The sequence below is a fragment of the Melitaea cinxia genome, chromosome 10 (assembly GCF_905220565.1).
Source record: "Melitaea cinxia chromosome 10, ilMelCinx1.1, whole genome shotgun sequence".
Lineage (NCBI taxonomy): Eukaryota > Metazoa > Arthropoda > Insecta > Lepidoptera > Nymphalidae > Melitaea > Melitaea cinxia.
In genome coordinates, this window is record NC_059403.1 from 6,764,734 (window position 1) to 6,836,822 (window position 72,089).

At 32.8% G+C, this 72,089-nt stretch overlaps 4 protein-coding genes and 1 pseudogene across 4 annotated transcripts; all 5 read left to right on the forward strand.

Annotated features, from left to right (window-relative positions):
• Positions 1-4,855: 4,855 nt before the first annotated feature.
• On the forward strand, positions 4,856-16,623 carry LOC123657215 (cytochrome P450 9e2-like). Its single transcript, XM_045592792.1, has 12 exons — positions 4,856-4,861; positions 9,496-9,698; positions 9,962-10,125; positions 10,930-11,067; positions 12,176-12,378; positions 12,825-12,965; positions 13,407-13,542; positions 14,255-14,350; positions 15,115-15,336; positions 15,418-15,518; positions 15,626-15,794; positions 16,379-16,623. Exons 1-12 carry the CDS (start codon positions 4,856-4,858, stop codon positions 16,543-16,545), a joined length of 1,746 nt encoding a protein of 581 aa, XP_045448748.1. The 3' UTR covers positions 16,546-16,623.
• A 4,276-nt stretch (positions 16,624-20,899) lies between these two features.
• Positions 20,900-37,327, forward strand: LOC123657085 (annotated as a pseudogene).
• Positions 37,328-41,612: 4,285 nt separating this feature from the next.
• Positions 41,613-44,220, forward strand: LOC123657216. Its single transcript, XM_045592793.1, has 2 exons — positions 41,613-44,088; positions 44,165-44,220. The coding sequence occupies exons 1-2, from the start codon at positions 41,613-41,615 to the stop codon at positions 44,218-44,220; spliced, it is 2,532 nt and encodes an 843-aa protein (XP_045448749.1).
• A 3-nt stretch (positions 44,221-44,223) lies between these two features.
• LOC123657217 lies at positions 44,224-48,092 on the forward strand. The gene is made up of 3 exons (XM_045592795.1): positions 44,224-44,235; positions 44,667-45,113; positions 47,586-48,092. The coding sequence occupies exons 1-3, from the start codon at positions 44,224-44,226 to the stop codon at positions 48,090-48,092; spliced, it is 966 nt and encodes a 321-aa protein (XP_045448751.1).
• A 2,914-nt stretch (positions 48,093-51,006) lies between these two features.
• Positions 51,007-69,670, forward strand: LOC123657218. Its single transcript, XM_045592796.1, has 20 exons — positions 51,007-51,209; positions 51,419-51,582; positions 51,875-52,012; positions 52,141-52,340; positions 54,340-54,475; positions 55,243-55,338; positions 55,721-55,942; positions 56,281-56,381; positions 56,604-56,772; positions 57,181-57,344; positions 61,409-61,611; positions 62,996-63,159; positions 64,754-64,891; positions 65,235-65,434; positions 66,264-66,399; positions 66,636-66,737; positions 67,265-67,486; positions 68,174-68,274; positions 68,394-68,562; positions 69,336-69,670. Exons 1-20 carry the CDS (start codon positions 51,007-51,009, stop codon positions 69,500-69,502), a joined length of 3,195 nt encoding a protein of 1,064 aa, XP_045448752.1. The 3' UTR covers positions 69,503-69,670.
• The last annotated feature ends 2,419 nt before the right edge of the window (positions 69,671-72,089 follow it).

The window sequence follows — 72,089 nt, forward strand, 5'->3', positions numbered from 1 at the left end:
ATGTGTTGTTTATTTAGGTTTTATTTAATAGACCACAATTTTACCGACACATTGACTTTCCTGTAATCCATCACCATTTATTAATAATAACTCGGAAAATAAACCTTTCGCTAATAACATATTGACAGAAGAAGAGGACGGACCGATGCAATGGAAAAAAAAGCTCAATAGAATTTTAAATACCCTATCAATTATTTAAATAAAAGTAACATTAAAGTTTACAAGCAATACTTACCTTGTGAAAAAAAACACGTTGCCTACGTGCCGTGTACAGGCTGATTCAGTACACATACTACGTTTCTGACCTTTGTTTTGTAAGTTCAAAGACAAAACGTGACAGCTATTTAAAATGTTACGTTTCATATGTGGTTAATACGTACATTATAGACATAGGTCATGACAGTTTCGTAGCCTTTTGGACTTATGCGGGCTGAACGAAAATTCAATTTTCAATAAAAAATTAAAGCCAGGAAGAAAATTTCAGTAAATAGTTTTGCAACATAATTTACTAAATTATAGCTACTTTTCAAAGAAATTTAAAATCTTCACTTATGATAATTTATTATGACTGTCTGTCACTGACTTGATTATCAAGATACCAATTAAGTCGTTTTTTATTTCATTTAGTTACTTTAGAAACAAACAGTTATTGCAACACAATACCTAAGCCTATCAACGTATTCATATAAAATTAACACAAATAAACAACAACTTTAAACAAAAACTAACTATACCCCGCGGTTTCACCCGCATTAAAGAAAAAACCTACTAAAATATTATAAGTATAGAATATAGGATTCTTCGGTAATTGAACTATCCAACAAAAAATAATTCTTGAATCAGTTAGAACAAGTACCTCCCTTTAAATTTTATCAAGATGAGTAAATCTTTGATGACGCTTATTTATGTAACTGTACGTACTCGTCGTGTTCGTAACTGCCATCTATCGGAACCCTATACGATCCCGATAGACGGCGTTAGAAATTACTTCGGTTCGAAATATCGTATAGCATAGTGTGTATATTATCCACTAGCGGGCAGAGTGGCAATTTATTGCTTATAAATAATTTTAATAATTCCCAATCGGAACTGATGCTCGTCTGGTGGTCCCAATTAATTGATTGATTGAGATTGAAAAAACTAAAAATATAAAATATATCTTAACTACCAAATAGGCACAAAAAACAGCTGAGCAGCATACCGATGAAATATTAAAATTAAATTTAAAATAAATTTTATTCAATTAGCACTTTGAGTCTGTAATTTATTTATCTTCGCATTAATAAAACCCTTACAAAGTAATACTGAACCACAACAAGAAGCTTCAAGCAACAATTTGAATGATACAAATCACTGTATATTTATGGTTTATTTACGAAACATTATAGATGTCATGTCAGTCTCGTCCGCCATTACTCAGCTCGGCTTAACTCGTGAATTTTAAACGGGATTTAGTATGGTGCTACGTTTGAAATGTTCCAGTTGATGTAGCGCTTAACTAGCCTACTATTACAGTCAGTTACGATACGTCATGCTATTAATACGTCTGAATTCTTCAAAATCTAGAACTAACTTAGAGCTCCCAAGATTAGAAATCAATAAATTGTTTTCTGTTTATACTATTGAAACTAAGAGTTAGTAAAAACACATTGCACGTGCTACTGTATATTGGTCAGCTTTGTCATGAAATTTCACGCTATAACTTCTACTAATTTAGTACTTCCTACTACTTACGATTGCTCCACTGTGTAGAAATAGACTCCCTGCTAGACTGTCCTGATAACTGTATATATACGAAGTGCGCTTAAAACATCGATAGCGCGATTCAGGCTCAGTTTACGTAATTTCTTTCAGGCTATCTTTATCTGGACCGGGCCAGGTCCTGATCCACTATGTTTTACCATAATTGATTAAATTTTACATCAGGCTATCCTTTTCTGGACCAGACCTGGTCCTAATAGAGCTTGCCGGATCTGGCATGCCTTATTTTATCCTGATCCGGTCCAGATACATGATCTGATTGAGCCTGACTTTTTTCTAGTTGGGAGGGTGCTTTTTCGATATTGAGCTCAAAATAGGTGAAAAATGTAAATATTTTAAAACAAAAAAATTATAGTGTGTTTTGAACATAAAAAAGTAAGTTTTCACCAAATTTTGTAAAAAAAGAAGGTTAAAAACCAAAAAATTAGTTTTTTGAGTTTTGAGGCTATTGTGAAAAAGTATAAACACAAAAGTTGTAGATATTTTTACTACCTACAACTTTGCCATTGAACTTTTTTCCATAGGACTTATAGTTTATCTGGAAATCGAGATAAACCGGTTTTTACCTTTAAACCAAAAATATGAAACCCAATACCCCTCCCTACCACTTTCCGACCTCAGATTGCCCGTAATTTATTTTTCCTTTCATTTTCGTTGTATTCTCTTACTTTTACAATGGGTTTCATCCTACTATAATTTTTTTTGGTTTCAAAAACTAAAAGCACTGGTCTAAAAATAAATATCAACTAAAACCTAAAACAATATATAATAATATTATACTTTATACTTTACAATTCTGCATTAAATTATTCTATGTGGTGTACAACAAAGAATAAAAAAATTATGTGGTGTCATGGGGTCAGGTAGGAACGAAGTTCCTTCGGATAGTATAGAAGCAACACAATTTGAAAAAAAAAATGTTGAATTTTATATATATTTTCTAGTTCTTAATTTTTTTTTTTAATTTTGTTGATTGGTTTTTAATTAAGGACATACAAGTATTTAGGAAATTTAGTATTTGAGAAAATAAAAAATACCGGAAAATAAAATAAATCAAACAAAATAATAATAATAATAATTCAAACTATTAAGTGAAATAAAAAACATGTCTTTATTTATTTTTGTCGACAGTATATAATTACATAAATAATCTAAAAAAAGTTTACTAGTAATATTTTAGTTTTACCCGTTATATATTTTTCTTACGGTTTTAGTATCACATTTTTTTCAATTCGATCGCCCAGCCAAATGTCAAGCCTGTTGTAAGGAACTTCGTTCCAATAATAATAATAAGATACGTTATTTTATCTACAAATTTATTCTTACTTATTTTACTCGAAAGAGTAACAATTAAATTTAAACGAATCATAAAGACGTTATAGCGGCGTATTAGCGATCTGAAACAAACGCGCCGCCCGGGAGGCCAAACCGCAGTTTAGCGCGAGATTGTTGGTACGAGGATAATCTACGCAGATCTATTGCTTCCGTCTTGGTTGTATTGGAACACTTTAGATTTTATCAAGACGACGATTACCGATTTAAATAAGGCCATTAGGAATAAATAATAGTATATCATTTATAACTAGTTGAGTAATGACAAGTTTACTGTATAAAATATATAATAGATATATTTTCGAACGTTGTAGTTTATTTCTTAAATCAACCTGTATATAATTAAAGTTATCGCAAGAAAAACGAACGCATACCAACCAAAAACCTCTACATCTATTAATATTCTTGAAACGTTCCAGACTAGAAACAAATACCTATTTAGTATTTACATACATGCATACATATAATCACGCCTCTTTCCCGTAGGGGTAGGCAGAGACCACTTCTTTCCACTTGCTACGACCCTTACATACCCCTTTCGCTTGGTCCACTTTCATTATTCTCTTCATACATGCTCTTCGGTTTAGGGTACTCTTGACCTGGCCTTTTTTCAAGATGTCCCTTATTTGGTCTCGGAACGTCCGCCTAGGTCTACCCTTTCCAACCCTTCCATCCACACTCGCCTTATACACTTTTTTCGTCAATCGTTCTTCACTTATTCTCTCGACATGACCAAACCATCTGAGCATACCTTTCTCAATTTTTGTCACTACATCTTCTTTCAGACCACAACGTTTCCTTATCTCACTATTTACTGTTATCCTGTCACTCAGTTTAACTCTTTTCATACTTCTCAACGCTCTCATCTCAACTGCATTTATTCTGCTTTCATGTTTCTTCTGCCATTCCCAACTTTCACTTCCGTAAATGTGTGTCGGACCCAACACCCCCTCATGCACAGCCAAACGAGCCTTGTTAGACACCTTCCGACTGCTCATAAATGAGTGCAAAGCTCCATTCACCCTGTTTCCTGCATTCACTCTTCTTTCAATATCACTCTCACATTTTCCATCTCTTGTAAACTTTGAACCCAGATACACAAACTCATTCACCTGTTCAATTTGGCACTGCCTCATCTCTTTGAAACACCATCACTTTCGTCTTCTTTACATTCATCTTCATTCCCTTTCTTAAAAAGGCTCCACTCATATCAGTTACCATCTCCTGCAACTCCTCGGGCGAAGACGCAAGTTTGTTTAGTATTTACACAAAAATAAATCTATACCGAGCAGGATTAACTCCCGACCACCTACATTTAAGCAACTACCGCACTACTACACCAGTGCGGTAGTCAAAACTATACTTATGTATTATATAAAGCCGTGAAAATTTAATATTATTATACCATCGATCCGTTATGTAGCCACCGTGTATGTTTCAATAAAAGCAGGAAGCAATAACTTCCCAAGTGTTCAAGCCGTTCCTCTGATAATACCTAAACCTGACCTTTCCTTCCTATTTCCGACTCGTTAAGGAGTCACTTACGATATCGTAAAAGTAAATCGTAACATTTGAAGAAATGTTAGCGAAATAGAGAATAGGTATAGTGCACATAATAAAACGGGAGATTTTTTAATATTTTTTTTTTTGCATTTTGACAAACGTTTGTGACTTGTCAAATTGTTTAAAGCAGCTATTATATAATCATTTATTGAATGTATAAATATACTTATCCACACAAATATATAAAATAATGATAATAATGAACGTAAGAGTGGGTGTGTGCATGTGGGAGTGTGTGTTGCGTGTGCCTTTTCATGTGAGTCATGTAATATAAAACACATTCAAATACGCCTTTTGTACAATTCTTTATTGTATTGTGCAATAAAGTTTTAATAAATACATAAATAAATTACCCTCAAACCAGAAAAAAAAAACATTATTGAGGCAATACTCGTATATAACTCAATAACCAGATGCGGTGTCCAATGTGATAATAAATTAATGTGTCAGCCCTTATCATTATTATTATAATTCTCAATGTAGGTATCTAATAATTACCATATTAAAAGGTGAAAATTGGTTAAAATTCATGACAAAAATTTAAAAAAAGAAAAGTTTTAGCTTTGATGTAAATTTCAAAATACCCTCCATAGAAAAAAATAATAATACATAATATATTATATTGATTGTCCTGGTCCTTTTTGTTCTAAGTAATGCATAAAGTCCTAAGTTAGCGTTTAGTGTAGATGTGAACCAAAACCATACATTAATAGTCTTACACGATATCAAGTATCATTCTTATACACACGTTTACGGTTATGTTTAAAGTTAAATAAGATGAACAAAAATATTGCTTTATACATACCTAATACCTACCTTTTTTATATTCACAATATGTCCTGTATTCATACTAGAGTATTTTAAATTAATGAGTTTGACGGTAGCCCCAAGGTTTTATTGTACCTTGATCATTTTTTTGTACATTGTACAAAATGTTCATGTTTTATTTAAGTTTAGTTTTAGTATGTTTTTCTGTGTTCATTTTGTTAAATTCTTTCCGTAGATCTTGCTGACTGTTTATGTATCAGTTATTAACCGACTTCAAAAAAGGAGGAGGTTCTCAATTCGTTTTTTTTTTATGTATGTTACTTCAGAACTTTTGACTGGGTGGACCGATTTCGACAAAAAATATTTTAATCGAAAGGTGGTGTGTGTCATTTGGTCCCATTTAAATTTATTTGAGATCTAATAACTACTTTTCGAGTTATATCTAATAATGCGTTTTACTTTACTATTCTTTCGTCGACCTACGTTGAATTATAGCGCATAACCTTTTACTGGGTGTACCGATTTTCATAACTTTTAATTTAATCGAAAGCTGATGTTTATCATGTGGTCACATTTAAATTTCATCGAGATCTGATAACAACTTTTTGAGTAAATTTTTGGTAACGCGTGTTTAATTGACTGTTTTTCGTCTACTTGCGTTGTATTACTTGTCGATATAATTCAAGTCGGTTTTTTTTTTTCGTTGGCGAGCAAACACAACCGTTGCATACGCCTTCTATAATATTTATTATGTTACATAGAATACTGGTTGGCTTAATTTATAATTAGTTTATTCTAAGTAATTTAACATTAAAAAAATCTGCTCATATTTTTCCGATTTTGCAATTATTATTATTATTATTATTATTTTAATAATGTCAAAATTTTTGAATACTATTGAAAATTAAATTAATTTATTCTAACTCATATTCCATAATATTTATTGTTCCTACAAATCGATCACAAATTTGTCATTTTGTCTATTAAAAATAAAAACTCTTGTCTATGTTAAATCTCTTCACTACCCCCGATTTAACAGAGAAGGTGCATTTTGCTATGACCTGTTGCTCAAACATCACGTTTTGAATTTGAGGTAGTTATTAATTATTGTACAGTGACCTTTAAGTTTACTTGAAAACTGTGTGAACGATAAACTGAAAATGTTAACGATATTAGTGAGTATTTTATCATAAATATTTTTTTAAACAATTTTTAACAAAGTTCAAAAAACGTTCCGACGTTTTTCAATTCGACGATATATTATTTAGTGTATGTTCGCGCATACCTGCGTCGTTTATGAACCGATTCTAATGATTTTTTTTTTGTTGGAAAGGAGATATCCCAAGGGTGGTACCATAAGGACTTTCGAAAATCGCAGCGGCAACTAGTGCGTTCGTTAATTTTTTTCATCTTCTTACCTACGTTGTGTTACTTATCGATGTTATTGAAGTCGGTTTTTTTTTCATTTGCTAGCCAACACATCCCTAAAGTGAGCCTATTCATTATATTTGTTACTATAAAAAATATCTATAATAAATATAATAGGTCATGGGATCGGCAACGTGAATGTGATACTGCCGGTGTTGAAGGCATCCGTAGCTACTTTCATAATACCATTGTTACTTATTTTTTTAAATTTAGTTTCTAGATATTTTTATTTTTGCCTTTTCTCTTTCATGATGATAAATGGCCCATATCTGGACAAAATATTTTATAAAGTCCAAATTAACGCCGCTCAAGTTTTTTGTTACATACCTTTTAAAATCGTAAAACTTATTGAGAAATATTTATAGTTTACCCGCAACTTCATGCAGTTAAATGGTAAAATAAGTAATTAATATAAATTTCTTGTATAAAGTTGATTTACACACAAATATACGGAGTTTGACACGAGTAATAAATAAATAAAAATATTAATTGGATTGCGTTAATTACAATAAAAAAAATCTTTTTTTGTCGGTGAATCGTAAAATGTACCCGCAATTAATTAATTAAATTTAAAGTGAGACCCCAGAAACAACCATGAAACCGCATTCCATTTTATATAATAGATTTATGTTAAACATACAAACACTTTGAGATATAAAACATTTTTTGGTTTGTATGGCTTAAGAGCTAGGCTAACTAAAAATAAAGTCTTCTTAAGTAATTATTGTGTAATCATCGGTATATTTTATCTCCACTTCTATACGGTCTATCAAAATAATATAAATCGATAATTGTGTTTGCAAGCAAACGAAAAAAAAAAAACTGACTTCAATTATATCGACAAGTAATACAACGTAGGTAGACGAAAAATTAGTCAAGTAAATACGCATTATCAAAGATTACTCCTAAAGTTGTAATCAGATCTCGATGAACTTTAAATGTGACCACATAAACATCGGCTTTCGATTAAATTAAAATTTATCAAAATCGGTACAATCAGTACAATTGGGTTTCCCCACCGTGTCTCGGAGAGCATGTTAAGCCGTCGGTCCCGGTTGTTCTCATGGACACCTAATAGCGATCGTTACTCATAGTAGGGAATATATCCGCCAACCCAACGGAGCCCCATTGGAGCAGCATGGTGGATTAACTTCTGATCCTTCCCCTACATGGGGAAAGAGGCCTATGTCCAGCAGTGGGATATTCTAGGCTGAAGTGAAACCGTAAACAATTTCATATATCTATGCTAGGTGTGGCGTCAAATATAAAGGCATAACAACAGTCCAGCTTTTTAAATACAGTCATCCATTTTAATATTTTGATAACTACCCTACTTAGTGGGAAACAAGTTACCGTAAATTTTTTACCTTGAAATAGTGTGAAGTGTTAAACCGAGCAAATTTTATAGTCGGTAAAAAGTGTTTTTCTCATTTTGTTGCACATGTCTAACACCGGATCATAATTATAATACATAAAACTACCTCCATTCTAATATAATTTTTAATCATCGTTATAAAAACTCTTATATATCTTGTATATATCTGATATTAATTCTTAATTATTATTTTTTTTTTTTTTGAAGACGAAGCCTGCTGCACTTCGTTGAATTATTTGCGAAAAAATGAAATTAAAGTAAATTTTATAGCTACGAATAAGAGTTATTAGAAATATCGAATTTAATAGTTTTAGTCGTGTTTTTTTCGTCTTTTAACGATTTTAACGATTATTGTTGATTTAAAAATACAAATTCAAATTATTGAATGAAATAAGTATCCATCCATATAAAATCCCAGGTTTTCATTACACGTACATATATACATAGAAGACGCACTAATAAGAAATCATTAACCATTAAATATATTTAATAAAATTAAATATCCTAAAATTTCCTTTACGAATTATTTTACTATTGATCAACTTATTTTTAAAATTGCGTTTATATATTACTTTTTATTTTTATAAAAAGATAACTAATATAAATGGATAAATTGATTCAGATGACAGTTCATCTATACATCTATACAAATAAATAAAATTGGAGTGTCTGTTTGTAATATTAAAATAACCGCTACTAAATGCATATGGATGTACATTATATGGTATATATACCAAAATAACATTTTTATAAGTCTGTCTGTCTGTTTCGGCTAATCTCTGAAACGGCTAGACCGAATTTGACGGGACTTTCACTAGTAGATAGCTGATGTCATAAAAAGTAACTTAAGTTACTTTAATTTAAGAAATTTAATTATGTTATAACTCTACGAATTGAACAATATTTTTTTTTGTTTAAACGAACGACACGCGGAAGAAGTTGCAGGCATAACTAGTTAATTAATTCATAAATACCTTTAATCCACACACACAGAGAGAGAAACACGTTGTCTGTTTTTAAGATAAGAAAATAAATGCTTGATGGTAATGTTAATATAAATAAAAACATATTAATATATCAGACTATCATTATATATCACTCAGACTTGGGGCGGGAATTGAATCAACAACCCTCCATTCGGAGAGTTCAGTGCCAACTGCGCCAGTGGGCTAGTCAAAATCTATTTGCTTAAAATCGTCAATTGTAGTAATCTTTTTTTATCCATGTAAAAATTAATTCCACAAACTATTTCATCTTTATATTTTCAGGTTTATGGGACCATATTTGTGGTCTTCGTGGTTTTTACATGCATAGCACGAAATCTCTACATAACACATAGCTATTTCAGGAAAAATGGAGTTAAGCATTTACGTTGTGTCCCATTTTTTGGGAATATGTTTACAATAGCTATAGGTTGGGATCATTTTACTTCCCTCTCGGACAAGTTGCGCGAAAAATTTCCAAGAGAAAGGTAATAATAAATAAAGTGATAATAAGCAAACGACCGAAACAAAATTAAGGTTTTTATTCGATACACTCAAGTGAAAAAAATTAAGGAGAATGTGTAAACGTAATATAAAGTTTGATATTAATTTAAAGCTACGAGCCATTAAAAATTTAAAAAGTGTAAAGAAGAACCGGTTAGAAACTCAAGAATTATTTATCTATTCGTTAAATTTAGTAGGGCCTATTAAAAAAAGGCGTAATTAAAAAAAAATAACATTCGTATTTTAGATTCGTTGGTCATTACAATTTTATCCAGCCAGTTATAGTCGTGCAAGATTTGACACTTATTAAAAGAGTAACAGTGAAGAATTTTGATTCTTTCCACGATCGCCAAAATATTGCTGACTCGGATGTTGAACCGTTTTTCGCAAAAAATTTGTACACCTTAAATGGTATGTTTATAATTGTTTACTTATATATTATTCATTATTTTATTTTAAAACAAAAAAAATCAAACTTTAATATGTTTTTCCTGTCTTTTGCCCCAAAAAAAAACAAACTTTAACTTTTTTTTCCTCTCCTGTTGTTGCCAAATAATGGCTGGCTCTTCCAGCTCTTCTCAGGCTTCATTTTAGCGATTATACCGGCTTTCGTACACTTTTTTGGAGTTTACTCTATAACAATATATCGGGTGTGAAATTTTTGTGTGTGAAAGAGTGCTGAACAGTGAAGCTGTTTGATACGTTAGCGCTTTTAGTTGCTTTTTATAAGATATTGATATGATATATCACGATTTACTATACCGATACGAAGAGCAACTGTCAATTTATATTCTTTTATTTATTTCAGACTTTTATTATTTTAATTAATCGTAATTTGTTTTATTAGAACATTAAACTTATTAAATATAATGGTAATAATTATAATGAAACGACTTTTTCGGATTTTATCGCGATTTATTAATTTTGTTAGATCCCCGACGTTTCGTATACTTTAGAAACCATTCCGTGATCATGATTGCTATAAAGTATCCGAAACAAAAATCAATCAAAAAAATTTAATAAATCCCGAAAAAATCCAAAAAAGTTCTTACATTATAATCACTGAAAATTGCGTAAGCATTAGAGGACAATAATGGTAATCGTTATGGAGTAAATTCCGGTCGCGTGTTGGAGCTGACATACTAATTTTTTTGTTTTACTCGTTTTATGTGTCTCTTGGTGTAAAATAAAGAAGAATTATATTCGCATTTACAGGTCACAATTGGAGAGACATGCGTTCGACATTAAGCCCAGTGTTCACGAACTCTAGGATAAAACAGATGATACCCTTGATAGAGGAAGTGGGCGAGCAGATGATAAGCTTTCTGTTAGAGATGATCAACGATAGCAATAGTAAGTCGTAAGAAAACAATTACTACAAAATTGATTACTCTACCACGGAATACGTGTTTATATAATGATACTAATTATTTTGTTTAATCGTTTGAACGGATTTATAGTGCATAGGTTCTATTTGTTACAAACTCGTAATAGTCGTTCGTTGTTTTATTGATTTAAAACAAATTTGTTGCTCTTAGTTATCCAATTTACAATAAATATTTTTTGATAGATTCAACCTGTAGCGTTCCATTGCTGGGCATAAGCTTTTTTTCCATATATGAGAATAATCAGAGCAAAAAAAATTGTGGCAACAAAATATAAATATTCACTCGGAGCTGGAACTGGACCCGCCACCACCGGTGTTTAGGCACCTTCACGTACCACTACTCCAGAGGGTTATCAAACTGATTGTGTATTTCTATTCTTTTTAACTAATTTCAGGAAAGGAGGAGGTTCGCAATTCGACTGTATTTTTTTTATTACCTCATAACTTTTTACTGGGTGTACCGATTTTGATGTTTTATTTACTACTTAATATGACTACGTTGATGATTTTATAGTTTACAATTTGGCACATTAGACACATTTTTATATATTTTAATTTTGTTTTATACAACTAGGTTGGTAAACAAGCGTACATCTTACCTGATGGTAAACGTTTACCGCAGCCTATAGATATCTGCAATACCTTCCGGTACAATGCAAGCGCTGCTTCTGACACTACCCCCTACTAAATAATCCCACATAGGAGCTCTGGTCATTTTACTCATCACAGGAACACAACACTGCTTGGAAGCAGTATTATTTGGCTGAGATCTTCTGTGAGGCCGAGGTTATTCCCAAGTCTCGCTGCTCCAAATTTGAGCAGGATAGATACTGCTGTGCTCCAGCTCAAAAAACTAGGTAAAAACGTAACTAGGTATGTACCTAATTACATAACTATATCTTGTGTATTTAAAAAAATCAAGTAGCTGTTAATAAAAACTAGTTCATAAACTTTTTATGGTATTGCATTCGTCCGTAGGTTATGGTAGCTGCTTTCTGCATTAGGTGGGTAATACGCTTGTTTGCTACCCCAGTGGTATAAAAAAGTATTTAGGATATATTACGTATTTTTCAGCTGGCTCTATCGAATTAGAAGTAAGGGACTTGACAATGCGTGTGGCTAACGATGTGATCGCGAGCTGTGCTTTTGGATTGAACATAAGTTCGCTAAGAGATAAAAAAAACAAGTTTTACAGTATGGGTCAGTTAGTTGGTGCGGGCAAGTTTTACTACATTCTACTTAGCGCGGCCATATGCATGTTTCCATCTCTTACAAGAGTAAGAAATATTATTTTACTACTTTGAAAAATATACATTTTATTATTAGGCTTAAATTTTCCACTGTAGTGGGGTTAGCTTGCTTATATCTTTATTAATTTCTAAAACGAAAATAAATTTCGAAGTCGTATGTCCTGTAATTTCCGTAATTAATACCAATTACTGTTCAAATTTAAAAATTCATTGGTTATAATATTCTAAGATCTTTTTTTTTACGTGGAGAAAATCCATCATGGATACCCTCGAGCGCGGGGGCGCTAGAGGGTTATGTCAGACTCCTACTGACTAAAAACCACCACATGTGAGCTGTCGCCCGCCTGGGTGGGGTGAGATGGAGTCGCGCTAGCATTCGCCACCTCGCCCCGGATAATATTCTAAGATCTGAACTAGGCCTGATCTGAACTCATCTGCTTAATAGATAAATATTAAATTATTATCTTCTTTAGTATGTTAAAGATAAATTGCAAAATTGTTGGCCGGAAAATTCCTGGCCAGGATATAGTATATTCGGCAACCGCTATTCAAACCAGATTTTAGCAGGCAACTCTATGCCATCGTATTTGCAATTAAACAGCGCTCATTTTTATGTAAGATTTATTTATTAAGCACGTGGGTGAATGTAACGAGAACAACATAAAACCTGTTTATACCTGCCAACCCAGTAGTTACGCCGGGAAAATAATAGACAACCCAAACTTTTGCATCTACTACAGGCTCCGTGCTGTCGGTAGGTATTAAATTTGTTCTTTAAACTCGTAGATGTGCTTTTTAAATAAAAATAAAATTTCAAATTAATCATACTGCCTGGCTAGGAATTTTTAGTTGAATTTTCTCGATTATTTTCCTAATATACTAAAATAAATATAAAATAATTTTCATCCACTAAGCATAGGTGAAGTTCGTGTCTAGTTCGGATCTCTTACTATAATTTTTTTCTGCTATCCGATTGTGATAAAAATAATAATATCAAAGATTTTTTTAGCATGTTGATAAAAAGCTTAGTGTGAATGCTTATTTTATATTTTCAGATAATTGATGTGAAATCATTCTCAGCAGAATCTAAAAAATACTTCTGCGATATAGTGTTAGGCGGAATGAGAAAAAGAGAGACGCAACGAACTATCAGACCCGACCTGATTCATCTCCTCATGGAGCTTAGAAGAGGTTATAGAGATTTTTTAGACAGCAATGAACATTCTCGAAAACATAATGCATTTTAAATATTTCAAAACACATTTAAAATTAAATTAGGAAAACTTATGAATGTCAATTGCTCAATTTATGGTAGCCCTACCTCAACTATCTATGTTCATCATTAATGCAGATCGAAATCTCGAAACTTCGAAAAATCTCCCGATGCTTATAAAAGTTTTATCACTACAGTTTTTTTTTCTGAAGGAAGGGTAGTTGCCAAAAACCAACCTTATTATTTCAAATAAAACTACGACTTAAAAAATATTTCACGATCAAAAGCAGCTTCTAAACATACATAATCTACATAATTTATTAATTATCTACATAGAGAAAAGGAAATCGTATCATCTCTATAAAATAAACTGAAACTGAACTATTTTTTTTTTTTTAATAAATATAATAAACATATAATTTTTTTATTCGAATTAATCAGAATTTGTTTTTATAGCAAAATACAATAAATGAAATTGTAAATTAGGTCAAATTCCGCAACTCGCAATAATAATAAATAGCTTTGAATGAGCACACGGTCGATTCTTTCTGGATGACTCAACTCAATGCTTGTCTCTCATCAACTTAAAAAAAAAAAAAATTGACGCCACATTGATTGAGAGCTGTGGTCAAAATGACAATCTGTAATTCACTTAGCGAATTAATTATATCTTTTAAATTATAAATACAGGTCGGCTGAAGCATGATGATAAATCTACCGATAGAAAAGAATTTGGCTTCGCAACCGTGCCAGAATCGTCTTATGGGAAGAATATGGTTAGCAGAGGTTGGTGGATTACATAATACAATATAGTAGCTTCATTTTATCTATTTAGAAGAATTACCTTTTTAAATGTAAGAAAATGTCTGAAAAGATTAAGTATAATTTTTTGGTGGTCGATATTCAATTTGCTTAAACTTTACATAATACCTGTCTCCGAGCTCTTTAACGTAGATTGGCAGTATAAAAAAGTGACATACTGGCAAAAATTGTAGTATTAGTGATCTCAATAGTAGCTATAATTTTCCTCAGTCGTGAAAACTTTAAAAAAGATTATATTTCAATTATTCAGTCTCGAAATAGGTCTAAGCTGACATTCACGTGGTATTCGGAATATAATGTGTACTAGCTGTGCCCTCGACTACGTCCGCGTGGAATTTAACAAAAAAGTTATTGTTCACTTTGCAGAATTATAAAATAAATATCTAAAATAAAAGTAGCTTAAGTTACTCCTTAGTACATCAGCTATCTGCTAGTGAAAGTCCCGCCAAAATCGGTCTAGCCGTTTCGGTGATTAGCCAGAACAAACAGACAGATAGACAGACCGACAAAAATTGTAAAAAATGTTATTTGATATATTTACCGTGTATATCATATTACATCCATATGCATTTAGTAAAACGCGGTTATTTTAATATTACAAACAGACACTTAAATTTTATTTATTTGTATAGATAGTTTAAAAATATCAGGAACTTCGCTATCTTAACTTCTATAAGTTCTATAATTACAAACTGTATATAACACTTCTGTTATAATTTAATCTTCAGCGTGGTCAGATGATGAACTCGTAGCTCAAGCAGTCATGTTCTTTGTCACTGGTTTCGAAACAATATCCATGGTGTTGTCATTTGCACTACACGAGCTCGCTCTTCAACCGGAGATACAGGAGCGTCTTGTTAAGGAGATCAAGGCACAGTATGTTAAAAATGGTGGCAGAGTGACCTTTCGATCCATCCAGAACATGACATATATGGATATGGTGATTTCTGGTAAGAGAGAATTTAGCAAACAATTAATAAAGTAATTTTTCTTCATATCTTTTATTATATATTATTATAATGTTTTTACAGAAACCCTTCGCATGTGGCCACCGCATTTATTTTTGGACAGAATGTGCGTTAAAGATTTCAACTTAGGGAAATCTAATCCCCGAGCGTCGCAGGATTATCAAGTGTGTATTTTACTATGAATTACTTTCTTATCATATTCATTTTCTTTTTTCCCTGGAAAAATTTTGCGATAAATATAATTATGGTTTTTTTTAAATATTTTTCTCAGATTCGAAAAGGTCATGTTTTAACGATACCCGTATGGTCTACTCATCGTGATCCTAATATATTTCCAAATCCTGACAAGTTCGATCCTGAACGTTTCTCTGAAAAGAATAGAGACAATTTTGACCCCATGGCTTATATGCCCTTCGGTATTGGCCCTAGAAATTGTATAGGTAAGATTAAAAAAAAATCTTGCATTTTGAAACGATAACTAACAAATACGCCAGATAAATATTAATATATTATTATTACGATTCACGATTCAGCCTGTAATATACCACTGCATAGGCCTCTTTCTCAGTGTAGGAGAAGGATTGGAGCTCAATCCACCACGCTGCTCCACTTCGGTTTGGTGGATATATTACCTACTAGGAATAATTGTCGCTAAGTGGTGTTTATGATAAAATCAGCTTAAAGTGCTCTCCGAGGCACGGTGGGGAGACCCACAAACAGAGCCATCCAAACCGGAAACAAATATTGCAAAAGATATAAAATTATATGAAATCCATATAACTTTTATATTATTGTCAACACCTGTTACATTCTCAAATTAAATATTAGTTATTGATATACAAATCTAATATACCCAATCTAATCACAGTGTAGATACGTTATCAATAGTCACGGGATAATACAGGGCATACGTCTATGTATACAAAATAATTTTAATCGGTCCTGATTTAATATTAGTGATATTCACATTAGTTAATTGATATTCATATAATTTAAATATTTTAATTCACCTTATTCATTCTAGGTTCAAAATTTGCTCTTTGTGAACTGAAGGTTCTGCTATACCAACTCCTGTTATATGTAGAAGTATATCCATCAAAGAAAACTTGTTATCCGTCAAAACTATCAAACAGTGTGTTCAAACCTCAACTAAAAGGTGGTCATTGGTTGATGTTTAAGAGTCGTCCTTAAGTTGAGTAGTTCAGTATAGTAATTCGTTTTTGTTATTATTATTTGACTTTTGTTTTGTTAAGAAATACAATGTTAACATTTTTGTTATAATTCTGAATATTATGTAGTATTTTTATGTATTTTACTGCAATTATTTACAAACAGATTAATGCAAGGACATTTGAGAACTTAATAAATAATTTTCAACCAACATGTAAATACCTCTTTTAGTCCGGCGACTAATTCAGTTGAATTCTTACGTACTCACGCCAGCGCAGTGACAGTGAGCGATTCTTTCATGAGGATAACACATATAATATTGTCGAGCCCTTGACTAAAAGACGGTTATTGGTTGAAATTTGAGGATATTTTGTTAAATATTTTAGTCCTTTTATTATTTGACATTTTAGCTGCACTTTTGTATACGAATATACAAATTGGTATATAAAGTAGTATTATTAAGTATTTTATGAAATTAGGTGTTATACGAAGACTGCCTATTTTAGTTTTCAGTCAACTTGCAAGTGCAAATTTGCAAATCGATTTTAGCCAAAATTTGAAATCTTTTAGTCTGGCGATCAATTTAGTTGACTTTTTACATGTTAATGTCAGCACAGTGGCAGTGCAGTGCTATGGTGCTGGCCTTAAGATGAAATAAGTGTCAAATGATATGTTAAACCCTCGACTAAAAGGCGGTTATTGGTTGAAGTTAACTATCATTTTAATAAGTATAATTATTGTTTATATTGTTTCTTTCATGTGACTTGTTACAATTTTAATTAAATAAATAATTATTTTAGTCGCTTCGTATATAATCTGGTATACGAAGTAGAATTTTTGTGATTGGTTAATGAAATAATATATAATTAATGCTTAAATGACGATATTTGTATTAGCTTTTAGTGAACTTACAGTATCAATGACTGCTGTACAAATTTGTAAATCATTATGAACAAAATGTAAGAGATATTTCTTAATCTCTTGACGAATATTATTAAAATTATGCATACTTATGCTCGTGCGATGATTATAAAGTATTATGTTATTATACTAAGCTCATAGTGTTCATTTTTCTTTACAAATTCCTTGTTTGACTTTTTAACATCAAAGTAAAGTTCACTTTTAATAAAGATCTGTTTAATATAAACATTTTTTTAACATTGTTAATTGTTTTACTGTATACGTACCCCAAATGTGTTTCTATCTTTGAATTTTTTATTGTTAGTATGAAATTAAATTAATAAGTTAAATTAGAGAATATAAGAGGGTAGAACTGCGAAGCCTTTTACACGACTAGGGTGGCAAACAAGCGAAGTACCTTCTTGTTTTTATGCATTACCGTCAAAGAATATAGTACTCTCTACCGATTACCGTAACATAGGAACGTCTATCATGTCATATGCTATTGTAACGTGCGAGAAGTATGATGCTTCCTTATGTTGCCTACTCGACCCTCCCAGCTCTGGCTACCTTACCCGCTGCAGGAATACAATACTATTTGAGAACAGTATTGTTTGGGTGTGATCTTCTGTAAAGTTGAGCTACATCCTCAGTCGATCTGCCCAAGATTTTGAGCACGATAATATTTCCTGCTGTGTCTAAGATTTATAGAAGTATTACGTGTACGATTGCTAATAAATAAATTTGAATAATAAAATAAATACGTTGTCTATATTGTTTTAAAGTAAATTAAGAAGGTATTTAATTGTCTCATCCGATCAGCAACAATATAATTGTGTTTGCAGGCAAACGAAGGAAAACCGACTTCAATTATAACCGAATTAAGAAGTCAGTTTATATTATAAGAATAATTGAAGTCAGTTTTTTTTTTTCATTTGCACGCAAACACAATTATTTTTAGTTTAATGGTACAGAAAGAGCTAATATCTAAATTAAATCTAAAATAATTGTTCAATCAAGTGGTTCTCGCGTTACTTTGCTATCATCCGTACACCCAATTAGTTGACGCCCAACATAATGTTTATTTAATCCGTTCATTTTACCATAATAGTATTAAAAAAAGACAAAATATTTACAGATAGTTGCTGAGCCAAGAATGCTGGCATTATTTCCCCGTTGAATCGCTATGCCGATTCTCTGGGCAAAAATGTACCAGCACTCTTGTCACCAGATTCTTTTGTCAGTAGAAGGTAATACCTATTTAGTTCTGTAGTTGAGAAGCCGTTCGCTTCAGCCTGTAATGTCCCACCACTGGGCATAGGCCTCTTTCCCCATGTAGGAGAAGGATCAGAGCTTAATCCACCACGCTGCTCCAATGCGGGTTGGTGAATATATTTCCTACTATGAGTAACGATCGCTATCAGGTGTATATGATAACAACACGGACCGAGGGCTTAACGTGCTCTCCGAGGCACGGTGGGGAGACTCACTAGGACTGCACAAACACCCAGACCACGGCAAACACCTGTATGGCCAATACAAATGTTTGTCATGTGCGGGGATCGAACCCGCAACCGCCAGCGCAACAGGTACAATCCATGGCTGTGACCTCTGCGCTAACGCGGCGACAGAAGAGAAGCCGTTGCTTTGAAGCAATTCGTTATACGCTTTCTCATAACATTTTTAAAACAATTATTTGCAGTGATTCCTTAAGTTGTTTGTTAGTAATTAAAAATAACCCTTTCCGTAGTAAATTTAGAATTTCCATCACTTTTAAGATCAAGGAGGCTCTACTCTCATGTTATCAAAATGGTTTACAAGTTGTCTTAGTATAGATTCCAGGTCACTCCGGTATTCCAGGTAACGAGACTGCTGACTCTTGTGTCAAATCAGCAATCCAACTTGGCTCCTTAGACCATTTTTATAACACATACTTAGACCTGCGGGCTCTGGTGCGAACTCATCTAAACCAATCGTGGAATACACCATGGGCTGAGTCAAAATTGGTCAAGACCAAACATTATACCTCCATCCAACCTTCTATTCCAAGATGCCCTTGGTTCTTTCTTCATAGACATGCAGACCGCTGGGTAACATCTACATACTGTCGTTTGCGTCTTGGACATTCGCGTACTCCAGTTCATCTGGCTAAGATTAGTTAGTGTGCGTGATCATTCCCTGTGTAAATGTGGTCTACCGGAGGTATAGCATCCCATATCCTTTTTAACTGTCCAAAACTCGTTTGTCCCATCGATGCTTCCTTGTAAAATCCCCCGTCCTGTAAATATTGAATGCCTGCTAATGCTCTTGTTAAGCTGTGTAGGAATAATTAGATTACTAACTATTATTGTTTTTATTTGTTCTTATTTACCTATTATTAAATTGATCTTATGTATTTTTTTTTTTGTATAATGATGTCTTCACAAAAGTATAAGGTGTAAAGTTTAGATATTTTTTACGAGACTCCTTTTTTGTTTGAAACAGTTTAATGATAGCTTGGTATTCCATAAAAATATTTGTCTAAAGATATTCAGTGATTTTGATTTGATTGCTAAATTAAAATTAAGACAAGGTTTCTGCTGGTGTTTATTACTTTGTGAAATTGTTGCTTCTACTAGAAATTATTAAAAAAAGACGTTTTTTTAAAAAACAAAAACACAATTATTGTGTTACGTAAATTTAATTTTATCAGTTATATTTTTAATGACGCTGACTCATTATGAGTTGTAAATTTGTTTTTATAGTTTTATCTTGTTTATTACCTTCAACGTTTAAATAAAATATCTAATGGAAACCGGATTCAGTCTATACAATTTCTCGCAGTAATAAGAAGTAAAAAGTGTTACTTGTTTTTGACATTCCGTATCGACAACACTGATTCTTGCAATTTAAGTTTTATTATCATTTGACTAAACAATCGCCAAAAAATAAGAACGTAAGACTATTTTTGAATATCTTTTTATAATTTATGCAATGACAACAATACGACATTTTTTACATTTACAATTACAATACAACAAAATTACAATTTATTATTATTATTTTTTAGTGCTGTGTGGCTACGGCACTAAAGAATTTAGCCACCCCCTCTCTTCCCGTGGGTGTCGTAAGAGGCGACTAAGGGATAACAAGGTTCCACAACCATCTTGGAACTTAAGAAGCCGACCGATGGCGGGATAACCATCCAACTGCTGGCTTTGAAATTCACAGGCCGAAGACGGACAGCAGCGTCTTCGGTGCTACAAAGCCAATACTGCGGTCACCAACCCGCCTGCCCAGCGTGGTGACTATGGGCAAAACACATGAGTTCACGTTATTTTTGGCGTAAAATTGTGGAGGCCTATGTCCAGCAGTGGACTGTATAGGCTGTAATGATAATGATGAAGCATTATTTTTACAGGACTTTTTAATAATAATTACTATTTTTTTAAATATATTACACCAAAATAATTATTGATTTTAAATTTGTTTTCAGATGATATTCCTCCTATTGGGCATTTTATTGGTGGCGCTGTTGGTGTTTTACATAAGACAAACGTACTCCAGGTTCAATAAGTATGGAGTGAAGCACTTCAAAATTGTACCCTTTACAGGAAATATGACAGATATGCTTCTTCACAAAACGAATCTTGGCGATGAATTGATTCGAACATACAAAGAATTTAAAGGAGAAAGGTAAACTTTAAAATATTTTTTTCATTTTTGGAGTTTACTCTTTAAGAATCGATTTTCATATAAGTATAAAGCCCCCGGTATGAAAAAAAATATGAGGAGTAAAATCTACAGAACAAATGATCTCGTTACGTTTCTCGCAACGCCATCTATCGGAAACCAATAGGGTTCCGATTGTTGGTGTAACTACAACGTTTTCTAATAATGCCATCTTCTAATCCTATCGGGTTCCGATAGATGGTGTTATTTGATTCGTTTACATGGCATTCGATATGGTATTAATCTTTTTTTTTACTAGCAAGCCTTTTTAGTGCCTATTTAGACAGTCGATCTGAAGGAGTAAACTCCAGTCGTTCGTCGGGAGCTGACACACACACCTTTACAATTTTTTTTTTTTAAATTTTTGTCATTGATGAGTTAAAGTTTATCAATACATAATTATGTCGTATAAAATAAAGTCGCTTTCCGCTGTCTTTCCCTATGTATGCTTAAATCTTTAAAACTACGCAACTAATTTTGATGCGGTTTATTAAGAGCCATTTCACAAAAATTGGTAACAATCCGCAAAATTGTAATATTTTGACGTCTTTAATCTCAGTGTCTATATTCTTGAAATATAATAGAGCAACCTTTGTTGTAGTAAGATAGTCAAATCAGAATTTTGATTTATATAATGTAATATTACCCTCCTAATTATTAAGCTATTCATCAGCCTCCTCCCTGGGGTAAACGGTCGCAATGTATACTTTGAAGTCCTACTTTTCATTAACCTCTACGTTGAAGCTACGTTAAGCTCAATGCTTATAAAAAAATCAAAACCGGCAAAATTTGATAGTCTACTTTCATTCAAAACTATGCATCTCACATTCACACATAGATTTTGTGGGGCATAATAAAATGCTGTTTTATTCATATCGTAAATATTAGATTCATTCGCAAACTCAAAGTACTAAATCAATTTAAAAAAAATCATAAAATTGATTTTTTATTTTAATTTTAAATTTATTGACTGTTGTTATATAACATACTTGAAATTTTTAACAAATTAACTATGTAAAAAACATTTTATACCATAGTTATTAATTTTTATTACACATTAGAAAATTATCAAGATGGTTTTTTGGTTATCACACTATACTAACTAGCACAAAGATCGCTCGGCTCGTATGACTCGCGCGATGCGACCAAATTTACCTAAACTTAAAGAATGAAAAATTGTGAAATGGCCCTTAATAGATACAATGATTCAAGAGGAAGGTATATATGCATAATACATGCATAACATAGTAGAGAGACAGTGATAATTTTAGAGGTTCCTAATGTGATGTCGTAAATAAACACATTTTTCGCGCTTACCTTGCAAACGCTGGCTGCACCCTACGAGTTATACTAAAACAATATACTACAGTATTGTATACCTTCAAAATATCTACAAAAAAGTCCGCGATGGCATGTGTCTATCTCCTAGGGATAACCCACAATAACCATTTTTTATCCCTTACTTGTGTGAAATAATAGCTTATTAAAGAAGAGATTTTGAGCAATATAGCATTAATCTTTATCCAATTAAGCACCTTAAATACACTGTGCATTTTATATAGATCAATATAGACCTTCGCAGCATGTAATTTAAATGAATATTTTCGAAGATATTACAAATTTAAAATGCAGGGACACAGCGGTTGCGGTAGTACCGGCTGGACGGCACCTGCCTAAATAAATAATAATAAAATTAATAGCGCGTCGAAGGCCGCGCTTCGCTCACCACACCGACTTTGTCCTAGGCCGAGGTGCGATCTCGCTAGGAGACACCCTTAGGACGAACGGATATCCCGAGCCCTCTTAAAGGGCTCAACTTTTTCCTTCACGGCTGGGTCTCAGTACCCGGCCAATCCACCCGGTGACCCTGTCAAGGCCGCTAGGGACAACAGCACTAGACACTCCGAAAAAACCGAGCTTCGCACTTATACTAACACTTTATAATTAGCAGCGATCGCGCTTTTGTCGGAGCTCTCTAGCGAAGAAAATAACAATTACTACTTAACTAGCGACCCGCCCCAGCTTTGCACGGGTGCAATGCTGATCCTAAATATACCGTTGAAAGTTTTAGTTAGAGCAAGCAATTTTTAATTATCGAAAATCATAATTTAAGGTTAGGTATTTAAGTTAAAAAAAGAACTGAATAGAATACCTGTTTTGTTTTTAGCCGGACGAACAGTAATTATAATAAACTATTTTTTACTGCAGCACACACTAATAATATGGTAATTTGTTCATAATCATACGGTATGAGCTCAAACAAGAACGGAATAAAATTTTATGAACCATTTATAAATCGCAGGATCAGACTTTCAACGTTGCAGGCTTATATTTGAGCGTTGAGTGTTTTTGACGTGGCCAATTATTATATGTCGCTCTTTCAAGAGTTACCTCTAGAGAAAACATGTTTGTATTGTCTAATTGCAAAAAAGCTGTAAACGTTGCAAATAAAGACATTCTGTAGTATATTTAGTATTTGCATTACACCCGTGCGAAGCCGGAGCGGGTTGCTAGTTGTTATATAAATTAAGTGTATTTAATAACAAGATTACAAATTTTTGGACATAAGTAATTTTGAACCGGCGAGTTATTTCACGAAACCATCGAGTATAATAATAAAAAAACTTGCAGATTTTAGAAAGTTTACAAAGAAAATCCTGTAAATCCTGTTAGAGTAGAAGGTGAAGAGTCAGCTGTTACTCAAATTTTTTCGTTTTTTTTTAGATTTGTTGGACGGTACGAGTTTACCAAACCTACCGTCACTGTTCAAGATCTTGATTTGCTGAAAAAGATTGCCATCAAAGACTTCGAACTTTGTCGATCACCGATTATTTCTCGATGAAGCGAAAGAGCCACTTTTTACTAGAAACCTGTTTTCTTTAAGAGGTATGTAACAGTGCCCCCATTGTTTTATAGCGATGGATTGACGCTGTAATCACAGCAGCTAGCTGCCACGGGTTCGAACCCCATTGATAATATATGTTTTCCGCTCAGATGTTTATTGTGGGCTGAGCATTTTTTTTATTTATTAAATTGAGTTGTATATACTTTCTATCCCTCAAAGCAGAATTCTCAATCTGCTGAGACCTCTTGAGTTTAATTCAGTATATAACATCCTTCAGCTGAGCCTATGTCTCTCCATATAAGATTTGCTGTTGATTTATAACTGTTAAGTATTTGCACTCTGAATAAATTCACAAGGGCTGGTTTGTTTTTTATCTGTTATAAATAGCAATTATTGTTAAATCGTTTAAGTGTGTACTATCGTATTAGGTAATAAACTTGCAGACAGCTATTATAAAAAAAAAAAAATTGAAAAAGATATAAATTTAAACGTAGCTCTTAAAACCAGCCGCATGAGTCGTAGCTGGCAACGATCTAGGTATATACTTGGATGTATAAAATCGTTAGACCATTCACTCATCATAGAATCTTAAAAACCGCTGAACGCATAAAATTATAAAGTAGCAGGGAGTTTTAAATGTAGCAGGTAGTTTATAGTTAGCAAACGTCCACTAATAACATATTTTTTCATAAGGACAGATTAAATGATGAAATAGGATATAAAAATTTTATGAACCAAAAGTAAGTAAACAGGTAAGGTCTAGGCATTTGTTCTCAAACTCGAAGAAGATAAAAATAAATAAGGAAATAAGTATTCCAGACTTAATTGAATTTTTACGCATTATATACGTCTGTCATATCGCCCGACTAGAAAAAAGGTTAGGCTCAACCAGATCATGTATCTGGACCGGATCAGGATAGAATGAGGCATGCCAAATCCGGCAAGCTCTATGAGGACCAGGTCTGGTCCAGGCAAGGATAGCCTGATAGAAAATATAATCAAGTATGGTAAGGCATACTGGATCAGGACCCGGTCCGGTCCAGATCAGGAAAGCCTGATGTAAAATATTATCAAGTATAGTAAGGCATACTGGATCAGGACCCGGTCCGGTTCAGATCAGGATAGCCTAAAAGAAATTACGTGAACTGCAATGAGCTTGAATCGCGCTATCAATGTTTTTAAGCGCACTTAGTATATATACAGTTATCAGGACAGTCTAGCAGGGAGTCCATTTCGACACAGTGATAAATAAAATTTAATTAATAACAATAGTTAATTAATAATATAAAAATAAATAAAAATAATTGATATTTAAAGTAAAAACATAAATAAATAATACATTGGCATATATAAACGGAAATAAATAATGTTAAGTAACATATTTATAATATCAATTCGCTTTTTTTATTGAACAATTTTATCAAGAATATTCATTCGTGTTTTTTAAAAAGACCGGACCTAACCGTCTGATCAGGATGAGATGAGATTTCCTGATCTGGACCCGATCAGGAAATCTCATCTTATCCTGATCAGGTCCAGACATATCATCATTACAGCCTATACAGTCCACTACTGGACATAGGCCTCCACAAGTTTACGCCAAAAATAACGTAAACTCATGTGTTTTGCCCATAGTCACCACGCTGGGCAAGCGGGTTGGTGACCGCAGGGCTGGCTTTGTCGCACCGAAGACGCTGCTGCCCGTCTTCGGCCTGTGTATTTCAAAGCCAGCAGTTGGATGGTTATCCCGCCATCGGTCGGCTTCTTAAGTTCCAAAGTGGTTGTGGAACCTTGTTATCCCTTAGTCGCCTCTTACGACACCCACGGGAAGAGAGGGGGTGGCTAAATTCTTTAGTGCCGTAGCCACATAGCAGACATATCTTCTGCGTTAAATACCTTATCCGGTCCAGATCAAGCATGCCAGGTCCGGCCCTTCTAAGGAAGACGAAAAAATTTCTGCTCGATCGGAAGTTAGAAGCAAGAAGTTTTGTTTTCAGCTTTTTCATTGCATATTCATTGAATTCGTATATCACTGTTTTCGTTCATTCTAAGTGGTAAAATAGGGGACTACTTCCTATTATTGAAATAACCTAAAAGTGTCTTAAGTAGTCCTTAGGGGAGACTGTATTCTGGAAAACTGTCCGTTTGTGGTGTTCGCATTACAAGTGTACGCTGCGTCGAGTCTGGTACTTCTAGCGCACATAATTCGATAATCGTCGTATACAAAAGGGTTCCTAAATTATTGTTATAAAATAATTAGGTACTATTTTAGTATCTTTTTGTACTTATAATCTGTTTCTACGTGAACAAAACCATGGGCAACAGCTAGTCATACATAAAAATATTTGGTTTATCATATCGAATGATAAAAATTATATAAAATGATGCACAGGGGAGGAATGGAAAGAAATGCGTTCGACACTGAGCCCAGCGTTCACGAGCTCTAAGATAAAGCAGATGGTGCCTTTCATGGAGGAAGTTGGTCAACAAATGATACGAGCACTGAAAGAGCAAATCAAGGAGTCTAAATGTAGGTAAACTATTTATGGTTGCATTAAAAAAAATAGACAAAAATTACTTTAAGTTACAACTAATATGGAAGAAAATTCCAGAACAAATAACAATAATGTTTCCGCACTCTTAGTATTATAATAAAAATATTTTTGAATTGGATTATTTGTAGCAAAAATTATACAAATCCATAGATATAATCACTTTACATTTACATCATACATAGAAATTTCTTTTTTATAATTATTATATTATTTTGATAAGTAAATTCTTGACACTTAGAAATTAAAGCAACAATAATTTTGACTTTAACACAGTAAAATTAGGCTATGATGTTATATATGAGATCAAGTTTAAAAAATAGAGAACAAATCTTTCAGCTGGTGTCATTGAAGTTGATATTAAGGACTTGACGTCACGTTATACAAATGACGTAATAATTAAGATTTTTTTTTTTTTTTTTTTTGTGTTACCCACATTAGGAATTCTAAACATTTTTGAATATCATATCAAAAATTGTAAAGAGCTCACTATAGACGGCGCCACGGTTCGCTTAAACCGAAATTAAAAATCATCATATCGAAAATTTCGCTCGAGCGGGTGCATCGTTCCATAGCTTAATTGGCTAGAGCGCCGACACGGTATGTCGGAGGCGCGGGTTCGAACCCCGCTGGAGCGGTCAATTTTTGATATGATATTCAAAAATGACGTAATATTTTCCTGCGCATTCGGTCTCAAAATCGACTCACATAGTGAAAGAGAAAACCAGTTCTACAAAATAGGAAAAATGGCAACGACATTCAGTTTTCTACAGAACCTTCTCTTTTCTGTTGGAGTCGCTTATCCCTGGCTTATTAATGTAAGTGATTTTATTTATATTGTAACATATAATTAACACCAACAATAGCGTCTGATTGACTTATCGATTTTACTATTAGCTTTCATTGAGCCAGCAGGACTATCTTGTACAAAATCAGCAGCAGGATGGCATGAGAACTACTTTACAAATTATTATAGCAAAATGTCCTGCTTCGTGATGTAGGGTCGACACCGTGCTTACAATAGTCTTGGTATTACAGGCGTCTGTCCGCTACGGTATCCGCTTATTCTCAGATATACCATACGCTTGTACTTAAACAGGATTTACCGTGATAATTAAAAAAAAAATCGAAATCAAAATAGTCTTCAAAAGCTCATTCGAATCGTCATTTTCAAAATTAAAATTTTAAAAGATATTGTTATTTTTAAAAGTAAAGCTACCACCAATTCGGAATGTAAATTGTGCAGAGAGAAATTGGCATAAAACTGTTTTTTTTATACAAATTTGATAAAATATAAACTGTATTTTTGTACAAAATTAGTCGTATTATCTGAACATTCTGTTTGTAACAAACCGGTATTGCGTCTCGATCGCCTTCCCTGCGTAGGCATTTACACCTAATTAAAAGATACCTACTTATTTTAATTTGTAGAACTACCCACCTTGTTTTTAATTGCCTAAATGAACTGTATTCAAACTTAACACACACTTAATCTCTGCGATTTTTGGAATGTATTACTGTAATTTTTTTTTAATGTAAAATGAGTTTAAATAAATAAAAAAAAAGCTGGCATGAAATGCAGCGTCACTAAGTCCACGCATCTTTATCGTCTATGTTATCCTACACAGAAAAATAAATTTTATCAATTAATTTATTTTTAATAAACGCTTTCAATTTATTTTAATACACTTGCAAAATCGTTTATGGGATTCTATTACACATGCGAATACCACAACTCAGAAAAGAGATGTTTATTTTGCGCAGTCGGAATCTTGGAGTTACAATTTTGTTATTCGTTCTCCTGTTTACACTGCGATTATTACTATTTAAATCAAAACAATTCATGTGAATATACTTCACTTACTCAGACTCACATCAGCCTATCGCAGTCCATTGCTGGACATAAGCTTCAACAAGTTCGCGTCAAAAAAAAAGCGTGAACTCATATGTTTTTCCCGTAGTCCCCACGCTAGGTAGGCGGGTTTGTGACCGCAGGGTTGGCTTAGTCGCGCCGAAGACGCTGCTGCTCACCTTCGGCCTGTGTATTTCAAAGCCAGCAGTTGGGTGGCTATCCCGCCATCAGTCGGCTTTTTAAGTTCCAAGATGGTAGTGGAATTGTGTTACCCCTTAGCCGCCTCTTACGACACCGACGGGAAGAGAGGGAGTGGCTATATTCCTTAATGCCGTCACCACACAGCAGTAATATACTTAATATTGTTTTAAATATATTGCGACGCAATTGTTAATTTGTCTACCTTATGAAAAACATACTGCATGAAGACTCAATTATTTTAAAACTCGGCGACATTGTAGTATAGTTATTATCGTTTATTATTACCTTATCGTTTTAAAAAAATAGTCACGCGTATGTTTGTCAAACTACACCGCGGTATCTTCTTTAACTAGCTGTTGTTGTCTTTGAAATAAACTGATTAGCATGTATGAAAAGCATTACTAAATATTTTATAGCCGTTTTCAGATACTCAATATACGATTCTTATCAAAGACAACAACGTCTTTCTTCACCGATATTGTATTGAAAACAATGAAGGACAGAGATGCCAGTAAAGTTTTCAGACCAGATATGATTCAGATCCTAATGGACCTCAAGAAAGGTAATTTTTTCTTACAATCATTTTGAGTATTTTGTAGTCATGAAGATCCATTAGGATGTAGAAATATTTGTACATTTTTTGGTGTAGTAGTGTCATGTCGCATCTAAGCCCCAACGGTCGCGGGTTCAATTGCCGCTCGGAGTGCATATTTTTATTTGTATAAATATTTATTTCTGCGTCTGGTCTGGGGTTTAAACGTGTCACCTACAAGTACATTAAGCTAAAAGCAAGTAAGCTAATTATGAAAATTTAAAATCACAACAACAAAGTTATGACATCAAAGACGCTAAATCATACAACAGTGTTATAGTAGGAAATATATTCAGTAGCCTGCAGTATAGTAGCGTGGTGGTTTAGACTTCAGAGTCTAAACCACCACGCTACTATACTAGGGGTCAGCCCCTCATAGACAGAGAAAGAGGTCTATGCCCAACAGTGGGATCTTACATACTGAATCAATTAATCATCACTGTATAAACAGGTCAACTAAAATATGAAGAGAAGAATGGAGCTGACACTGCACGAGACACAGGCTTTGCTACTGTTGAAGAATCAGCTATTGGAAAAAACAAAGTTGATAGAGGTTAGTTTTTTAATATATCTGAATACGGATTTTTTTTTTTGTTATGAATACAATTTTTATTTGGTAAAGCAATGACTAGAATGAGTGAAGGACCTGTTTTAACTAATTTTCAAGATTCAAAAATCTAAATTATCCTAAATTATCATTCAGTAGATTTCAAAAACACTTTTGTGTTGTGAAAGATATCTGGAAGTCAACGTTTTATGTTTTTCAGATGGATTGTTTTTCAAAACGTAAAACATTCAAATGGACGGATAAATAGTCAAATTTATAAAATTTAATTATTTTAATCTGTATTGATTGCCAGCATGGTCTGATGTCGACCTCGTTGCTCAAGCAGTGGTATTCTTCCTAGCTGGTTACGAAACAATATCAACAGCAACTTCGTTTACACTGCACGAGTTAGCTCTCAACCCTGATGTCCAGGAACGGTTGGTGAAGGAGATCAAAGAACACGACGCTAAAAATGATGGAAAGCTAGACTTCAATTCTATCCAAAATCTGATGTACTTAGACATGGTGATATCTGGTAAGATATTAATTATAATTAATAACTTAAACAATCACTCGTCAAAAATCACTGAAAATTTTGGAAACTATACCAATATTACTTAATATGCTTTAAATTTTGATGTTTATTGGTTTCTATTGAAACACGTAGTTGGTTCGCAACAGACTAAAAATATTTATTTATGCCTTGGATACTGTACATTTTGATACAACATCATAACACCCCCACTTATCAAAATAAATCAAACATAGATACAGACTATTACATATTACATACAAACAATACCAAGCAGATCCATAAACTTATAGTGTTTTATGGGGCATAAACCTTTGGTAAGTATATCGGCAGGCATATCCTCACTAGAAATGTATTTAATTTTAACATATTCATGTTTTACTGCATCTCTAATATAATGGTAACGTACATCAATGTGTTTTGATCTGTTATGACTCTGGTTACTTAAAGCTAACTTCAATGCACTCTGATTATCACAATATAAATTAATTACATAAAGTCTATCAGTAATTTCATACATTAAATTTCTTAAGTATACAGCTTCTCTAGAAGCTTCCGATAGTGCAGTGTATTCTGCCTCTGTTCTAGACAGTGAAACTGTTTTTTGCTTTCTACTTTGCCACGAAATAACTGAACCTGATAACATAAAGCAAAATCCAGTATAGGATTTCCTATCTAGAGCATCACTAGCCCAATCACTATCCACAAAGCCTTCTAGATTTTTATTATTACTACAATATTTTAAACAATAATTCTTAGTACATTGTAAGTATCTCAATAAACGTTTTGCATAGTTCCAATGAATAAGATTATAACTGCTATTGAATTGACTAAGATAGCTCACAGAATAGGCAATATCTGGTCTCGTTAACACTGCTAAGTACATTAAACTTCCAATTAGTCTTTGGTAAGGAACATCAGGTAAACATTTATCAGATGACTTCTCTAAATTTAATTTAGGCTCAATTGGAGTACTTTGTGTTTTACAATCAGACATTTGAAATTTAGAAACTAACTGTTCAATATATTGTTGTTGATCTAGAGTAATAACATTTTTATTTTTATCTAAACTTATTCTCATGCCCAGATATTGTCTTACAGCTCCTAAGTCTTTTAACTTAAATTCTGAACTTAACACATTTTTTAATTTATTAGTTTCTGAATCACAGTTTGAAAAAAATAAGAAAATCGTCCACATACAATGCTACTATAATTTTAACTTTACCCTTCATTTTTGTAAACAAACGTGGCTCATATTGACTGTTATTAAAATTTAATTTAATTAAAACTTCTTTAACCCTCTCATACCATGCTAGGGATGATTGTTTTAACCCGTAAATAGCCTTTTTTAATTTTAATACTTTTCCCCCACTTTTGTTTACAAAACCTTCAGGTAATGACATGTATATATTTTCCTTCAAAAAACCATTCAAAAAAGCAGTAGTTACATCTAAATGGCTAATACTCATTCTTATCTTTACACTAAGAGCAAATAGTAATCTTAAAGTAGAATGTCTCACTACTGGTGAGAATGTATCACTATAGTCCACTCCAGGTTTTTGCGTAAAGCCTTTGGCCACAAGTCTGGCTCTATATCGCACATTATTATCAATATCATTTTTTTTATTAAGCACCCACCTGCACTTCACTATTGTCACATCGACGATATATGTCAAACGACTGCAACTCCTCGGCCATTGCTCGCTTCCACTGCTCCTTCTCGGGCCCCTCCAAAGCCTCTGAGAACACAATCTCTTCGGATGCTGGAATAGAAATAGGTACACATATGTTGCTAAAACCATAACGTTCAGGTGCCTTTCTCTGACGCATACTAAGTACATCTGTCATCAGCTCAGGTTTTAAAGTTGATTGGACTGCGTGTTCTGGAACATCTTGTATTGCAATTTCAGGTAACATTTCATTACTATCAATAAATTCTGAAGAATCTGAAGAGTAATCTAAGGTATCTTTTATTTCTGAAATATTTGTGGATACCCCCACTGCATCACTACTCTCCTCATCCATATTTTTTGATGTCACTTCATTAGTAATCCAGGTAGCTGAGTCTTTACTGGTTTCCCCAACATCTGTATCATTTTCTAACACTATGACATCTCTACTAATGATGACAGTATTCTTAATAGGGTCATACACACGATATCCTTTTATATCTTCACTATATCCAATTAAAATATGCTGTGTGGCTTTCTTGTCCCATTTTAAACGTTTCTGTTTAGGGACATGAACCATCACTTTGCTGCCAAATAAACGTAGGTGACTCAAGTCTGGTTTTGATCCATACCACAGTTCCTATGGAGTTTTATCCAATCCTGATGCAATAGAACGGTTTTTTAAATATACAGCAGTATTGGCCGCCTCAGCCCAAAACTTTTTGTCTAACTTTGCATCATATAATAAACATTTAGCCTTCTCCACAACTGTACGGTTGGCTCTTTCACTAAGACCATTCTGTTCTGGAGTGTAATTATTTGATTTTTGATGTATTATACCAGCACGATTTAAGTAAGTTGCAAACTCCTTATTACAATATTCTAGTCCATTATCAGTTCTCAATATTTTTATTTTTTTACTTTGTTGATTTTCAACAACTGATTTGAACTCTTTAAATCTGTTGAAAACTTCATTTTTGTGCTTCAGAAAATAAATGAAAGTCATTCGACTATAATCATCGATAAATAACAAGAAGTATCGAGCACCACTCAAAGAATTTGTTTCCATGGGACCACAAATATCACTGTGAATTCTGTGTAGCGTTTCTGTGCTTCGCTCACCCACATGTGAAAAGGGTAATCTCATTTGTTTCCCTTCACAGCAAACAGAACATTGAGACTTAGATATATCAAACTTACTATCATATGACAAGCCATCCACAATACCATTTCTCATTTTATGCATATCTTGACTATTTATATGTGCAAGTCTTCTGTGCCATAGCTTTCCACTAACCACTGGAGCAGCCAACAAACAACTATGTGGTTGTAATCTTAGCTTATAAACACCGTCTGTTAAATCCGCAGTCGCAACTAACCTATTGTTCTTGTCTCGAATATAACAGTGCTTCTCTTTGAATATGACATTATTACCATTTTTAATAAGCTCACTTACTGATAATAAATTGGTTGTAAGACTTGGTATACACAGTACATTTTTAACTGTTATTTGACATTTTAATTCTGAAACAATGTCTACGTCTCCGGAACAAACCACTGGCACTTTTGATTTATTAGCAACAACTATTTCTGGTAAACACGGCGTTAAGTTCACGTTCTTTACCCAATCTTTATTTGCAGTCATATGTGCGCTTGCTCCAGAGTCCACGTACCATTCTTTCTTATTAAATTTTCCATTCAGAAAAACAACATTAAATAAGCATTTACTTGCATTTTTCTTTAACATAGGGCACTGATTTCGATAATGTCCATCTTCTTTACACTTGTAACATGTGATTGACTTTTTTGACGTATTCTCAGTCACTATTTTTTTATTTGAGGTAGAAAATGATCCGCCATGTTTCTTTGTCTTGTTACTAGAAGAATATTTATTTTTCACTGCTAATGCTGCGCCATTATTTTCAAAACCACTATTAATCTCCATGTCGAGTAATTTTGATTTAATGACATCCGCAGTAATCGAAATACCTGAGTGTTCAATTGCCATAATCATCGGAGAATAACGATCGGACAATCCGGCTAATAGTAACGATCCTATCCACTCATCTGTTATAATAAATCCCGTTCCATTTAACCTTTGAGCTGTTTCAATCATTTGTGTCACATAGGTAGCCATCGAGTCACAATTTTCAAGCCTTATGGATATTAAATTTCGAAGGAGGGTAATTTTTCTTGAAAAACCACAATCGTCATACATAACTTTTAATTTATGCCATAATTCTGCTGAGCTCTTGGTGTTCTTTATGTGCACGTACAAAACTGGATCTATCGTTAAAATTAACTTTGCCTTCGTTTTGGCGTCATCAATCGGCTTTACTTCAAAATCTGCCGTTGGTTTGATGTACTTGTCCATACCTTTAAGTACCAACAAGCTTTCGGCCGCAAAACACCACTCGTCATAATTCTCCCTGCCTTTTAATTTCGGCACACTAGCAATATAGTTCATTGTCGTGTTTCTGCGATACAACTTACACAATTTACCTATTTTAAATTATAAAATAACTGATAAACCGGTAGAAAGCCCATAACCTATTGAAACACGTAGTTGGTTCGCAACAGACTAAAAATATTTATTTATGCCTTGGATACTGTACATTTTGATACAACATCATAACAGTTTCCATATGGTTTTCTAATGTTTACGTGAATTTCACTCATTATAATGAAACCTTTTCGGATTTTATCGCGGTTTATTAAGTTTTTTAGATGTCCGACGCTTTTGATGGTCACAGCAGGAGTCCTTCAGAAAAAGTTGTTTCACTATAATTTATTGGTTCCGTCAATGCACTTGACGTTTTAAAAACTTTCTCAACGAACAACAATGTACACGTGTTTGCGTTTAAATTTGTAATTCTGACAATTAAAATATTGGACTTTGTGTTCATATTGCTCTTATGTTTATTGTTTATTCGCTTAATACCGGAACAGTACAAAGATGGTGACGCCATCTTCCGAATAGCCAATACCTATTTATTTATGATTAGTCAGTCACTATCTTTGGTATCTGTTTTAGCAGGGTAGTTACACATAATAGTATAAAAAATTCTGTTATCATTTAAATGTGTGCTTCTAATAATTTTATAAGATTGTATCGTTCTTACTATGATTATTATTTGTTGAAATACTGGAAGAGCGTAAAGATGAAGAAGACACCATCTTCAGAGTAGTTAATAATCATTTTCTAATTGGTCAGTCGTCATCATTGTCATGTATTGGCGGAATTGTTGTTCTATAAATTTCATAATTTGTATATGAAGAAGCAGTAATTATTTAATTATTGTGTGGCTAACGTTGCTACTTGATAAGTGGTGTATGAGCGATTAGTGTGATAAGTCATTCAATATAGTTAAAAGTGTGTATTGTGAATGAATAACTACAGATTTGAAATGAGAAATAAGTGTTGCATTGAGTGTTTTCAGTCGTGTTCTACATAAGTTCAAACAAATAAGGAAACTATATCGTTTGTTATAATTATTTTTATTATTTGCAGAGTCTCTCAGAATGTGGCCACCACTTTTGCAGTTGGATAGAGTTTGCACAAAGGATTATAACATGGGGAAACCTAATCCAAAAGCTCCAACAGATTTTATTGTAAGTAATCAAAGACGTTTCTTGTTTTATAATGATAAAAATAGAAGTAATCATTATTCATATATTTCATTATTTATTTCATTATTCATTTTTAGTATAAGTACAGCATATGCAGGGATAAGAAGTGGTCAGACTAGTTAATTACAATGTAAGGTAACATAAGATAGTTATTGGTTGATGAGGGAGACGAACTTCTTAGCATTCGATGGATTCACCATGCGGGTGCTGGGTCCATCGTATGATATAGAGAGAAACTCAGAGCAGTTCCTAGGACCTAGGTGTAGGTTTAAGGAGGCCCCTTTTGAGATGTACATCAACGCTCACCTTCACTGCTCGAATTTTTCGCCCTGCCTAGCCAAAATATAGATCATTATATAATAATTAATTCGTTTGCACAAATTAATTATTGAAAGAGTCTAGGTTAAGCTACTAGCAGGATACAACAAGTGCACCGTCCCAGCCAGAGCCAAGACTGCCTTAGCCGCGTTTTATACACGTCAAAATGACTCGAGTAATAGAACGAGTGAGTGTAGGTGAATATCCAACGATGTGCTAAGTGGTCTGATCGGTGTATCTGTTGTTTATAAATCTCTTGCTAGTTGCCTACGACAGCAAAAGTGCCAACATTTACATTTTTGATGTCTAGTACATGAAAGGAATAATTTCTTAATGATGCTTGATTTCTAATGAAAAAAAAAATATTGGAACTACAACAGGAGAACAACGTATAGTGACGATCATAAAGTAATTGTATGATATATTTATTGACAGATACGTAAAGGAGAATTCGTCAGTATACCAGTTTGGTCTTTCCATCGCGATCCTGAGTTATATCCGAATCCAGACAAATTCGATCCTGAACGATTTTCACCAGAGAACAAACACAAGATCAACCCAATAGCTTACATGCCATTCGGTATTGGCCCAAGAAATTGTATTGGTAAGCTGTTAAATAATTAACTTTCAACGCAAAATTATTTTAAATAGATTATATATGAATTTAGAATTGCATTTAAAATGTTTACGATTTCTCTTTACGATTTTAGGAATATCTGGTTTTATTTTTTCAAATTATTACTTGAGATTTAACTGTTCCGGCTAGTTTAGAATTAAATTTTTAATAGGAACGACTTAAAAAGGAGAATAATATTAATTTGATTACAATTTTTGCATATTACTTTCAATATATCATAACAAGGTTAAATACTCAAAAACAAGATTTTATCAAAGTTTATTTTTATTGTTGCAACATTTCTAAATTAATTATTAAGCTGATATTGTACAGCGTCTTAATTTATTTTATATTTAATATTTTCAGGGTCACGGTTCGCTCTCTGTGAGAGTAAAGTCTTGCTTTATCAGATTCTTTTACATACAGAAGTCTCACCGTCACAGAAAACTTGTATCCCATCAAGACTATCATCAGATACTTTGTCTTCGAAATTGAGAGGCGGTCATTGGCTAAATATAAAAGCCCGTTGTTAATTTCAAAATCTTCTATATATTAATACGTAAAACAAAAACTTTGTACCTCTTTTTACGAAAATTGCTTTGACGTCGGTGTACCTATGAAATTTCGCATACCTATACTTTATATAGAGAAAGAGTGCAGAATGCTATTTTTTTTTTTTAATTATGCAAAAAAAATACATTAAATCAATAAAAGAAACATTACACACACCGCCATGTATTTGACTTTTATTTATATTATAGAAGTTTAGTCCTTAAGTTTAGTCCTTTAACCTTAATAATGTTCAAACTTATAATTTAAATTAATTATGGTCAAATTTCGACCACAGGGCGACCACTAATATTTGTAAATACTTAATGTATTAAAATTGTTTTTTTGATGTACCATATTTTTGTTTTTTTTTTTTCTTTGTTTCTTAATTAATTATGTTTGTATAATGCTGTTTAATTGTATGGATATTGTCTGAAATAAAATTATTATTATTATTATTACTATATACGTTGTTCCAATAAAAAAAGTAGTAGAATTTAAAATTATTTTTAGACTTTTTTGGAAGTCTTTGTTGTTTTATTTTTATTTTTATCTTATAATAAAAATAAAGGGAGATAGGTTTCCATGTTACTTGATATACGAAGAAAATTGTAGATATTTAAGAGGTTTTAGGTGAATATGTAAATATATAAATAAAAGTAATATTAGAATATTTTATAATCAAAAATTATGTGGTGTCATAGGACACCAGGTAGGAATGAAGTTCCTTCGGATAGTATAGAACCAACACAATTTGAAAAAAAATGTTTAATTTTATATATATTATGTATATTCTAGTTCTTGATTATTTTTTTTTTTTTATTGATTGGTTTTTAATTAAGTACATAAAGTATTTAGGAAATAGTATTTTAGAAAATAACAAATACCGTAAAATAAAAAAAATAAAAAAAAAATAATAAAATTCAAACTATTAAGTGAAATAAAAAACATGCAAAATAATATTTGGTGAAATGTAGATTATTACCATGACAATTTCAACGCCGTTCCCGAGTAGAAAAAAGGTCAGGCTCAACCAGATCATGTATCTGGACCGGGTCAGGATAGAGTAAGGCATGCCTGATCCGGCAAGCTCTATCAGGACCAGGTCCGGTCCAGACAAGGATAGCCTGATGTAAAATATAATCAAGTATGGTAAGGCATACTGGAACAGGACCCGGTCCGGTCCAGATCAGGATAGCCTGATGTAAAATATAATTAAGTATGGTAAGGCATACTGGATCAGGACCCGGTCCGGTCCAAATCAGGATAGCCTGAAAGAAATTACGCGAAGTGAGCCTGAATCGCGCTATTGATGTTTTTAAGCGCACTTAGTATATATACAGTTCAGGACATCCTAGCAGGGAGTCCATTTCTACACAGTAGAGCAGTCGTAAGTAATAAAATATAGTTAATTAGTAGTTAATTATTAGAAGTTAATAAAATTTTTTTTAATAATAATAATAAATTAATAACAAAATAAATATCGTGTATATTGAAATAAATATCGTAGTAATTATGCTAAGTTACATATTTATAATATATTTTCGCTTTTTTTTGTTAAACAATTTTTCAAGAATATACATTCGTGTTTAAATCCCTATAAATACCTTCCTAATATTTGTACCTACTTTAAAAAGGACAGAATAAAAGTAAAATTAAAAAATTAAAAAACCCATGAAAATAAACTTTAAAAACAAACAAATAATATTTTAAACCTATTATAATTACTATCGTCACATATATTATCTAAGTTTAAATATTAATATTTTCCAAGCGTCGTCTCGTCGGGGGACCACTAAAGTTAAACAAAACAGCTAATTAATTATTACGAATTACATTTAGGTACAGGGTTCAGAGATAAGCCGGAGCAAATAGACAGACAGACAAAAATTATAAAGAATGTTATATTTGTATGTGTACCGTGTATACATACATATTAATTTAATAAAAATCGGTTATTTTAATATTACAAACAGACACTCCAATTTTATTTATTTGTATAGATTGCTTAGTCTATCGGCATTTACAACAAAAAAATTCATTATCGCTTTTTTTGTAAATTAATTAATTATTAAAATTATATTTATAACACATCAATGCTGCCATCTTAAATTTTGAAACAACGTCATGATTGATGGTCGATAAATTTTTTGTTCAATTTTAAATCAACTCACGCATACATACTTTTGTAATTTTGAAAAGTGATAATTATTATATCAATTTATTTAGTGTGAATTGTTCGCACGGGTAGAGCTAGTTTATATATATGTAAGTAACAGTTTTAAAGTAAGAAAGGTAATATAAGATACTGAACAAAACTATTGTAACAAACTATTGTAAAAATGCGCAGAACGATTTGGATATTTTGAATATTTGGTTCCAATCTAACTTGCTTACAGTAAACATCTCAAAAACAAAATATATCGTATTTGCTCCAAAAAATAAAAATATATATATCTCAAAAGGTATCTTTTATATAAATAATCAAGAAATAACAAAAGATGACCAAGAAAAATATTTAGGATTAATATTGAATAGTTAATTGACATGAAAACCACATATCAATAAAATAAAATCTAAACTAACTTCTTTAATGTGAGCTCTGATATAATAAAAAAGATACTAAAATAATATAAATATAATAAAGCAAAACAATTAAAAACGATAAGGAATATTAAATTTTGTTATATAATGAAACACAATAACTCCCTAACAATGACACTTCCAGTTGGGCATATTTCTGTTAACTTGTGTATATATTTTAATACTACCTTACAAATTGTTAATTTCTTGTCTCAACTATGAATTGTTTATATATTGTATTCCGATATACCCAACATATAATTTTTCGTTCAATTTTAGTGTTTGTAATTTCTATGTAAGTGGATTGTATTCTTTTGAGAAATAAATGATCCTTAACCTTAAAAAATTGTCTGTCCGTATCGGAAGTCCTCACGCTTCCGTCGCCGTCGGCCGCGTGGCCAGCCTCAAAAAAAAGTAAGTACATAGGTAATCTTTGGTCGCACTGCTGTTAGATTTTCCGACATTCAAAAATATTGCCTGAGCTATGTAATCTTAGTAATTAGGTACATAATATGTTTAAAATTGAAGTAATGATCTTCTTTTATGATTCAAATACTTTGCCATAACACAAAATAGATATTATGACAAACAAATCCTACGAATTTGATGATTCAGCGTTAAAAAAGCATTTGTACCGCATTATTTTTAATGCGAACAAAAAAAAAAATATAGGATGATTACCTCAATAAACATTTATTGTACCTATAGTTACTAAAAACTTGATTATTTTATACTTCAGCCTATCACAGTCCACTGCTGGACATAAGCATCCCCAAGTTCAAAGTTTTGCCTATAGTCACCACGTCGGGCAAAATTTGTTACATTAAAATCATATCGTTTACGTCATAAATAAAAAATTTAATATACTTAATTACGTGAGTAACATAAATAAACTTTAAAATGAAACAGCACACGGATAAACACATACACTCATCTGTCAATTGTTTTCACACCAATCATCATACAAATTAAAGGGTCGTATGGATGCAAGTTCGACCAATCAGCGGCTTTCGCAATGACTGTTGTCATACCCGTTTAAAAATTTAAAATTTTGAATCTGCTCCTCCAATCATTAATATAGTTTATGTAATTTCAAATTGTTTAAAACGTTAATATAGTCTTAAAAGCGCACAAGTTTCTTTTTTTAAACCCATTATCTAACATAAACTGGTCCTTCAAGCCGGATCAATTCGAAAACAAATAAACCAGCGGCAGCGATCGGAAAAACGCGCAAGTCTGGGAGCAGTCATCCAAGTCCATAGAAGCTTATGCAGTAAGAGGAGAAGCCAAGGGGTAGTCGTTGGAATAATCAATCCTGAAGGAAGCTAGTTTGGTATCTGAAAACGCGCAAATAGGTACGGCCAGCCATCCTATCTATTCCCGCCCCACTTCCACTTCAACTGTTTAATGCTATTTAATTCTCTAAATTTCAGTAATTACTAGTCAACTAATACAACTAAGGTCAATTACCATTTGGAGACATTGAGCACGCGAGTCTCGGGTAAAGACGTAAACACAATAATAAGAATAAAAAAAAAACGAGCGTGCTTTAGACCACACGACTAAAGTAAAATTCCTGTACAATAGGCAAGAACTGTGTCTTAGATATACGAAACGTAACAGGGAGGGATTGGGGGTAGGGTCGCCAACGCGGATACGATCCTTCTGGACCTGGTGTTTCAGGCGTCTATAGATCGTTGGTTGTTTGCCGAGCCTAGTCATATAAAGAAATAAGATGCGATCGGAAAAACACGCAAGTCTGGGAGCAGTCATCCAAGTCCATAGCAGCTTATGCAGTAAGAGGAGAAGCCAAGGGGTAGTCGTTGGAATAATCAATCCTGAAGGAAGCTAGTTTGGTATCTGAAAACGCGCAAATAGGTACGGCCAGCCATCCTATCTATTCCCGCCCCACTTCCACTTCAACTGTTTAATGCTATTTAATTCTCTAAATTTCAGTAATTACTAGTCAACTAATACCAGCCGTGCGTCTATGATTGAGCCAGGTCATGATACTTTAGCACCTAAATCTCGCGATAATTCTCCGTATAGACAAAGTGATACCAGTCTAGTAAAAGACCTTATTAAAAAACGCGGTATACTCAAAGGCAGGTTAACTAGATTTGCGAATTATGTAAGTAATTTAAAAAACGAAACTATCTGTAGTAAAAAACAAATAGATTTAAAGTTGCGTATTCAAGGAGCTTGTACTATGTTCGGTGAATTTAATAATATACAAACCAAGCTCGAAGAATCTGTATCCGATATTGATGATCAATTAACGCAGCGAGAGCTGTTTGAGAGCAGCTATTATAATGCAATCTCTGAAGCTGAATATTTGTTAAGCTTATGTAAGGACACTGACACTTTAAATCCATCCGCACAAAAGCCAACTATTAAATTACCTGTAATATCCTTGCCTATATTTGATGGTTCAATTGGGAATTGGTTACAGTTTAGAGATAGTTACATAAGTCTTGTACATAACTCCAGTGAAATAAGCGACATTGAAAAATTTCATTACTTAAAATCATCACTAAAGGGTAGTGCAGAATTAGTTATAAACTCGGTGGAATTTTCGGCAAGTAATTACCTAATCGCTTGGGAATTACTTCAAACTCGTTTCAACAACCAAAGATTACTTGTTCAAAATCATGTAAAAGCGTTATTTACTATGAATAGTATTAGCAAGGAGTCACATATTCAAATACGCAATTTAATAGACACAGTTTTAAAGAATATACGCGCTTTGTCAAACCTTAATGAACCCGTAGAATATTGGGATACTTTACTCATATATTTAATTGTTTCTAAATTAGATCCCAGCACGGAACGTGAGTGGGAGCAACATAAAGGTACGCTATGCTCAAAAAATGATAACTCCTCGACATCTTTAAAACTTGATAGCCTAATGAAGTTCCTTACTGACCGGGCTGATATGTTGGAAACATTGCAATTATCTCACAGCAAACAAAATCATAATTTTAAAAAACTCAGCAATCAAAATTCAATTAAAGTTCACTGCAATGTTTCCACAAATAAGCTGAAGGAACGTCAACTATATAATAATACTAAAAAGCGCTGTTTGTTGTGTAACGCAAGTCATCCACTTTACGCTTGTCAAACATTTCTCGATTATAACTTAGAAACAAAACTTAAATTCATTAATGATAAAAAACTATGCATAAATTGTTTACGTTTAGGCCACACAGTAAGCGATTGTCGGTTTGGACCGTGCCGTAGATGTAATCAGAAACACAATTCGTTAGTGCATCCCGATAATAATTATTATAATATTAATACAACATTCACAAGTCATGCGGGTAATGCCACTGAGGTGAGTGATGGTCGCGTACTGTCAGTGCCGCCTGCGGCGCCCGAGACAGTCAGAGCGACCGCACCCGCGCCCTCGGCCGCCTCCCCGTTCACACCTTACTCGTCAACACACGCATCTAGTATTAATGCAAATAATGCACACCTCGATACTAACTGTGTTCATTCGGCCAATTTAAAACCGGTATTATTGTCAACCGCTCTAATACAAATAACGGACAACTTAAATAAGTTACATGTAGTTCGCGCCCTACTGGACAATGGATCAGAAAGATGTTTTATTACGAAATCATTATGCGATTTATTACACATTAATGTTATACAGTCCACGTTCGAAATACGAGGTGTTGGTAACTCTGTCACAAAATTAACGCAAATATGTGACATTGAAATCGTATCGACGACCAACACTTATAAAACACAATTACAATGTTTTGTTTTGCCAAACATTACTTCAGCCATACCTGCGATGCCACTACAATACACGCAATTTAATATACCTGATTACATTCAATTAGCAGATCCGCAATTCTATAAAACTAGTAATATTGATATTTTAATAGGAGCTGATAAGTTTTGGGATTTAATAAAAACAGATAAAATTAAATTACCGAATGGACCTTTCTTATTAGACACAGAGTTAGGGTGGATTATTTCTGGGCCTATTTTTTCTATTTCACGCGATAAAGGGTACGGAATTCAATGTAATTTTTCGGATGCGATTGATACTCAGTTACGACAGTTCTGGGAACTAGAAGAAACGTTTGCGCCTCGGGATACGCACAGTGAGGATGAACGTGCTTGCGAACAACATTTCGTTAATAATACTACGCGCACGATTGACGGAAGGTTCGTTGTACGTATTCCTTTCAAAATTTCACCCGATAAATTAGGCGAGACATATTCGCAAGCGGAACGAAGGTTTTTAGCTCTCGAGAAACGCTTAGTACGTAATCCGGAGTATAAAAAACTTTACTGCGATTTTATTCACGAGTACATACGCTTGGGTCATATGAAACTAGCTGATAACTACGGAAACCCTCATTATATAATGCCGCATCACGGTGTACTCCGCGAGCATAGCACGACTACAAAACTGCGAGTGGTGTTCGACGGCAGTGCAAAGTCCAGCACGGGTATTTCATTGAATGACCTCCAAATGATCGGTCCACCGATACAGGGCGATCTCATTGCTATATTGTTACGATTTAGGCAGCACAAGTACACAGCTTGTGCTGATGTTGAAAAAATGTTTCGCCAGTGCTTAATTCATGAGGATCAACGTGACCTTCAATTGATCTTATGGCGGGACGACCCGTCAGAACCTATTCGCGTTTATAAACTTTGTACTGTTGCGTACGGAACCGCCTCCGCTCCGTTTTTGAGTTGTCGATATCTCAAGCAATTGGCAGCTGAGAGTACTGATCCGGATGTCACTAGAATTATCAACAACGATTTTTACGTCGACGACTTATTAACGACGCACGATGACAAAAATCAATTATTAAAGTTTTGTCGAAATGTATCTAGTCACTTACTATCGGGTGGTTTTCCGCTACGCAAGTGGATGTTTAATTTTAATTTAGATGAAGTCGAAAACGGAGTATGCGAATTATCTAAAGAATTATCATTAGGTAATAATGTCCACGCTAAAACATTAGGCTTAGGTTGGTTTCACATTAGTGACGAATTTCATTTTGACACAAATTATGAGATTGAGAATAAAATTATTACAAAACGATACATTTTATCAAAGATTAGTCAGATTTATGACCCTTTGGGATTGTTAAGTTGTACGGTGATTATAATTAAAATTTTATTACAAAAATTATGGCTATTGAAAATAGGTTTTGACGATGTCGTTCCCGCTGACGGCTCACGGATTTGGGACCGTTTCGCGACTTCTCTGCTTTTGCTTATAGATATACGCGTGCCGCGTCACGTTGTAGGTACCAACCCCGCGCGCATCGAACTGCACATATTCTGTGACGCTTCGTCTGTCGCGTACGGGACTTGTGTATTTGTGCGCACTATAAATCATGACTCATCGGTAACCGTACGATTGTATTGTTCTAAAGGAAAGGTTGCGCCTCTAAAGCCGGTAAGCATCCCGAGATTGGAACTTTGTGGCGCTTTACTGGGTGCTAGGCTTTATAATAAAATCCGCGAATCAATAAACTGTCAGTTCGATAACGTTACTTTCTGGTGTGACTCTACCATAGTATTGGGATGGCTGCGCATGTCTCCTAATCTATTGAAAACCTTTGTTCAAAACCGAGATTGATGATTGATGAACCGATCTGAGATTCACGAGCTCACTGAAACGTTGAGGTGGCGTCATGTTAGCGGCAAGGAAAATCCAGCAGACTTAGTATCCCGCGGTGTCGGACTGGAAGACCTCAAAAATTGTGTTATGTGGTGGGAGGGACCACCGTTTCTTCATGACCCTGCATTTGATTGCAGTCAGTCACATGACGAACAAATAGATATTTCTTGTTTACCTGAAATCAAATCTAAACCTATTAATTCTTTAGTCAGCTCGTCCGAAATTTCATTATTCCCATTTAAAAGATTGCCGCGCTTTGTAGATTTAGAAGTTGTAGAAATAGAATAATAAACTAATTTTAAAGTTATAAAATTTTAGTAGCACGCGGTCAGAAAACGGGGTAGGTTCGGAATCAGGCGCGTTAGGCACCTGATTTTCAGCCTTTATTTCCTTAGCTGGCCCACGCCGCGACAACGTACCTTAGAAAGTAAAATGGAAGGACACTGGCCTGACTAATTCCCGGCGATGATGGTCTTCAGTTCCGTCTTCGTCCGATGACCGGCGGAGATCTCCACCGGTGTAAATGCCGGTAATCAGTCAGCCCGTTATTAATCGAGGGCAGTGACTCGATTTGTAGCAAAGTATAATTAAAGATATAAATCTAAAAATAAATCCTGGAACGAAGAAAGTTCCGAGTCAGGAAAAGAACAATTCAGAAACCAGTGTCACAATTAGCAAAATAATAAATAATTACAATTTTCTCGTTAAGTTAAGAACACCAGCAATATGTAATTATAATAGATATCATGAGAACTTACCCCAGCGGGATTTAAGCCGAGTTAGGGTCGAGGTTAGGTCTCGAGGTTCGGCGGCAACGAAGTGCAAAGAAAAAGAAGCAAAGACACGCGAGCAAGGCTCTCCTTCCCGCGCTCGGGAATATTGACAAGCAAAAGTCTATGCGTTAAGCATAGTCTGTATTTTTATAAATTATTAAGTTTAAATTTAGATATTAAATTATTTTATAATTTAAGGAGTAGACATGAATATTAAATTTAGAATTTCTAATTACAATTAAATTGATTTTATTAAAGAAAGATCAATAATTACCAAAAAACATCAGCGGCATCTATCAAGTCTGTTAGAGAAAAAACGCCGATATGAAACACAAATAGTCACGAAGTGTTGAAAGATGCCGATAGATGGCGCTACAAGTAGGAGCATGATAAAAATAAAGTGAAAAAACTTAACCTTTACTACAAGATCTTATTTATTAGAGTAACGTTCCAGCACAACGTTACAAGATTTTCACAATTTAATCGTATGAAGCGGACTTGTGCATACGTATTGCGTTTTATACACAATATACGCTATAAAAATAATATTCGTCAGGGCTCTCTTACTGTTGATGAGTTACAAAGTGCCAATGAGACTTTGGTAAAACTGGCACAATTAGAAACATTCGCAGATGAATATAGATTACTTTCTTGTAATAAAAAACTAAAATTAAAACACAATTTTAACAATTTAAATATATTTATGGGAGATGATAAAATATTACGAGTAGGGGGGAGAATTAAGCAATCTTTATTATTTAACTTTGACAAAAAACATCCGATGTTAATATCTTGTAAACATTGGTTTGCAGTGTTGTTATTTCGTTACGAACATAAAATTCTACATCATGCCGGGCCACAAGCGCTATTATATAATATACGCGAATCTTATTGGCCTATTGGAGGTAGGAATCTTGCAAGGCGCACGGTCCACGGCTGCGTCACCTGTACCAGACTGTCAGGTAAATCGTTATCCCCTATTAGGGGTAATTTACCACCAGAACGAATTACACCCACCTTTCCATTTAATCAGTGTGGTGTTGACTACGCTGGACCAATGCTCATATTGAACCATAAGGGTAGGGGCTCTAAGATAACAAAGAGTTACGTATGTTTATTTGTTTGTTTCGTAACTCGCGCGGTGCATTTAGAACTAGTCAGTGACCTGTCTTCGAATTCTTATTTGCTTGCTTTGAAGCGTTTTATTGCTAGGCGAGGTAAACCTTATCAGATACTATCCGATAATGGTCGAAACTTTGTCGGAGCTGCTAATGAGTTCAAAAACGTCTTAAAAGGGAGTTCAAATGATATAATTGAATACGCAACTAGTCAAAATATTAAATTCTCCTTTATCCCAGCGTATGAGGCTCATTTTGGTGGATTGTGGGAAAGTGGCATAAAATCTTGTAAGCATCATTTGCTGCGAGTGGTTGGAAACGCACGCCTAACTTTTGAAGAGTATGCCACGGTACTGTCACAGATTGAAGCTATACTGAATTCCCGACCTATTAGTCCCTTGTCTACCAATCCCACTGACTTTTTGCCACTGACTCCTGCTCATTTTCTGGTTGGACGTGCCGTGACAGCTCCTGTAGAAGAACCACTGGCTGAAGTTCCGGTTCACCGGCTTACACGCTATCAACACCTAGAGCAAATCAGGCAACATTTTTGGAACCGATGGAGCAAAGAATATATCTCAGAATTGCAAATTAGGACCAAATGGAAGCACCATAAGGCTGACCTACAACCCAACACCATGGTCGTCATCAAAGACGATAATACTCATCCATTAAAATGGAGCTTAGGACGAATAATATCCACCAAACCAGGAAAGGATGGAATATCCAGAGTCGCAGATATCCAAACCTGTGCAGGAATCATAAGACGTACATTTCCTCGAATATGTCCTCTGTTCTATGAAGACTCAGAAGAGAGAACGTTGGATGCCAGTGCTTCCAAGGCCGGGGGCATGTCCAAACTACTTGGCAACATTGGGGGTCGTATGGATGCAAGTTCGACCAATCAGCGGCTTTCGAAATGACTGTTGTCATACCCGTTTAAAAATTTAAAATTTTGAATCTGCTCCTCCAATCGTTAATATAGTTTATGTAATTTCAAATTGTTTAAAACGTTAATATAGTCTTAAAAGCGCACAAGTTTCTTTTTTTAAACCCATTATCTAACAGATACTACTAGGGTTTTATAAAAAAATCAATTTTTGTCAATTGAAAAGCTATATCGTAAAAACTGTAGTACAACATAATATTTGGTTTTAATACTTACGACAATGTTTCAAAATAATTCTAATGATAAATGTCAACGATTCAAATAAAGTTTGAAAATTATAATTTGGCTAACTTCTACTAAGTTTTTATTAACAACCTACTAAAGTTTTTTGTTTGCATTGAAATTTTTCATTATATACGTTACTAGTGTTAGCTACAGAGTTGCAAATACATAATGTGGTTGTCGGGATGGATATTTGAGCGCTGACCTTCAACTTTCACATTTTATAGATAGACATTTAATTATATGGATAAGTATAGATATTTAATGAGTACCTACCAAATACTTTTAAAATTTATTTATTTTTATTTTTGTACTTAACATAACTATTTTCGGTTCGCGAAACCTGAACTATGCGTAAATCCTACTTGTCCTCCTACTCTATCGCCGAACACTCAATATTCGTCCCTATACCTATAGCATAGTAGTATAAAATTATCGGTTCCACAGTTAAAAATATACAATACATATATTGCGACACACGCTATTATCTCAATTACGTTTACATATTAACATCTGTGCTGTATATTTATGCTATTTAAGATAGTTAGTTATGTACTGTTTAAATAATTACATATTACTTGGTTATAATATATATATATCAAACAAACTATATGGTGACCCTACAGTAAAGTGTAGTAATTCGTTGAACGAACGTGTTATACTTGAATAACTAAAAATTAAAATATAACAAGTAAGTGATTTATTAGTTTAAACTCAGCCTATATACATTAATACATTTTTTAATCCTAATCCTTTATATAATATATATATTTTTATGCACTCAATTTCGCACATTTAGTGACACGTAATGTTAATTTTTGGTAAATCGTGTTTTTTGGAAATTATATTTAAATACAAATGACATACTGATAAAATATGAACAATATTTTTCGATCTTACCGACATCATAGTAAAAAATATACACTATTTTTTTTTAATATACTTAGATGCGAATTAGATGAGTTATTAATACTTTGTCTCACAAAAGAAGGAACTTGAAAAAAAAATCATCGGACTGAAGACATCTAGATTTGAACCGGGTTTACCTTCGTATATTTTTTTAATTTATCTTCGTATTCTAATGATATTATAGCAGTTTTTCATTTCCTGAAAACACGGATAAAACGACATTTTCTAAAAATGAATCCTAGCCAGATCGATTTATCGTCCCAGAAATCGCATTGTATATTAAACCGAGATTCAGATATGTAGATATATTTATTTATTAATACTTTATTGCACAATACATTAAAGAATGCTAGCGGGCTTAATGCTAAAAGCATTCTCTATCAGCCAACCTTAGGACGTACAAGAACAAAGGTTTGTAGGTGTGCAAAATCGGGTATTAGTAAAATTCAGATAAAGAAGAAAAAAAGGAGGAAATATAAAGTAAAGTAAAGTAAATTTAAAGTAAAGTAAGTAAAGTCATTACGTAAGTTTAAAATCGACAAATTTTAAAGAGTGTGGAGTAAGGTTATAAATTATTATATCGATTTTGATATCGCAGTTATGGAAGGAATGTTTACGCCAGTTTAATAACACGTTGCATATATATCTATATAGGTTACTTTAGACAATTTTTTTACTGGTTTTAATTGTTATGTACGATTTTATTTTTGTGTTACCCACACATTAGGAATTCGAAACATTTTTGAATATCATATCAAAAATAATATCAAAAAAAGGTTTTAATTGTTATCAAATAAAAACACATTATTTTAATCAATACGTGATGATTTGAAGATATTATTTTATATCGCCATGAAGAATAATATTAAAAGTTATTCACCATGATCTGAATATAAAAATCATCAAAATACACAAGTAAACAAGCTGAGACGTATATTATTTTATCATTATGTATGTAACATCAAACATATCTAGCTTCCTTGTTATGTAAATAATAACAATTGTGCTTACACATATTAATTTTATCTCTTAGGATCTTTTTGTTTTAACAAATATATGATACGTACTATTCCATATCGCTTTTTAAGGAAGTTTCTAGTCTTATGTATTATTTTCTCTAAAGTATCTATTTATGATTTTTTTTATTACTACTGAATGTACCCGCGTCTGTTCGCGATTAAACTTTTTGACCTTGAACTCATGGTAAGGGTATTTTTTAAGACCATATAATCAATATCCAAGTAGAAATATTTAGAATAACCTTGTACCCGAGCTCGAGGATAAACACAAACAATACCAAAACGACCGAATTTCATTCGTACTTTTTGAGGAGTTTCAGCTTGATTTGGAATCAAAACCAGCTTGCTTGTGCAAGCAGAAGACTTGGCTTAGAAGCCTTGAATAAATCGATAAGTATAGATATAAAACTACGTATAAATTCCTCTAGTGACCATGGTTGCTATAAAGTATTCGTAACGTCGGGCATTTAAAAAACTTAATAGACGATAAGTGAGTGAGTAGGTGAAATTCGCGTAAACATTACAAAAAAATTCTTACATATAAATTATTCCTGTCGAATTTCTTCGATTTCCCTGAGACTCCATTTATTTCCATATTCTATTGTTGTTTCGATATTGGTTCACGCACATATATATATATATATATATATATATATATATATATAGATACATACTTATACTGGTAAATTATGTTATGGTTAAAAGGTGAAGTAATGCGGTATTACCTTTTTGTTGCAGATGATAATCTTACTAATATGGATCGTCGTGCTGGCTGCAGCGGTTACTCTGTACTTACGTCAGACGTACTCCAGGTTTAGTGACTATGGAGTAAAACATTTGAAGGTGGTACCGTTCTTTGGCAATGTGATGAAAGTTTTTCTTCGTCTGGAACATTTTAGTGAGGACTTGACCAAAAATTACCGCACCTTCTCGGACGAAAGGTTCGAAAGCGTAACATTTTAATATGTAGACATGGGTTTGTTAGAAATCACTTTGAAAAATTATTTACTAACCTGCATTAATTTAAGATCTTAATAAAATTTTATTCTTTTAAATATTTTAGTTTAATCACAATAAGAGTTTTATTATAGTATTTTTTTTTTTTGAGATTTACGCGTGTTTTAAATAAAATTCGGCGTGATGTTTTTAGGTATATTGGTAGATATGAGTTTTTAACACCAACTATATTGGTACGAGACCTAGACCTAGTGAAAAAAATCACTATAAAAGACTTTGAGTATTTTCTGGACCACCGAGGTTTCACGGATGAAGTGATTGATCCACTATTCGGAAGAAACATTTTTTCACTGAAAGGTAATTTTTGGTATCTGGAATTATCCTCAAATGAAAGTTACTACTTAAAGCTAATAAAATAGTAATGCACTTCAATCCGGTCGCACACTAATATTTAATTTATTAATAAAAAAAATCTAAAGATATAAAACTCACATTACTCGTATTCATCATATTATGTTTCTTTGTGCAACACACGTAGAAGAAAAAATATTGAATCTCCAAAAATATCCTTTCAATATTTAAACATAGAAACCTACTAGTTTAGTATATTCTGCTAGTCAAGGTCGGCATATTATAATTTTGTGAACAGGTCAGGAATGGAAGGACATGCGTTCAACATTAAGCCCAGCGTTTACTAGCTCCAAGATAAGGCTGATGGTGCCCTTCATGAATGAAGCCGGCGAACAAATGATACAGACATTGAAAAACAAGATAAAAAAATCCGGTGGTAAGATAATAACAACACAAGCTTGAATTTTCTTAAGAACCGAATTAAGTATAAAAAAGAAAGAAAAAAATCCACGACTTTTATTTAAAGATATTTAATATAAACAGTAACCAAAAGATTTCCTTTAGGATGCTTAGACGTAGAGTGCAAAGAATTGACGTCGCGTTACACTAACGATGTGATCGCATCATGCGCGTTTGGCCTCAAAGTGAACTCTCACAACGATGACAAAAATATATTTTATGAAATGGGTAAAAGCGTCTCCACTTTCAGACTTCGACAGATGATGCTCTTTTTTGCTGTATCTGCTTGTCCAAGTCTTGTTCGGGTGAGTTTTTCTTATCTTTCATCAAATAAATTCGCTTCGCTTCGCTTCAGCTTGTAATATCCCACTGCTGAGCATGGGCCTTTCCCCATGTAGGAGATGGATCAGAGCTTAATCCACCACGCTGCTCCAATGCGGGTTGGCGGGTTGGCGGAATTAAATAAATTAGACTACATAAATAAAAAAACGCCTCTGTCTTAATGACCCCTAATATGATATGAAACCTGTGTCAGTCATGTAAAACCTTTATAAAAAATTACTCGTGTGTGGGGCTCGAACCTAAGACCGATATCACATCAGCTAATTGCAATGGTCACTGCACACGGAACCATTTTTTTAGCCATTTGACCTTGAATAACTTTTTAGTCTGTATATATGATCTATATAGGATCTATGTGGAAATTTGACATTTTATTTCTATAAATGTATCCAAGGTCTATACCAAAATTCAACTTCGTATGAGATTTTGTTATTTCTTTATTTGATAATACTAAATTATTTATTTGAGCAGTTAGTCCATAAACTTATTTTTATTTCCTCTGATAAGTATACAAGACATTGGTTTTTATAAACAAACTAAATCTGACTTTAGATAGTAGGATCACGTAAACATTATTGTCGTCTATGTCACGGACGTAATTTTTTTATTACCGAAACAAGTCATATTTTTTACTCTCCCGCCCGCTCTGATGTAGTGGTTCACGCGCCGTATTGGCGCCTGGACACCGGCGATAGCGAATTCAATTCCTGCTCGGAGTATATAGTTGTATATGTACAAATATTTATTTCTGGTCTGTGTGTCCTTGTGGATCTGCCCTCCGTACCTCGGAGTCGGCCGTCGGTCCCGGTTGCTATCATGCCTGATAGCACTAGTTACTCATACTAGGGATATTCGACAACTCCTACATGGAGAAAGAGGGTTATGCTCAGCAATAGGATATTACAAGATGCATCAAGCAATCTAAATGTACTGTACAAATACATATGTATATAAATGAAATGAATCGCTAAATGTAGGTGTGTTTGGTAAGCGCAAAAGTCGAAGACGGCTGAATGAATATGTCTACTTCTTATTTTAAATTTTGTAATAATATGTAAAAGTTTCTTATGGAAAATGAATCAGAAAATTACTCACGGTATCAGATAATTTTGTTTGTTCGAAAATGAAAAAGAAACAGACTTCAATTTACATAAACAAGTACCTAAAACATCGTAGGTAGCCGAAAAAATGTCAATTAAATGCGCATTATTAGGCATAACTCAAAACGGACGGGTCTGATCTTGATCAAGTAATCAAGCAAATACTTACTTTAATATTTTAGGAAATAGGTACTTAAACGAAATAACATGACAAGCACCAACTGTTTTTAAAAAAGAATCATCAAAATCGCTACACCGAGTAAAAGGTTACGAGATAAAAACACATAAAAATACAAGGGAATTGAAAACCTCCTCCTTTTCTTGTAACATTTTTATTTACAAATAAAATTTATAATATTACTACTCAGACTAATCAAAAATATTTAAGACTCACAAAAAATAAGAAGACTGAATTTGTAGTTTAAAAAAAAATAAAGAAATAAGATTATCGGATTAGTCGCTAGATGGCATTGTAAAGTAAATATAAGTTATGTGAGAATTTATCTAGGAATATGAATCTTTATAAGCTTTAAAAATACTGCCTGTATTCTTACAGTGGTATTATTTAATCATTTTTAGTTCAACCTATGTTTCAGATTATTTAAAAAAACGTTACCTTTTACATTTCTCAACTGACCCAACAGAAGTCATTTTCTTAAAGTTTCTAATTTTTGGATTATTCCTATTATTATTGATATTTATTTATTATTCCTTAAGAATAAATTTCTACTGGAAAGGTTATAAAAATATAGCCGTATTGATTTATCTGTTTTCGAGCTTTGCGCTTAGTAATTGATTACGGATTACTTTTTGTTTTTAAGTATTGAAGATTTCATTTTTTCTTTATTATTATTTATTACAGAAACTAAAACTGACGTTATTTCCAAAACGAACTAAAGATTTCTTTATTGATATCGTGCAAAGAACAATGAAGGATAGAGAAGATCAAAACATTATCAGACCAGATATTATACATTTACTGATGGAGGCTAAGAAGGGTAGGTTGAAAACTTAAAATGACTCAATTTTATACATTTGGTGTCTTGAACCTTCTCTTCGAGTCATTTAATATTATTTCAGAAGATTTTATGATAGAATAGTAGTGAATGCAGTTATGGTGTCACCATGTTTGGAAGTTCACTCGTAATTGAATAAGTTTTAGTTTTAATAAACATGAACTTGAACCTAAACTAAAACCTAATAAAAATTTTTTTATCAAAGCGCCATCTGTCAGTAAATAATTTAACTAAATCGTAGTTTATGCCACGTAATGTTATTGTAGTTTGTATCCCGTATAACAGATGACGCTATAGGTATATTTATAGATATACCAGCTTGGTGAGAGGCCTATGCCCAACAATGGGAAGTTAAAGGCTGAATATTTATGTTTTATCAGAATGATTTATTATTAGTTTATCTTACGTATAAATCCTAGTGATGATAAAAACAAACTACTGTACGGTGTAATGGAGACAGTTTCTGAATTTGTAAGTCGATGAACTTATAATAATTTGTTGCCAACACTCGTCTTTTAATCATAGGTGAACATTACTTGAAACCACGGACTACGTCTTTTTTTATTATTGCCACTGAAAAATACACGTCTTTTTTTGTTGAATTTTTTAAAGTTTAGTTCTATTATTGTAACGACTAAAACATTAGCATTATACAATTATTAAAAGTTCCCATATGGTACTTACATTCTTTTCTGTCACAATGAATTTAATATACCTAAGTCTAAAAATATATATTTTTATTTTTATAGGAAAATTATCACATGGTGATACGGCAAGCCGTGACCGAGATACTGGATTTGCAACTGTCGAAGAATCACTCATTGGCAAGAAGAAAACAAGCAGAAGTTAGTATTTTATTAAAATTCCGTTCACAAGTTCTTATATCAACTTGATACGAAACATGATTATAAAAAAAGTTTCAAAGGGTCAACAAAGAATACTTCATTATGCCGTACATTTGCCAATATTAATCTAAACTATTAAGTATACCTACCCGAAGACGGGCAGCAGCGTCTTCGGTGCGACAAAGCCAGTACTGCGGTCACCAACCCGCTTGCCCAGCGTGGTGACTATGGGCAAAACACATGAGTTCACGTTATTTTTGGCGTAAACTTGCCTATGTCCAGCAGTGGACTGTATAGGCTGTAATGATGATAACGATGATTAAATATGCCAATAAAAATTTGACAGTTGTATCATTTAAATAAATCTTATTTATTTTACCAGCATGGTCAGACATCGATCTAATTGCTCAAGCTGTTTTATTCTTCATCGCTGGCTTCGAACCGATATCAACAACAATGTCCTTTGCTTTATTGGAACTGGCAAAACACACTGAGATTCAGGAGCGACTTGTAAAAGAGATCAAAGAACACCATGCTAAGAATGGCGGAAAAATTAACTTTAATTCCATACAGACTATGGCCTTCTTGGATATGGTAGTTTCGGGTAAGTTACACCTCCTAGAAGAGATGGCGATGTTTTTACGAATTTCATAAATCAAACTATGTTGAAATAAATGATATATGAAATATATTAACAAAAAGTAAACGTGAGAAATCCCATAAGTAATAGAAGAAATAGTGAATTATTTATTATCTTAAAATTAGCAGAAGAGGCTTTTGATAAGAAGTGGGAATCTTATAACCATTTAATTGGGTTTTTATTCGGTTTCATTCCGTCTTATTCTATTTTATTAAAGAGTAGGTACCTTCTAATTTTGCTTTTTAAGTTGATTAGACTGAACATTGTTTATATTTACCAATTTTAAGTATACTTATTTACAGAAATACTTCGACTGTGGCCACCAGCTGTAGGAACTGAAAGAGTTTGTGTTAGAAATTATAATTTAGGGAAACCTAATAACAAAGCAGAAAAAGATTTTTTTGTAAGTACTTCGAAACAAGTGATATTGTATTATCAAATAAATAAAAAAATGAGGTTGCTTTTGTCCACAAGACTGAACTAAAACTTCTTTAGCGCATGTAACTTATCCGTTCGCCTCACCCATCACGCTTTTTGTAACGTTCTCATCGCGCATTCACCAGCTTATTCCAAAGAAGTTTTACTTCAAAAATACATGCATTATTATTATTTTTGCATTTTTTAGATACGAAAAGGTGAAAATATCTGGTTGCCGATTTGGTGTTTCCATCGCGATCCAAATTACTTTCCGAATCCTGAAAAGTTTGACCCTGAACGTTTTTCTGAAAAAAATAGACACAAAATAAACACAATGGCGTATATGCCTTTTGGTTTGGGCCCTAGAAATTGTATCGGTAAGACCTGTTTGTTTGAAAATGTTTCTTCTCGCTATTAACCCAAATCAAACATAAAGAACCATGAATAGACTTGAGATGTGATATTGTATTATATTGTAATTATTATTATATTAACTTCTAAGTTTGTGCCTTAAGAGCATCTATTTAAAGCAAAATAAAAAGAAATAAATCCAATCGCTTAAATATGCTTCTACTGGATAACTAATTTTTCTTCTTTAATTATCTTTAAAATAAAATAAAAACTTGCTCATCACCAACTTTTTTCTATTTCGTATGTTACAAGTTTGGTGACAAAGTCGATGTTTAATAAGATTATACAAAGAACTAAAAATCCGCTAAATTACATTTTTTTATGTTCATTTTAGGGCTAACAATTTCAAATTAGACTAAATATTTCAATTTCAGGTTCAAGGTTCGCTTTATGTGAACTGAAGGTTCTGCTGTATCAAATTATACTACACTTCGAAGTATCTCCGTCAGATAAAACTGTATTTAATGGAAAACTCGATACCGATTCATTAAATCCAATTCACAAAAACGGATATTGGTTAAAATTTAAATGCCGCTATTGACAGTTTTGGAAACCAGTAAATTTCTCAATAACTAATTTAATATTATTTTTGTAGGGGAACTCTAACTATATGTATATTTTGTCTAAATTGACTAGAATAAGTTGATACGTTGATTCGACAAATAATACACAATTTCATATCTGTAGATGGTGAAATATATTTAATAGATAATAATTATAAATAGTTTTTACGAAAACAATTTTGTTTTTCATTTAGCCCTTAAAGCAATTTGTCTGCCTTTAAGGACAAATGCATAATTTTAATTTGTGTGTTCTCAAAACATTCACCGAATTTGTCCCTTAAAGAATTTGAAGTACAAAGACGCATCTTACCTTCTAGCACTCAATTTTAACAGTGCTCTAATCGTAGCAGTAAGGTTAATTTATTTGAATGTTGAGAATTTGACGATAATCGGCTTAGTGTCTTTAACTGCAAAATTAGTTATGATGGTCAAATGTTATATCAAAATAATTGAGATTTTGTATGAAAGTGTGTCTTATTTTTGCATAAACCTTTATTTCTGGACTGCTTTTCAAAAGATAAATATTATTTTAACTTTTATTGTTAGACCCGGTTAGGTATTGACTATAAATAAATAAATAAGTAAAATCGTCCAGTCTCAACGTAATTTTTACGCCTCAAGATATCTAATGTTTTCCTGTCATATCGGAAAAAGTAGAAGTATAAAATTTTATTACTGGGATTTTTGAATATCTGATATGATATTTAAAAATGTTTAGAATTCCTAATGTGTGGGTAACACAAAAATAAAATCGTACATATTTATTACTAGGATTTTGATCGCATGTAACATAAATAGGTATGTTATAATAATAATAATAATATACTTTATTGCACATTTAAATAAAGAACAAAATTAAAATTACAAGCAATTATAGTAACAAATTGTACAACCAGGCGATCTTATTGCTAAAAAGCAATTTCTTCCAGACAACCTGATATTGCTTTTCAGATGGGCAGGTGGTATATAGATTTAAAAAAGTAAAAGAAAAGAAATATAATATATACCAAATATATAATACATTATACACATACGTACGAAATGAAAAATAAATAAATATAAACATTTACATACACACTAATATATAAATACATTAATCGTATAATATATAGATTCATGGCAAATTTAATGATCTTTTATCAATTGGTATAAATAGGTATGTATTCCAGCGTTTGCGTAGTATTGTTTTTGCACCACTGCTGCGAACAGTCTGGTAGGTCTAGCGCATGAAAGGTGAACTATAAACGTACTTACCTATATAAACAGGTCCTAAATTTTGGTCAGATAATGATTATACACTACTTTAGCCCCTACTTGTGATTTCACAAATTTATACGCGAGCGAAGCCGCTGGCAACTTCAACTATATACCTATATAAATACAAATATTACACCCAAACTCCGGCGGGGAACGCAAGCCGCGGAGCAGAGCAGGGCTACTACATGCTGCGCCAACAATAGGCTAATCATGGGTGTATACTTATTGTGATACTACAGATAAATACAAATACTTAGTTTATCAGTTGAGTACGGTGCACCGGTGAATCAACAAGTAGTGCTATTACGTTTGTTTATTCGTTCGTGTAATCTTTGAAACTAGTTACTTTAAGTAACAAAGAAAATACAACATAAATTGTATATAAATATATCGTAAGTAATGTTTGAATTATATTCTTTGTTGAAGTTTTAATAATTACATATGGATATTTTTTTATATCAAGTAATTCACTACAGACATTTATTTTGCAAAATATAAATTGTGAAATTAATTAGTTATAATTTTTGACATTAATGAGTACATATTATATTTAATTATCAATATTCTAAAGAATTAAAACACAGATGCTCTAAATTCTTACTTATTTTGATTCTTCAAATTGTTACATTACACGCCTTTGTTTAAATGGCAGATTGTATTTTATTTTGCGAAATATTTGTTAATACATATATGCAAGAATATAAATGAATAAAATAAAAAAATTGGAATCATTTATTTTATTTATCCAAGAAATATTTTTCCAAGAAGCGTCTTGTCTGTCAAACGAAAATTGTCAAAATTTTTAGTCATGGGAATTCACAATACAATGCGATTTAACTATTTTTGTGCAATTTGTCACACAATTTAGTTAAGTGTTTACAATTTGTCCTTTGTTATTTAGAATAACTTATTCAACTCCTAAAATATTACATGAGACGTATTTTGGCGTGATGTCATTCTCATTGAGGCAACTACCTACTTAATTTAATTTTGCAATTAATTTTTTATTCACATCGTTTGGTGACAATCGCTCATTTCGCGATAGCATCGCCTTTGTTTTTTAATTATTATTGATATTTGAAGTACAATCTATACTTATAATAAAACTATGAAAAGGTCCATTCTGTATGATTAAAAAATATTTTTTTAAAGAGCACGTATTAATGTTGACTGGCATAAAATACAGTAGCATTTATGTTTATTTATTAATTATTTATTTAATACCTCAAAACACCTTTAAATTTACATTAGTAAAAAAAACAAGTCTACTTTTGACCAGACGACTGAAGTTAAACTTCTTTAGCTCCGTCTACTATTTAACCATATTATTTTTTATCGTTCATTTTTTAAATGCACTAAAATTATCATAATCTATACATATAATAAAATGGTAGGAAAGTCAAAACTGTACATTGAATATTTTTTTAAAGAATACTTTGGGGAATAATCTACAATCGATACCGAAGCCAAAAATATGGTTTTTAGAATTTTTGTCTGTTTGTCTGTTTGTCTGTATGTATGTCCGGGATAAACTCAAAAAGCACTGCATGGATTTACTTCAAATTTGGCACGAATATTATTAAGAAGTCGGGTCAACATATAGGCTACATATTATCATGCTATCACCTACCGGGAACGAACAGTGAACCTTTATTCCCTCAACACATTCTGTAACAACGTGTAATCTAACGACGCATATTTGAATGTTGTTGTTATTATGTTAATAACCATGCTATAAGCTAGCTTTACACTATAAAAATCACGCAATATAAGTAACTAAGCCGATTAATATAATTAAATGAATATACGTAGACAAGACAATTTTAAAGCAGCGCCATCTATGAGATTTTTCTGTAGATATGAAATGTAAAGAAGAAACGGGTAAATGAATGTTTTTTTTAAAGGTATAATCGTAGTTATTTTTGGTGCTGTATAGCGTTCGCGCAGACGACGTCGCGGGCAGCAGCTAGTTACACATAAAAATTGAATCTGAAAATAGTTTTGCACGCACATTTTTATTGAAATTCTACTATGAATAAAATGCTAATTTAATTATTTATTTTTATTTTATTTACTTTAATATATATAGTAATATACGAAGCGTACCTACCTTAATTTCTTCACTAACTTACATCTCCCTCTCAACTTGATTTCCCCTCCACCGATCACACTTTTCGTAATGCTCTCGTCACGCATTCACCAGCTTACTCTCCAAGTCCAGCGAGCGTTAAGAATTTTTACATCAATGACAATGTTCTAATATATAAAAAAACCCCTGCAAAGGTGGCCTTATCTCTAACAGTGATCTCTTACAGATCACTTTAAGAACCAAATTCAGTAGAGAAAATTTTGACGACATAAACAATAAACCTTGTATATTAATTAAATTAATGAATACTGTTGATAAAAATGTGGTTTGCCATAGTCAATTATTGTCGAATAGACCTGATTATAATTTTGCATCAATGATATTTTTTTAACACCTTCAATCAATCAATCAATCAATCAACTCAGCCTCTCGCAGTCCACTGTTGGACATAGGCCTCCACAAGTTCGCGCCAAAAAATGGCGTTAACTCATGTGTCAGGCTGGGCAGGCGGGTTGGTGACCGCAGGGCTGGCTTTGTCGCACCGAAGATGCTGCTGCCCGTCTTCGACCTGGGTATTTTTACGTCACGCTGTGCTTAAGAAATTATATTTTGAAATATAAGGCGTATTTCATATCTTGTTTCAAAGTCCTGTTTTTGAAAGAACTGCGTAACATATTGTTTTATATTTCGTAGATGATAATATTTCTTACGTGGACCGCAGTGCTGGTTGCGGTGCTGTTTCTATACTTCCATAAAACCTACTCCAGGTTTAGTGAATATGGAGTGAAGCATACGAAGGTGGTGCCCTTGTTTGGAAATATGCTGAATTTGTTATTACGGAAGGAGCATTTTACTGATGCGTTAACTAATGGTTACAATACCTTTGCTGAAGAAAGGTTTGATATTTTAATAACATTTACTTTTAACCTGGTTGATAAATGAAGATTTTCAGATCAGTCATCAAATGATAGCGATCTTCAGATTTTCTGTTTGTAATTCACTATTATAATAAGAAAAATAAATTCTTTATTTGAGCCAAATATTTTTACAATTTCTGAACCCGCTAAACAGTTTATCGGCGGAATTAATGCTTGTCGTCATGTATTAAACAATATATATTTTTTGTATGTTCGATGTTTGTTTGACATTATACTAAATTAGTCATACTTTGTAAACATAACCTATATCAACATAATACGAGTATGTAGGTCTACGAATATCGTGTTACAAGGAAATAATAATTTTTAAGGCACTTAAAATCTGTTACGAGATGCATATTTCGTCAAGGCTATATTTACAAAGACTTAACATGTAATATATTAAATCGATAATTTTTAATAATCGTTGTTTACAACATTGTGGTGGAGATGTAATAATAATATAATACAGAATGTTGCGTGTTCATATCACGTCGGGATCGCAAATTTTAAATTTAGCTATAAAACATTTCTTTCGCTATTTTAATAAAACTTTTTGTATCACAAATTACGTTTAATAATTATTTAGACTCACATTGCTGTTGTTTATTTTTTCAATTTTCAAGAATTTTATACAGACTTCTTTGACTATATTGTATTTATATATAAAAATGCAATTGAAAAACCCTTGCGTTCCCAGAAATTAGTTCCCCACATGATAGGAAGAATGTAACGCCAGTGTGGGTAGTTCGCCACGAATGTATTGTACGTTTCATCAATACTTATATACAGAGTTCGATACAATAATAGCGTGATCTAAATGACGCCTCGCGCCATCTACTAAATCAAAAAGCTATACATAGTAACGCCATATAGTGGTACATAGCCTACCTCATTAACTAAGCAAAAAATAAAATTATAGTTAAGATTTTGGAATGAGCTGTATAAAAATATTCAGGCTTTGACAAAAACTACTGGCATTCAAAGACTCCTATTTATTAATCAAAATAAATATAGTTATATTATCAATGACGATAGGCGCATTTGTATAAACCATCTTTACTCGCGAGTGAATAGGTTACTTCTAGGTAAGCGTGCTCCATCCTATACCGCATTTTCACTTATTGTCAGGTGAAATAGTGGTCAAACGCAAGCCTATCATTGTATTAAAAAAAGCCATACCGATGTTTCCGGACTAAGAATTTTATACTGAAGCTAAAGAAGTAAAGAATTAAGTGATTGATTGTTTCAGCCTGTAACATCGCACTGCTGAGCATAGGCATATTTTCTCGTTTGTGTACATAGATTTGGAGTCGAGGAGTAAAAATGTTAAATACTTATTTATATTTTATTATGTTTAAAGATTTGTCGGTACTTATCAATTTACAACGCCAATAACAATTATACAAGACTTAGAATTAGCGAAGAAAATTGCAGTGAAAGACTTTGAGTATTTCCTCGATCGTCGGGGCTTCTCCGATGAATACGGGGATCCTTTATTCGGAAGAAATCTTTTCTCACTAAAAGGTATCTAAATGTTTTTACAGTTATTTTGAAGTAAGATACGGTGCAATTATTAAGTAAATATAATTAGATTTTCGTTTAAGTAATCACAAGTATGTGAGATATGTATATGTACGAATATGATAAACTTATAATTAAATTCTTAATCACATGGTCTCATCTATTCATTTTTAACCGACTTCCAAAAAAGGAGGAGGTTCTCAATTAGATTGTATTTTTTTTTTTATGTATGTTACATCAGAACTTTTGACCGGGTAGACCGATTTCGACAAATTTTGTTTTAATCGAAAGGTGGTATGTGCCAATTGGTCCCATTTAAATTTATTTGAGATCTAATAACTACTTTTCGAGTTATTATCTAATAATGCGTTTTTACTTGACGCTTTTTTCGTCGACCTACGTTGTATTATACTGCATAACTTTCTACTGGATGTACCGATTTTGATAATTCTTTTTTTGTTGGAAAGGGAATATCCCTAGTTTAGTATCATGATAAGAAAACCAGGATCTGATGATGGGATCCCAGAGAAATCGAGGGAAATTCTTGAAAATCCGCAATAACTTTTTACTGGGTGTACCGATTTTGATAATTCTTTTTTTGTTGGAAAGAAAATATCCTTAGTTTAGTACTATGATAAGGAAACCAGGATCTGATGATGGAATCCCAGAGAAATCGAGGGAAACTCTCAAAAATCCGCAATAACTTTTTTACTGGGTGCATCGATTTTGATAATTTTTAATTTAATCAAAAGCTGATGTTTATCATTTGGTCACATATAAATTTTATCGAGATCTGATAACTACTTTTTGAGTAATCTTTGATAACGCGTAGTTGCTTGACTATTTTTTCGTCGATCTTCGTTATATTACTTGTTGATGTAATTGAAGTCGGTTTTTTTTTTTCGTTTGCGAGCAAACACAATTATTATTTCATTGAGAATTAAATGTCCTAAGCAGAAATACGCCTAAGAATAGACATATTCTCTCCTGCTTTTCATTAAGCTAGATTTTAGGTAAAACAATACCTCTTGTCTATTATTAGTGGCAATGATAGTAATTACAAATACAAGTAATAATAGGTACTTTATCCTACAATTATTTATTATATTTTATTTTTGTTTAAGTGGCTTTTAAAGCACGTTTAAATCATCATTTTCAAAATATTAGATTAATTAATTCATAAATTATTGGTAATATGAGGCTACCGTCTATTTATAATGAAGATTCTACTGAAAAGAATCAGCAAAAACTCAGCAGCTACTCTTTTATTCTTTAAAAAAAATGTCACTCATTATAGCTTCATTCACCTTACATGAAGTACAGCGGCACTAAATCCACATAAAATTATCTTTGTCATTAAGTAATCTAATTGATAACCGAATAATACGCGTTAACTATTAGAACCGTTTCAATATAAACTCTAAGTTTATTTTTTAGGAGTTGTTAAATCGCTTTTGCGATTTTATTGTATATGTATACATATGCGTATACCTTGACCCACAAAGAAAACGTTTAATCCTGTGAATCACATGCATATGAAGAGAATAATACATTAATGTAATATTTAAAGCTTACAGTATATTAATAAATTTTATAGGACAGGAATGGAAGGACATGCGTTCGACTTTAAGTCCGGCATTTACAAGCTCCAAAATAAAGCTGATGGTGCCTTTAATGGAGGAAGTGGGCGAGCAGATGATAAGAGCACTGAAGAAGAAGATCGAGACAGCTGATGGTAATTTAACAAAAGGAAAACGCATAAAAGTCTTACATTAATTTATTGCAATTTCTGAAATCGGTACATTTTAATTTCATAATCACAAAATTTTATTTAATTAATTAAATTTTCGTTTCAACACAACACAACACCCCCCCCCCCCCCTTTCTCCAGGAGCTCTGAATACTTTTCTCACATCAAAAGCACAATGTTACTTGAATGCTATACTATTTGGTTGTGTTTTTTCTGTAAGGTTTACGTACTTCCTCAGTTGAGCTGCTCTAACATTTGCCTGCATAGTACATACAGTAAGAGGTACAATGTAAGATTTACAATAATCTTGAAGCATTTAAGTTTACAGGCCACATAGATTTGGACTGCAAGGATTTGACTTCACGTTACGCTAACGATGTGATCGCTTCCTGCGCATTCGGTCTCATAGTGGATTCTCACACTAACGAGAATAATAAATTTTATGAAATGGGCAAAAAAGCGTCTACTTTCAACTTTCGACAAATTTTGATAGCTCTTGCGATGACTGTTTGTCCAACTGTAGTTAAGGTAATTTCAATAAAAACAACAAAAAATATATTCAACCAAAATTGTATTCGCTCCCATCTTCCAACTAAATGTATCGCAAATTATGAATGAAATACATTAGCTTTATGTTAAAAACTAAAACAAACAAAAACAGCTTTACGTGTTCTCCGAGACGTTGCAAGGAGATCTGTAGGTTAAGCATCCAAAAAACAGATACTTGTGCAAATACAATATATGGTAGTATGGTAAGTAATAATTATGACTTCAAATCTAGTATAAAAAAGAAAAAAAATACCTACTGATATCTGTTGTGAGTGAGATTTGACGTAAACCACCGTCGGTAAAAAAACGCGCCAATCTCATACAACTTCATATGATGTAAGCATTTGTTCGAAGGATAAACATACTTGTCATGCGTAATTAATTTGTGTCTTAATTTTAAAGCTGTATTGTCTGTAGCCACACAGCTGTGTGGCTACGGCACTAAAGAATTTAGCCACCCCCTCTCTTCCCGTGGGTGTCGTAAGAGGCGACTAAGGGATAACAAGGTTCCACAACCACCTTGGAACTTAAGAAGCCGACCGATGGCGGGATAACCATCCAACTGCTGGCTTTGAAATACACAGGCCGAAGACGGGCAGCAGCGTCTTCGGTGCGACAAAGCCAGTAAGTACTGCGGTCACCAACCCGCCTGCCCAGCGTGGTGACTATGGGCAAAACACATGAGTTCACGTTATTTTTGGCGTAAACTTGTGGAGGCCTATGTCCAGCAGTGGACTGTATAGGCTGTAATGAATGAATGAATGAAATTGTCTGTGCTTTGAATATATTTGAATTTACTCTCTTGCAGAAATTAAATATAAGTTTCCTATCAAAAGAAACAAAAGATTTTTTTATCGATCTTGTACAAACTACAATGAAGGATAGAGAAACCCATAATATAATAAGACCAGATATGATTCATTTACTTATGGAGGCTAAAAAGGGTAAGTCGTAATATATAAAATGATGTACAAAATAAATATATAAATAAATTTCGCATACACACACGGTCGTTTGTTTCTAAGGAACTTAATGCTTTTGCGTTATTAATCTACGTTTCTACACCATATTACGTGAGATTGGAAAAATCGACTGTACGCTGTTGGTAGAACACAAAACAAATAAAAAATCATCAATTGATAGGTATAGTATATAGACACTATTTGGTTTCTTTTGACAGGAAATTTATCACACGACGGCAAAGGAAGTGATGAATGTGAACGAGACACCGGATTCGCAACTGTTGAAGAATCTTCTGTTGGAAAGAAAACTAATAATAGAAGTCAGTATCCCTTTTTTGAATACAAAACATCGTAATTTTTCAAACTTTAGTGGTCACTATTGACACTTTAATTTTACGGGATTTGACTCGATTGTCATTTTGAATTTTTTTTCTATATGAGTACCTAATATTTAAACAAGTCAATGAACCTGACACTGACCTGTTAAACTGAGATAATTAAATTCGATTTCTAAATGTCATTAGATCTAATTCTTTATTTGTTACAATACTTATAAGTAGTCGTCAAAATCGGTCGTCAGTCGCTAAAAAAAGTTCACACACACTTCAAAATACATACTTTTTCTTTGCGTGTGTGAGTGTTATTTTCAGTACGAATTTTTTGTTTTCGTAGACATGTATAGCCATTTAGTCTATATTTATGTTATAGACATGCTAAGTGATGTTAAGGGTAACGCTTTAACGATAATAACAAAATTGTCATTTGCTTTTGTCATAAAATTAGCTGTTATTGTAGTGTTTCGCTCTATAGTACATATAATTGTATCAATTTCCTTTTTTTTCACCAGCGTGGTCTGATATCGACTTAATAGCTCAAGCCATCCTCTTCTTCATTGCTGGTTTCGACACAGTATCAGCTTCTATGTGCTTTATGCTGTACGAGCTGGCTCGTAACCCTGAAGTTCAAGAGCGATTAGCGCAAGAGATCAAAGAGCATAATATTAAAAATGGTGGAAAACTAACATTCACTTCCATCCAAAATATGTCTTATATGGATATGGTTGTTTCAGGTAATATTTTTTTATAACCTTTGGAAAATATTATATGCATCAAGGTCTTACGTATACATGTATACCTACATACTAAAAATAATAAGGATTTAATTTTCAAATAAGTGGAACTATTCTGTTGTTACTTTTGGTTAGATTTTTTTTTACGTAGTGGCAAATTTTTATCATATTTATTTTTACGATATAATACAAAATTTTTATTCCACTATTTAAAGAGTATTTTTTTATCAATATGGTACGAAAATATAATATACGAATATACGACAGTATAATGTTTACTCGCAAAAGAAAAAAAACGACTTTTATTAAATGGACTAGTAAATTATTAGAGATAACTCAAAAAGCACTAGTCAGATCTCGATCAAATTTAAATAAGAACACATGACAAGAAGCATTTTCCGATATGAAAAGAAATTATCAAAATCTGTCCACCCAGCTATGAGATATAATGTAACGTAGATCGACGAAAAAATAGTTAAGTCAATACGCATTATAAGTGATAACTTAAATTAGTCATAACTATCTCAATTCAAAAGACACGTACAACCTTTTGATTTAAAAAAAATCATCGAATCGGTCAACCCACGTAAAAGTTCTGAGGTAACATATAGAAAAAAAATCGAATAACAGTTGAATTGAGAATCTCCGTAGTTTTTAGAAGTCGGTTAAAAATGAGTTATCTTGCAGAAACACTTCGTCTGTGGTCGCCAGGTATAGCAATGGAAAGAAAGTGTGTCAAAGATTATAACTTAGGAAAACCCAATAGCAAAGCTGAAAAAGATTTTATTGTAAGTAATCGAAAATTGTTGAAAAAAAAATAATTCATCTAGATATATAAAAAAATGTTTGTTTGTAGGGTACAGCTAATGTTTTATAAAACTTATTTCACATTTTCTAACTATTTCAGATTAAAAAAGGAGAGATAGCATGTATACCAGCGTGGTGCTTCCAACGTGATCCCAAATTATTTCCGAATCCTGAAAAGTTTGATCCTGAACGTTTTTCCGAAGAAAACAAACACAATATTAACACTGCGGCTTACATACCTTTTGGCATTGGTCCTAGGAATTGTATCGGTGAGATATTTATTATTTTGTGACGTTTATCGTTTTAGGTTTTTTATTACATATAGGTATCTTAACGCATATTAAAACTGGGGAAAGGGGCCTATGCCCAGTTGTGGAATATTACACGCTGAAGCGAAATTTTAATGCATTTAATAAGTTTGCATTTTAAAGTACCTATTTGCATCGCGTGCCTAGTTTTGTCATATTATCTATATCACCTTTGTAGAGTCTAATAGACTCTAAAGAAATACTGTCTGTGATAGACCGCTTTTCACTTTGTTAAGTTTTGTAAATTATTGTCATTTACTTTCAGATAACTAACTAACGTATCTAAAAAAAAGTGCGTGGATACAAAATACACATCTCAGAAGTGAAACTTTGTTGGCAAACTAATTTTTAAGTCTCGTTTATATTTTTACAAATGCTAAAGCCTTAGATCTATCCAGAACCATCTAGTTAGTTTGCAATGTAATAGTATCGATATTAACGTAACAACCTTTATGGTTTCTGTATACACGCTAGGTGGCTCTGTTGTTCGACAAAAACGTTGCACATCTTCGTGGCTCTAATATTATTATTATTGCGTTTCATTCGGAGTAATTTTACCTTCATACGCCTAAAAAAGTTTCACTTCAATAACATTCTTCCTCATAAGAAAATTTGTTTTATTAGTTATAGATTCGTTGCTTGTGTTGCGTTTATGAAAGTGATTTCGCCAATAAATTGTATGTATTGAAAAGGATTTTCTTATCATTAAAATAATTTAACATCTCACACTTCAGGTTCAAGGTTCGCTCTGTGCGAGATGAAGGCTTTTGTGTACCACATTTTACTGCATTTTGAAATATATCCTGGAGAAAAAACTACCCTTACTGGAGAACTTGACCGAAATGCATTTACGCTTACACTTAAAGGTGGACATTGGCTGAGGTTTAAATGCCGTAACTAAGTTACATCGTGATAGTGATATTTCAAACATTAATTTGCTAAAATTATAAATATATATACCTATATAAAAAAAGTATTTTTTCTTTTGTTCCCTTTTTTGATTGAATTTACCTAATTCAGCTAGGTAAATAAGATAATATCACATATAAGTGATATGCGCTACTTTGAATATAAAAAATTACAAAAGACATCCCATAATTAGATATGATAATCCATCGCTTAATGGGGGTTGACGATTTAATTCTAATAGTTTTCATTTCATTTCTGGTGTTGATTTAGTAAAAAAAGGTTGATGTACCTGTTACGGTGATGGGACGTTGGGCAAGCGGTCATTAATTCGATTCTTACTTATCATAATTTTTTTTGTAATGATGATACTCTTTTGTTTTTTACCGACATTATTGTTATTAATTTTTCATGTAAACGACTCTATGTTTTTAATGATAAATAAATATTCTTTAAATCTAACATGTTTGTTGCGGAGAAAAGACCGCAGTTTTCGACGCCTTAGGGCCATCACTTGTCTGGTCTCACGCCTCATAGTGTCTTCCAGAATATCGCACACAGGCGCAAATACTAAGGACGAATGTCCCGTCCAAATTCGTCTGCAGTCTTCGATTTGAAAAAGAAAAGGTGTCAACAGATGATGACTGGAAGTTTGTGGTTGCGTTCTATGAATTTCCGGACTCCCATTATTGGATGCCTTATAATAAATACTCAGGGTAATACATCACTAAATTAATATTATTAAAAAAAAAAACTTCCGATAGTAACAGGCAATTCGCAAGGCAAGTCGCTATCATGTTGTTCGAGCAGATTTAGAACCCGATGCTACATTTCCGTCTAATCTACTAAACTGTAATATTTTGATATCACGTGAAATCCTCGCGGTAAACAAGAATTCGGTACAAATGCAGAGCGTTTAAAGCCACCATAACTAACATTCAGCGCCAATACGAGTGAAACAAGGCTAATTGTAAGAGCAGTGATAGCTTATATGTACACGAATTCTGGAATTTACGTTTTTTAGTTCACCATGTTCACATAGGGTAAAACCGGGATAAATGCCTCACTTTTTGAAATAGCCACCTAATTTTAAAAATATGATTTTTATACGAATAATTTTTATTAATGTAGCTAGCTCAATCCTTCATGTTGAATTATGACTATTTTTTTTCAACCTAGCCAATGCAGATTAAGCAGAAATTAGCTTTTCGTGAACCCTTTTTTTTGAGGATAGATGCCTACCTATATGGATAGTTGCCTCACCATGAAAATAGTGAGTAGGATAGATGCCCTTTAAACCGTGTTAACGAAAAACCAAAAACCAAATGTTAGGTTAGGCTACTCCTAAAACATCGATTGTCTCCAAGAAACATGGGCCATAGCATTGAAAAAAATTTTGTGTTTTTTTATATCTTTTAATTGTTATAATTAGAATATAATTTTTATATCACACAGATAATACTATATATATATATATATATATATATATATGTATATATATATATTTTAATTAAATTTTACAAGCATTTAGTCAACAAAATTATAAATTCTTAATTGTTGGTCTAAAATATTCATATCATGTATCAACATGCACATTGCACAATCATACTTTCTCATCGAAAGCTGACTGTGGGTTTTCTATAGTCCAAGAACATACTCGAGCTCGCATTTCTTCCTTTCTTTTATATTTTCGTGGCATAGTTCTGCTAGAATCAGTAAAACATCCAAACATAAATATATACCTAAATACATAAAAAATATAACAGACACAAAAAAAATTATACATATAAACTTACTCTGTATATGGTGAATGAAGGGATAAATAGTAACGATCGCTACCAGATGTATATGAAAATAGCCGGGACAGACAGCTTAACGTAATCTACGAGGCACAGTGGGGAGACCCTAAAGAATAGACTTACAAACTGGAAAGAAATATTTGTACAAATGCAAGCACCCCTTCCGAGCGGGAATCAAACTAGCAAACTCTCGATGTTTAGGAGCATACATGGCTGCATGAGCCACTGAGAGGTTGTAATAGAATATACAAATACCAAAAAAAAAAAAAAAAAAAACGAATTTAGGAACATAAAATAAAAAATACTCGTACAAATATATAATGAATTTTTTATTTATGAAAAGTTAATTTCAGAGCCCTTTCTGTACCTTTCATCACTCTGCGTCAAGTCTAAGGGCACCTATACCTCAAAAAATCAGGGCAACTATCCTTTGTGATTCGCATAGATGCCCACGTATTTTTTAAATAAATTATAAACAAAATAGCATCTATTTACAACTATATGCAGACTCAATGACCCAATATATAGACGTGATAAAAAATATAACGGAATTTATTACTATTTATAAAATTATACAACCTTAAATACTAACCTTTAAAACTTTGACGTGTTTTTAAATTTCGCCACGGAGAAAATTACACACACGATCCAAACGCGTCCTTGCCACACGAATATTTGTGGATATCCGAGGTACGGGGTGTCTTCGACTCCTACTTATGCGATTAATTTTTATTTGTGAGTTCGGGATGTTAGGTTTTTAGAACATGAGGCATCTATCCCACT

Excerpts from the sequence above, each read along its gene's own strand:
- LOC123657215 (XM_045592792.1), top strand. Across the intron at positions 13,543-14,254 it reads CCTCATGGAGCTTAGAAGAG|GTCGGCTGAAGCATGATGAT; the intron begins GTTATAGAGATT and ends TTATAAATACAG. Across the intron at positions 15,795-16,378 it reads TGGCCCTAGAAATTGTATAG|GTTCAAAATTTGCTCTTTGT; the intron begins GTAAGATTAAAA and ends TATTCATTCTAG.
- LOC123657216 (XM_045592793.1), top strand. The coding sequence starts at position 41,613 with ATGATTGAGCCAGGTCATGATACTTTAGCACCTAAATCTCGCGATAAT. Across the intron at positions 44,089-44,164 it reads CAGTGCAAAGTCCAGCACGG|GCAGCACAAGTACACAGCTT; the intron begins GTATTTCATTGA and ends GTTACGATTTAG.
- LOC123657217 (XM_045592795.1), top strand. Across the intron at positions 45,114-47,585 it reads GTGCTAGGCTTTATAATAAA|GACTTTTTGCCACTGACTCC; the intron begins ATCCGCGAATCA and ends ACCAATCCCACT.
- LOC123657218 (XM_045592796.1), top strand. The coding sequence starts at position 51,007 with ATGATAATCTTACTAATATGGATCGTCGTGCTGGCTGCAGCGGTTACT. Across the intron at positions 61,612-62,995 it reads AATACCTTTGCTGAAGAAAG|ATTTGTCGGTACTTATCAAT; the intron begins GTTTGATATTTT and ends TTATGTTTAAAG. Across the intron at positions 66,738-67,264 it reads AAAGAAAACTAATAATAGAA|CGTGGTCTGATATCGACTTA; the intron begins GTCAGTATCCCT and ends TTTTTTCACCAG.